General features: G+C 38.6%; 2 protein-coding genes, 1 long non-coding RNA gene and 1 other non-coding gene across 4 annotated transcripts in view; 3 read left to right on the top strand and 1 right to left on the bottom strand.

Annotated features, from left to right (window-relative positions):
* Positions 1 to 24,051: 24,051 nt before the first annotated feature.
* On the bottom strand, positions 24,052 to 24,158 carry LOC142179629 (small nucleolar RNA R71). Its single transcript, XR_012708173.1, has one exon. It is a non-coding gene; the product is annotated as a small nucleolar RNA R71 (small nucleolar RNA).
* Positions 24,159 to 34,391: 10,233 nt separating this feature from the next.
* Positions 34,392 to 34,928, top strand: LOC142177443 (uncharacterized). Its single transcript, XM_075246127.1, has one exon. The coding sequence runs from the start codon at positions 34,392 to 34,394 to the stop codon at positions 34,926 to 34,928; it is 537 nt and encodes a 178-aa protein (XP_075102228.1).
* Positions 34,929 to 35,044: 116 nt separating this feature from the next.
* LOC107795327 (uncharacterized) lies at positions 35,045 to 43,060 on the top strand. Its single transcript, XR_012704290.1, has 2 exons — positions 35,045 to 35,245; positions 42,768 to 43,060. It is a non-coding gene; the product is annotated as an uncharacterized LOC107795327 (long non-coding RNA).
* A 28,412-nt stretch (positions 43,061 to 71,472) lies between these two features.
* LOC107795323 (thioredoxin H-type 2-like) overlaps positions 71,473 to 72,089 on the top strand; it is a 1,887-nt gene continuing 1,270 nt past the window's right edge. Inside the window, exon 1 of the mRNA XM_016617938.2 lies at positions 71,473 to 71,636. Coding sequence (XP_016473424.1) covers positions 71,550 to 71,636 — 87 coding nt within the window. The 5' untranslated portion in view covers positions 71,473 to 71,549. The remainder of the gene's footprint in view (positions 71,637 to 72,089) is intronic.

The raw sequence follows: 72,089 nt of genomic DNA, 5'->3' as shown, positions 1-72,089 counted from the left end.
TCTCCTATGGGCAAAAATAAACTTAGGAGGAAATGCGTCTCCTATGGGCAAAAATAAACTTCGGAGGAACTACGTCTCCTATGGGTAAAAATAAACTTAGGAGGAAATACGTCTCCTATGGATAAAAATAAACGTAGGAGGAAGTGCGTCTCCTATGGGTAAAATAAACTTAGGAGGGAATGCGTCTCCTATGGGTATAATTAAACGTAGGAGGAAGTGCGTCTCTTATGGGTAAAAATAAATTTAGGAGGAAATGCGTCTCCTATGGGCAAAAATAAACTTAGGAGGAACTGCGTCTCCTATGGGTAAAAATAAACTTAGGAGGAAATGCATCTCCTATGGGTAAAAATAAACGTAGGAGGAAGTGCATCTCCTATGGGTAAAATAAACTTACGAAGGAATGCGTCTCCTATGGGTAAAAATAAACGTAGGAGGAAGTGCGTCTCCTATGGGTAAAAATAAGCTTAGGAGAAAATGCGTCTCCTAGGGGTAAAATAAACTTAGGAGGAAGTGCGTCTCCTATGGGTAGAATAAACTTAGGGGGAAGTGCGTCTCCTATGGGTAAAAATAAACTTAGGAGGAAATGCATCTCCTATGGGTAAAAATAAACTTAGGAGGAAATGCATCTCCTATGGGTAAAATAAACTTAGGAGGAACTGCGTCTCCTATGGACAAAAATAAGCCCGAAAGACCTAGACTAGGAAATGCTTTTCCTAGTGGTGACGTGTGATCTTCTCAAATAGCCTTTTGCGTAAGCAGAATTGGGGCATTACACCTGAAAAGTTCACCTTTCCAAGCTTTGATATGAACATAGCTTCCATCCCTATTTCAAACAAAGGAAACTTGTGAGTTTAAACATGGTGGTCGGTTGCGTTACTCCTGTTGGGGATGCTATCAACCCTTTTCCTTCTGTCCTGAATTATCTTTCTTCAAAACTACTTCCCTCAAAACTTGTACTGTCTTCTATGCGAACTGCTGGGGATAACATTTCTCAAAAATATTTTATCTTACTCCTTCAAAGACTACTTCCCTTAAGACTGATGTTTCATTCCTCTGCAAACCGTTTCCTTTTGTAAAGCTGGTCTTCCTCTTTTTCTTTTTCTCTTAAAAAATTTCTATCTCTATTTATATTCTTCCTTAGAAGACTACCTCCCTTAAAACTCGTGTTATCTTCCTCCTGACATTGCTTTCTTTAAAGCTTGTTTTGCCTTCTCCCGAAAAACTGCTGGGGATATCGCTTTTCACCAAACTTGTGTTAGACTTCTCAAAAATTTTCGAAATGAACGAAAATTTTCTGCCCCAGTTTGATAATCTTCTTTGTGACCCTATTTTTCTGCTATCAGTAAAATTTCCTTTCCCTGCTTCAAATCAAAGAAAAATTTGTTAGTTTAAAATGGGGCGAGTTGTCGTGCTATTTCTGCTGGGGATGGTTCTTCTTTTCTCTTCCTTGCTTTGCTATAAAACTTGCTGGGGATGATATTTTTTTTGCTGGGGCTGATATTCCTGCTGGGGATGGTTCTTCTTTTCTCTTTCTTCCCCGCTCTGTGTTGTCCGACCATTGTGGAGCTTGGTCGAGAATCTTTCGGAGTTGTCCCTGTGTCTTGCAAGTCTGCTGGGGATCCTCATAACCTTTTAACTGTTGCTTTTCCGTTTTCTCCAACTTCCCCTGGAAATTTGGTCCTCTTGGGATCTAGACCCATTCATCATTTGGTCTTGAGACCAACCTCTTTTCGCTTTGTCGCCTTATCTTTGGGCCTGTCTATTTGCATTTTGTTTTGCACTATTTTGGAAATTGGTAGTAAGCTTTGAAAATTTTCCAAAAACAAACTGTTGGGGAGGTAAAGTCTTTAAACCAAAAATGAAAAAGTGATGATTTCAAGAAAAAATAGAAAAAGAAGTCCTTCTGAACAAATGCTGGGGAAAAGGAAAGAAAAGAACTTATCTGAATGATATAACCGATTCCAACGATCATGTCGCGCATTCCGGATTAATCAACCCAGTCTATTTGTATCAATCAACCCTTCGGACGGCCTCATGTTACTGGGGATAAACAGGCACTCAACTCTTTGCCAACTACGGATCCTTTCCGCCAATCTTGTCTTGTCACCTCATAGTGACCTTCGAGGGGTTTTCACTAATAAGACTCTCTCATTTCTCTCAACTCGTGTCGTCTTATGGTGCCTGTGAAGGTTTTCACCGATAAGGCTCTCTCATTTCATTTTATTTTTCAGCTAGGGATTGGAGTGCTGTCGATATGACTCTCTCTGTTGGGGATTCTTTTCGGTTATCAATTCATTTCCAGTTTATGATCCTCTTCTCTACTGGGTGTCAGAGTGTTATGCATGACTTGGCACTTCTCGGATACTGACCGGGAGGTCTTTTTTGGACATTAATATGGATTTTTGTGTATGACCAAAAGGAAAAGGGGTATCAAAAGTTCAAAATAATTTTGATGGGTAAAACAGTACAACTCTTGGAATCAAACTTTCTAAAATTACAAACACAACTTGTGCCCCAGTTTTTCTTGCTTGGAGATTTTTATTTTTGTTACGCTATGACCGAGCCGCGAGGCGCCTACGTATCCTTTTTGAGGAATCAGGTCAAACGTAGTTCACCATTCCTTTATTTTGTCTTTATTATCATTATTTTCTCTTTTTTTTTCACTTTAATTACTGATTCCAAAAGAGGGGTATGAAAGAATAAATAAGGCTCAAAAGGGGAAGCAAAGGTTAAAGTGTTTGGATAGAAGAAAGAATTGCCTCCGTCATTTCATTCTCCGATAAATGTCAAGTACAAACAAACAACGATTACAATTAAAAGAAATCACACATAATATCTCTTAACTGCGTCAGAATTGCTAGCCATGTCGACGCATTCCCTTCGATATCTGTTAAACATAAAGCGCCATTGGACAATACTCTGGTTACAATGAACGGCCCTTGCCAATTCGGGGCGAACTTGCCCTTTGCCTCAGCCTGATGTGGGAGGATGCATTTCAACACTTGCTAGCCCACTTCCAACTTCCGGGGACGCACCTTTTTGTTGTATGCTCTTGCCATTCTCTTTTGATATAACTGGCCATGACACACATCTGCCAGTCTCTTTTCATCAATCAAGCTCAACTGCTCCAATCGGGTTTTGACCCACTCGTCATCATCAATCTCAGCTTCAGCGACAATCCGAAGGGATGGAATTTCGACTTCCGCCGGTATTACTGCTTCAGTTCCATATACCAACAAATAGGGAGTGGCCTCTACTGAAGTCCGAACAGTAGTGCGATAACCCAATAATACAAATGGTAATTTCTCATGCCATTGCCTGGACCCTTCTACCATCTTCCTCAGTATCTTCTTGATGTTCTTGTTGGCTGCTTCAACTGCTCCATTCGCCTTGGGACTATATGGTGTGGAATTACGGTGTGTAATCTTAAACTGTTGACATACCTCTTTCATCAAATTGCTCTTAAGATTAGCACCATTATCCTTGATGATCACTTTTGGGACCCTAAATCTATAAATGATATGGGAGTGAGCAAAATCCACTACTGCCTTCTTGGTTACCGACTTGAAAGTTTTAGCTTCAACCCACTTAGTAAAATAGTCGATGGTCACCAGAATGAACCTATGACCGTTGGTAGCTGCCAGCTCAATAGGTCCAATGACATCCATGCCGCATGCAACAAATGTCCATGGCGCTGACATTGTATGCAATTCTGTCGGCGAAGAATGAATCAAATCTTCGTGTATCTGACATTGATGGCATTTCCGCACGATATTGATACAATCACGCTCCATAGTGAGCCAATAATACCCTGCTCGAAGAATCTTCTTTGCCAATACATATCCGCTCATATGTGGCCCACAAACTCCGGCATGTACCTCTGTCATAGCTGTCGTGGCTTGACTGGCATCTATACATCTCAGCAATCCCAAATCTGGGGTTCTTTTGTACAACACTCCTCCACTAAGGAAGAATCCACTTGACAATCGCCGAATGGCTCTTTTTTGATCTCCGGTGGCCTACTCCGAGTATATCCCCATCATGAGGTACTCCTTGACGTCATAAAACCATGGCTCGCCATCCACTTCTTCCTCTATCATGTTGCAATAAGCATGCTGATCACGAACCTGGATATGCAACGGGCCAACATGAATCTTGTCTGGTTGGTGCAACATCGATGCTAAAGTGGCCAATGCATCAACAACCTCATTGTGAACTCTTGGGATGTGTCTGAACTCCACTGATCGAAATCGCTTGCTCAGATCATGCAAACATTGTCGATATGGTATGAGCTTCAAATCCCGTATTTCCCATTCACCCTGAATCTGATGCACCAGGAGGTCCGAGTCTCCCAAGACCAAAACGTCCTGGACATCCATGTCTGCAGCTAGTCGTAGACCCAAAATGCATGCCTCATACTCAGCCATGTTGTTGATACAATAGAAATGTAGCTGAGCTGTAACAGGATAATGACGGCCTGTTTCAGAAATAAGTACCGCTCCTATTCCAACTCCCTTCGCATTTGCGGCTCCATCAAAGAAAAGCTTCCAACCTGGTTCCTCAGGTAATTCCAACTCATCTATATGCATTACTTCCTCGTAAGGAAAATACGTCCTTAACGGCTCGTATTTTTCATCAACAGGATTCTTAGCCAAGTGATCGGCCAATGCTTGGGCTTTCATGGCCGTCCTCGTTACATAAACGATGTCAAACTCTGTGAGTAATATTTGCCATTTCGCTAACCTTCCTGTGGGCATAATACTTTAGTGGATCCAAGCGTGAAATGAGATAAGTATTATATGATGACAAATAATGCTTCAATTTCTGGGCCACCCAAGTTATGGCGCAACATGTCTTCTCGAGTTGAGTGTACTTAACCTCATATGCTGTAAACTTCTTGCTGAGATAATAGATGGCATGCTCCTTCCTTCTTGTAATGTCATGTTGCCCCAACACGCAGCCAAACGAATTCTCCAGGACCATTAGATAAAGAATTAATGGTTTCCCCGGCTCAGGTGGAACCAACACATGTGGATATGATAAATATCCTTTGATCTTGTCAAATGCCTCCTGACATTTTGCCGTCCATTCTATCGCAGCATCTTTCTTCAGTAGCCGAAAAATGGGTTCACAAGTTGCTGTGAGTTGAGCAATAAATCTGCTGATGTAATTCAACCTTCCCAACGGACTCAATTCTTCTGTCTTGTTCTTCGGCGGTGGCAAATCTTGGATAGATCTGATCTTTGACGGGTCCAACTCAATACCTCGCCGACTGACAATGAATCCCAACAGCTTTCCATATGGAACTCCAAATGAACATTTGGTCGGGTTGAGCTTAATATTGTACTTTCGAAGCCTTTGAAAAAACTTCCTCAAGTCTGCTACGTGGTTTTCCTGATGCTTGGATTTTATGATCACATCGTCCACGTACACCTTAATTTCTTTGTGGATCATGTCATGAAACACAGTAGTCATTGCTCTCATGTACGTTGCCCCAACATTCTTCAAACCAAATGGCATTACCCGGTAGCAATAAGTTTCCCACGGCGTAATGAATGTCGTCTTTTCCGCATCTTCTTCATCCATCAGAATCTGATGATACCCAGCATAGCAATCTACAAAAGATCCGATCTCACGTCCGGCACAATTGTCGATCAAGATATGGATATTGGGTAAAGGAAAGTTGTCCTTTGGGCTTGACCTGTTTAGATTGCGGTAATCAACACACACCCTGATCTTCCCATCTTTCTTTGGCACCGGCACCACATTAGCCAACCAATCAGGATATTGAGTGACACGAATAACCTTTGCTTGCAGCTGCTTGGTTACTTCTTCTTTAATCTTCACACTCATGTCTGTTTTCAACTTCCTCAATTTCTGCTTGACGGGAGGGCATGCCGGGTCAGTGGGCAATTTATGAACCACTAAATCCGTGCTTAACCCCGACATGTCATCATATGACCATGCAAAAACATCTTTGAACTCAATAAGTGCTTTGATTAAGTCTTCCCTGATATTTGGTGCAATGTGGATGCTTACTTTAGTTTCTCGGATATCATCTGCATCCCCTAAATTGATGGCTTTTGTGTCATTTAGGTTGGGCTTGGATTTTTCTTCAAACTGGCTTAATTCTCTGTTTATCTCTTCAAAGGCTTCGTCCTCATCGTATTCCGATTCATCATCATAATCAGCCTCTTGTACAATTAGTTTAGAATTAGATTGATTTTTTAGACTGAGTCGAAGATCCGTTGTGCATGTCATGTCATTAGAACCAGTATGAAAAGAACTGTTCAGAAAGAGAAAAGAAGAAAACAAAGTTAAAACAAAAAATAAAAAGCTTTTATTAAAATATGGGGTAATAGAGTTTCACACTTTGCCGAATACAAAAAAATAAAATAAAACAAGAAACTGGATTACAACTCTGGAAAAATCCAGAAAACAAGAAAGAAAAATCCAGAGTCTACTACCAAGACTCCCTCCGGGTAGGAAGAGGAGTAGCCGTCCAATTGTTGACATTAGCCCTAGGCCCCACAAACTGTATGTCTGCCTTACTAGAACCCTCTTTAGCTTCTATCATGTTGACATCGACGAACAGCCTTTCAAAGCCCTCATTCAAATCTCCATTTGGCCCGATCAGTGGTCCGAGAACTTTTGGGACCGATAACTTTCTGAAACCTACTCTGACAAATGATCTGGATAGGCGCAGGATTGGCTTAGGAAGGACCCAGACTCTTTTCTTCAACTTGCGGGCCCGCTTTACATCCGTTGCGGTAGGCTTGAATCCTAACCCAAAAGTATCCAGGTTTTTGGGCAAGGAAACTGGCTGGACAATACCCTGCAGATCAACCCCCAAACCTTTTCCTGGTACAAACCCGCTGTTCAACATCTCTGAGGCTATCATGAAGGTTGCAGCTATGATTCTGGGAAGTGGAAGGCCCCCACCTTCAGGAATTTTGTCTACTGAGACTGCGTCAAAAACCTGATAAACACATGGGCCCTTGTCATCATCGGTTTCTATGAAAGGCACAATAGCATCACTAACGGTATGTGTACCGTCATCCCCGTGCACCACAATCTCTTATCTATCCCATTCAAATTTGACCATCTGGTGCAGTGTAGAAGGCACTGCTTTGGTTGCGTGGATCCAGGGTCGTCCCAATAGAAGATTTTACGACACCGCCACATCTATCACTTGAAATTCCATGGTGAACTCGACTGGACCAATGGTTAATTCCAGTACGATATCACCCACTGTGTCAGTACCGCTCCCATCAAAACCTCGGACATAGACGCTGTTCTTGTGGATACTATCATCAGCAACATTTAGTTTGTACAGAGTGGCCAAAGGACATATATTGGCGCTTGATCCATTATCAATTAGTACTCGAGTGACCACCGAGTCTTCGCATTTCACAGTCAGGTAGAGTGCTATGTTGTGTTCTGTGACCTCTACCGGTAACTCATCGTCAGAGAATGTCACTCGGTTTACCTCGAAGATCTTGTGCGCTATTTTCTCCAAATGGTTCACTGAGAGCTTGTCCGAGACATGGGCTTCATTCAGAATCTTCATTAATGCCTAACAATGATCGCTTGAATGGATCAACAAGGATAGCAACGAAATCTGGGCCGGGGTCTTCCTCAACTGCTCTACAATGGAGTAGTCATGTGCCTTCATCTTCTTCAAAAACTCCTTTGCTTCTTCTTCCATCACTGGCTTCTTTATTGTTATAGGATTGGCCCTTCTCAATTCTGCGGGAGCAAAACACCTTCCTGAACGGGTTAATCCCTGGGCCTCACATATTTCTTCCACAACTTCCTTCCCCTTATGCATCACTGTCACTTGACTGTAGCTCCATGGCATAGCTTTCTCACTTGTTATCGGCAACTGCATTACTGGCCTGATAACAACTGGTTCTACGCGGGCCCCCTTCACTACCAACACTGGTGTGCTTGATACTCTCGACAACACTACCCTGACTGACTCTGGCTTCTTCGCAGCAACAGACGAACCTTTCCCCACTACCACAAATGGCTTGTCATCTACCTTTCCCAACTGTACCACTGCCCTTTCACTGGTTAACTTTTTGTTTGGGCTGGCATGAATCATCATTACCGTTTGTGAGGGCTTTTTGGGTTTCCCTCCTTTGTTCACTAGTTCGATCATGTGGGCCTCATGGTGCACTGGTAACAGGTTTTCATTGATGTTGGGTGCCTCTGGTTCCTGAACCTCGATCCTATTTGTGTCAATAAGATCTTGTATGGCAGTCTTCAACTTCCAACACTTCTCAGTATCATGCCCGGGAGCCCCCGAACAATATTCGCAGCTCACTGAGTGGTCCAGATTTCTGGGAAGGGGATCTGGCAATTTGGGTTCAACAGGACTTAATAAGCCTATCTTCCTCAACTTTTGGAATAGAGTAGTATAGGTTTCTCCCAACGAAGTGAATGTTCTCGGCCTCTGCATCCTTTCGTTCCTGAAAGCCTGATTTCCGCGGAAGCTTGGCCCTAAAGGATTCCTGTAGGCCCTTGGTGGTGGATATGTATTTTGTGGAGGTGGATATATGTGTTGGGGAGGTGGATATGTATGTTGGGGAGCCGGCGCACGCCATTACGGGCGAGCTGGAGGCTGGGTGTAAGTTTGGGCATGATGGACGGAGAAATATGGCTCTTGTGGTGGATAATAGGGTTGTGGAGGGTTTTATGGAGTGGGTGGATAATTTGGGTAATGGGGTCAGGGTTGGTAGCGAGGATAAGGAACTCTTGATCTGGACCAAGTACCTGCTTCGACTATTGCGACCTCCTCTCTCTTCTTTTTCCCCAGCGCACCCCCCGTGCCGCTTTGGATAGCTTGAGTTGTGGCCTTGATTGCCGAATAACTCATTATCTTGTTGGACCTAAGTCCCTCTTCAACCATGCCGCCCATTTTTACTACTTCATTAAAAGATTTACCAACTGACATCACCAAGTGACCAAAGTAAGTTGGTTCCAAAGTTTGTAAAAAGTAGTCCACCATTTCACCTTCCCTCATTGGCGGATCGACTCTTGCTGCTTGTTCCCTCCAACAGAATACGAATTCCCTGAAGCTCTCTCCAGGCTTTTTTTCAAGTTTTAACAGTGTGAGACGGTCCGGGACAATCTCAAGGTTATACTGGAAGTGACCTGCAAATACTTGTGCTAGATCGTCCCAGGTATACCACCTGCTAGGATCCTGGCTCGTGTACTATTCGAGTGCGGACCCGCTTAAACTTTGACCAAAATAAGCTATCAGGAGCTCATCCTTTCCACCTGCTCCTCTCATTTTACTACAGAAACCTCGTAGATGTGCGATGGGATCACCATGTCCCTCGTATAGATCAAACTTGGGCATCTTAAAACCTGCCGGCAATTGAACATCGGGGAAAGGACACAGATCTTTGTAGGCCACACTAACTTGGCTGCTCAATCAATGCATACTCCTGAAAGATTGCTCCAGGCTTTTCATTTTACGAAGCACTTCATCCTGCTCCGGATTCTTAGCCGGCCTCTCAGTTTCTATCGGGAGTTGGAGGTGAGGGGTGTAAGTGTATGGCTCGGGTGCTTTAAAGGTTGGTTCAGGGGGATAATACTGGTTATCATGAGCCTGAAACAACGGCTCGCTGGAGGATCTTTGCAGTGTGGCTGGTGGAGGTGCCCCGAAGACAGGGACGATTGGCGGATGAGGGTTTTGTTTGGGTGGTGGAGCTTGGGGATTAGAGGAAGTTTCCCCTTAATAGTATTGGGCAATGGGGAAGCTCGTTGATGGACCAGTGGGAGGGTGTTCCGGAGTCCGAGCCCGCAAGAGGGTAGGAGTAGGGGGAAGGGCTGGTGACGTTTGTCCCCTAGCCCAGGCTAGGTGCATCCCCGCTATCTCTTGTCTCAACCTGTCTACCTCTTCTTTCATTACTTGCATCTTTGTCTTTTCCTCCTCAACACTTTTGTCCGAACCAGACATACTTTTCAGAATGGGCCCTTTAGATCTTGTGTGGTAATGGTACTCTGCCAGAACGTTCTAACGAGCTAACTGTTTCGAAACTGGAAACAGCAAACATTTTAGCGTTAGAACTTAACACATATTGCAATTTCACGTTAGGGATGCAATGTTCCTAAGCAGTATAACCATTTCTATCATATCTTTGTTTCGACCGCATGCGTCATTCCGACTTACTTTCTTTCTTTTACTCACTTTGCTTCTTCTCTTTTTTTTCTCTTTTTTATTCTCGGGGTGGTCGAATCTTATGTAGATTGCCTACGTATCATGTCCCCGCATGAATCAGACAGGGCGTAGTTCTGCCACATAACTGTGAAAGCAAATTTTGGGAATCTTCCATTTTCTTTACTAAAACATTATAATACAAACTAAACATTTTTTTTGGAAAGAACAAACCTAAGGTAAAACCAAATAATAAAAAATATTACTAACATGTTTTGATGAAAAGAGAATATACAGACAGACAACAGACTCTAATACAAAACAATGACTCGAACTATAAATACATTAAGGCTCCAAAAGTTGGTGCCCGCGAGGCATCGTTAGGCCTTGCCGCGGGCTTAGGTGCGAGATCCCTTTCAAGTTGCTCCAGCTCGTACATTGTCCGCTTGACGAAAATCATTACTGCTGCCATGAAAGTAGTGCGGGTCATTTCTTCACACTCTTGACATTTCCTGGTGATAGCACGAGTAATAGTCAGAATCTTGTTTCTGGTTTGATATTTCTCTAGGTGTAGGCGTTCTATCTGATACCTTCTAACCTTCAAAACCCGAGAATCATGCAGATGTTGTTTCATGCTGTATTTCGCCTACCATTGAGGCCATCAGATTACAACAATGTTTACTCTCGGTTTCAAAAGCCTTGGCTTGTTTAGCCGCCTTGCTCTCTAGGGTGGCCACCTTCCTTTTTAGACCGACAATGGTTTTTCATAATCTTTCCTTACCTGTTGTAGGTATTGTGTGCGCTCTTTCGTTCTCTTTACCCATTGTACCTGGAGTTGTGCTATGGTACCCTCAGATTTCTTCAAATCATCCCGGCACTTACTGATTTCCTTTTATAGTCTGTAAATCAATCTTTCATCCGACCGACTCCTTTGCTGATTGTCAGCATCTATCCTCATTTGTCGGATCTGATTCTTGAGTCATTTGCTTGGGCTAACATGTTCTTCTCTCCCTCATCAGCAGCAACTTGCACCTTGTTCTCAAATTTCAGATCCTTGATCTGTTGTCTCAGCTTGCCTACCTCGGCCCAGTATTTGCGCTCTTTGGCCAACCAGTCCCACGGTTCTTGTGACGCCTCAACGAACTCTTGAATGTGAGGTTTTTTGGTTGGCCTTTCGTGCTTGAGTTCTCTCGTGTACCAAGCAAGGTATCCTGGTGCCACTTCGCCTTTGGCCTGATCCTGTATGCAAGTATCTGCTTTTAAATATTGGCATTCACTCCAGATCTGACGAACTCTTGCTTTAGGGAATTGTCCGTCAGGGCTAATCTCGATTACTTGACCACTAAGATCTTCTTCTTGAGGCACCGTTTGGCACCTCCCGAGTTGTGTCAAGACCCGATATGGTGCATAAGGCTGAATGCTTTTGAGCCCCATAAATAGAAAGTGGGCCCTAACTACCGGCATATGGATGACCTCATCCACGGGCAACCATCCTAGTGTCCACTGTATTTGGCTAGCAGTGAGGGTCCGAAAGAATAATGTCCATGCTGTAACTCCCTCGGGTAGACTGGCCCCCTGGATTCTTGTGTAGAACTCTTCTATGCAAGTTTTCTTTGAGGAACCATAACTCAAGAGCTGGGAACGGTGGCAGAGATGCTCAGTCATCCATATTTATAGCAACAAGTTACACCCCTCGAAGAAACTCCCTCTGGCTTCGCAGGCCGTGAGAGATCTGAAGATATAAAATACTATCATAGGCGCAAGTGTGCTTTTGTCTTGAATGAGCAAAGTACTGACAACCCCGGCTTTTTCAGATCAATGTTTCCGTCTTTCCTTGGGAATACCAAAAGGCCCAAAAAGGTTACCATAAAAGCCACTCATCTATGCTCGTCCCACTTCTGACGGTTACCCTTGCGGCATAACTTGTTGTCTGGGTTGTTGAATCCCCCAACATGACCGTATCTGTCGTATATGAAGCGCGGATTACAAAAACCTGCGGCCAAATATGGGTTGTAGACCGTCCTAGGTATTTTTAACGAATCTAAGAAACGATGCACAGTGACAGCTCTTAGAGCAACCAGGTATTTTTGCCTCAACGGAACTTCAGCATTTTCGATGTACCCGGCTATTTCCTCCAAAGTCGGGGTGAGTTCAAAATCGGAGAAGTGAAAGACATTGTGCGCCAGGTCTCAGTAAGTGATCAAAGCTCTTATGATATCCGCCCGAGGCTGGATTTCCAATAAACCCGTAAGACCTTTCAGATATTTCTTGACATCATCTTGCCCTTCACCACCTAAATCATCCCACCATAATCGCAACTTGAAAGGGATTTTGGTCATTATTGAAAAAGGTTCATTTTGCATCGTGCTCATCCTGCATATTTATTAGGGTGATTAAGAAATAAAATTTATTTGACCCAATCAAATTGGCTATTTTTTAATTTTTCACAGATTAAAAGAAAGATCCGGCTCCGCACACGGTTTTTCAGCACTTCGGGAATGAAAATTTTAAAGCTGGGTGAGTCAACCGGTCAAAAATCCAAAAATGACTAAAAGTGGTTGTTCACGCAAAGTCAGCCTTCCGGCGTCCCTTTCGGGAACATTCGGCTATTTTTTGACAAGAACGGCATCACCCGACTTATTTACGACGAAAATTAAAATTTTGACATTTTTGGCTATTTTTGCAAAATGGGAGGTTGGACCCGATGAGGGTTTCTTACGTATCTCACAACCTGTGAGAATCAAACCGGCGTAGTTCGGGCCGATAAAACAAACTTCTTTTGAAAACAAGACTCTTTTTCATTGGCAAATAAGACTATTTTTCATTACTAAAACCCCCTTTTTTTCTTTTTTTCTTTTTTTTTCTTTTTTTTTTTCATTTTTTGAAAACTTCGGCAGAGTTTCAACACTACTAGTTTTCAAAGCAGGCGATTTAACTCTTTTAAATCCTCGTACTTCTATCTCTCTTTCCTCAAAATATTCAAAAGCCGGTCAACATGCAAGTCCGAAGCAAATAAATGCACGAGTAGAAACAAGTAAGATGCATCAGGATGGTCTTTTGTCATTTTGGTACACCTGTCCTAGACAGACCCAACCCCTGTGTTGAGCTTCCAAAGTCAAATGCACGTGATGCAAACAAACGTTCCTACTAGGGATCCGACATGAAGCTGAGTTATTCTAGGTTCATAACCTGGGTATTTGTTCTAGACTGTGTACCCGAGCGGACAACTCGAGTCGAGGAGAGGGCTACGTACCGGGGACCCGGGGGATCGTCCGGCTTTGTAACTTGTCCGACCTTTTTCTTATTTCAGGTATTGACACTAACAGAATAGGGAGTCTCGACCAGCAAGCTCCTCCCCGGAGGTAAGAAGAGAAGGGTTTCAGCACAATTTATATACAGTTCAGATAATATCAAAGCGGTAAAAGTAGCATTTAGAACCTTAGGCCCAAACATGTAAAAATCAGATAATAAACAAAGCCAAATATAACAATTCATCTAAGCTCGAATTTTGAACCCTGAACCAGGGATTCTGGGTTCGTACCCCAGCAGAGTCGACAGAGCTGTCACACCTCCTTTTTCTGCCCCCGCGAAGGGTTGAAGGAGGTTTTTCCAATTAAAGGACAATCGAACGGGATTTGTTTAATTATTTCAGAGTCGCCACTGGGAGATTTAGGGTGTCCCAAGTCACCAATTTTAATCCCGAATCAAGGAAAGAAATTGACTCTAAATTATAGTCTGCGCACTAGATATTCGGATAAGGAATTCTGTTAACCCGGGAGAAGGTGTTAGGCATTCCTGAGTCCCGTGGTTCTAGCACGGTCGCTCAACTGTTATATCCGGCTTATTTATCTGATTTTAACAATTATGTACTTAGTGCAAATTATGATTCTTTTACCGCTTCTATTATTATTGTTGTTATTTTTACAAAGAATTGCAACGTTGTGAAAACGTATCTCGAACCTCGTCACAATCAATATACCCGTGGCTATCGACACGTCTCGACTCCGTTGAGATTTGGAATTGGGTTACATAAATGCACACCCGTATTTAAGGAAATAATTTTATTAAAGATGCGCCCTAAGTGACTAACGTAGTGTTATTTTGGGCGAGGCCGTGAAATTTTGCTAAACGGCCCGTCCCGGAGTCTAAGCAACTTCACAAACACGTATAGAGGGCACCGCAACTTGTGCATTTTTTGTTTGTCAAGGCTCGTCTCATTTGTTATTTTTGTTTTAAAGAATTGCAACGTCATGGAAATGCATTTCGAACCACGTCACAATCAATGTACTCGTGATTGGTCGACGCATTTCGACTTCGTTGGGATTTGGATTTGGGTTACATAAATGCACACCCGTATTTAAGAAGGTAAGATTAATTAAGGCGCGTCCTAAAGAGACTAACGTATTGTTATTTTAGGAAGAGGCCGTGAAAATTCACTAAACAGCCAACTCCGAAGTCTAACCAATTATTGTATATGTTTATTGAGGGCCCCGCGATTTGTAATTTATTTGGCGAGGCGCGCCTCATTTTATTTTAAAGGTCGTCCTATAGTGACTATGTTTTCTATTTCGTTTGTCTCTAAAATAAATGAAGAAAAGGTCCTACTTTATTTACATACTTACGAGTTATTATAGTTAAGTTTCGAACATGATTCGTTAAATCTAAAATGAACGTAGTAAGAGCAGTCTGTTTGATAGTTATGGGCCCAGTTCCGACGTATAAGGGGTAAAACTGGACCTGGGCCATCCTACTTCAAATTAGGCCTAGTTAATGGTTTCTACACATATTCATAATTTGCCAAACTAAAAAGAATGGTGTCATTTTGTTAACAAATTTCTTCCAATTTAAAGTGACATTCTACTGGAATGAATGAACCTGAAAAATCTGATTTTTTTATCATAAACCATTTAGATGCTGAAATTAACCAATGGTATCTAATTGAACTGTTCTTACGAATTTAGATAAGCAATTTGTTAACTGAAATAGTTTAAACTATTGAGTAATCAACCTACGGTCTGATGTGTATTTGGAACATGCTTTTAAACAAAATAGACTGAAATGACAGAACATTACTACTACATCATTAGTCTTTATTAACTAAAATCATACAGGGGGCAGGAGTTTTACAACTAAACTACTATAGAATAGGCATGTCCAGTTATACATAAACAAATACCTACATGACTCTAATGAAAGAAGTGTTCTGATGTGTATACAAGTAAGTAGGCAACTGTAAAGAATTTAAGACTTCAACCCTTCACTTTTGTATTCATGCTTCAAATTCTCAGATTACAAGGTTCAGCCATTCGATTGTGTACCTGATATTTGGAAAGCAAAGAAGTAGAGGAAAATCAGTAGAAGCAGCAGTAGTGTAAGCAGCAACACAGCAGATTCAGCAACACAGCAACAACCAGTGAAGCCAATAATAACTAGTAATAGACACCCCGTGGCAGATTTAAAGAAAACCAGGCAGAAAACAAAGCAGTAACCCAATGGAACAGTGCTCAACCAATAGAAAACTAGGAAATACCAAGCTGAAATCCAACAGTACCAAAAGAACACAGACAGATGCAAGAAACAGTAGTTTCTGATTTGTCAAACACTCAAAGAAAAAGACAAGCTGAAGCTCTTTGATGTAAAGCTTAGCCTTATGAGGATCAACCAGCCCCTATTTTGTTCTAAATGAGCCTATTTATAGGCAAAGTAGGCAAGCGCCAGGCTGCCTTGATACCTTCAGACCTTAACTCTGCCCATACCCCTTAACTTCCCATGCCTAAGTGTCTTTTCTTGATGCCAACTATATTGTTCCCCATGCTTGTCCTATTGTTCTAATCAAGAGTTATGGGTTTATTAGAGTATTCATTTTAAACTCCCATGCTCTTATGTCTTGTTCCCCATTGTCATTAGATTAATAGTATTTTAATTAACCACTTGACAGACCCTTAAGTTAATTCTGATAAAACCCTGTCAAATGCCAAAATTACCCTTAACCCCCTGAAGATTACTGTTATGCCCTAACTCTTAATAGTCAGTATATAAACCCCTCTAAATTCAACTAATCACTGATTACTAACTATCAGAATTATATAGCTATGACCAATTCAATCCTATCCAAACACACAAAATGATTTCAGGCAGAAGGGATGAGGGAATGAGGTTCATGTGGCCTTAAAATAAGCGAGCCAGTTTGGTTCAAAGAAGCAATTGGATACATTCAACAACTTCAACTCAATCACATAAGAACAGAAAAGAAGCAGAAATGACAAACACTGGAATGAGTCAAAGAGATAAACTATTGTCATGCTTCCTCCTTCTTTTAATCAAACTAAACGACGATATTTAAACATTCGATTACACGCTATAACAGATAACAATTAATCGATACACAATTACACTCAACAGGCACCTATATAAACCACTTGACGATATTGATCAGATTAAACACGTAGTCCATCACGATAGGTACAACTAACAGACAAACAAAAGAATCGACCAGATAAAAGGTCTTATGAAGACGGACAGAACTAAAAGAAAAATGATAGAAAAATCAAACAAATTAAACTAACATGTAAACAAACACAAATAGCACACAAACAGAAAGAAAGAAAGGAGAAATTACCTCGGAAGCTTAAGAACAAAAATGACCCATGCTCGAACTGGACTCGACCTCTTTGATGTCGAACGGACTTTAATTGAAGTGTCCTCAACTGAGAACACCTCGATTAAGGTCTATTAGACCCCAATTCTTCCTTTAAACTGGACAGACCCCCATGGTTTTGAGTTCTAGGGTTCATACGGTCCGATTTGGGGCTCGAAGGTCTCTACCTAGATTCGAACCAAACCAAGCTTGGTTTGGTTACGAGTGAGGCCAGGGGAGTGACTAGTGTGAATTTGGGGCCGGTTGGTGTAGATCAGGTTTTTGCTCGAAACTTCAAATGAAGATTCGAGACGTTCGGGGAAGATTCGAGGTAAGATGAGTGTGGATTTGGAGAGAGGGGATCATGGTGGTTCAGGGGTGTAATTTTGGCGGGCATCGGAGCCGACGCTGCCGGGTGTTCAGGCGAAGGAAAAGGTGGCGGCTAGGGTTTCAGGAGGGTTCAAGTCTCTGAATTCAAAGACGAAGAGGGGGGTTTGGCTATGGGGGTTGGGTAGGTGTTTTAGGCTTATATAGTGGGTGGGGGTTTTAATTCTGGCCGTTTGATCAAACGAGATCGACGACCTGGATCATTTGCTTGAGTGGAAATGGTGTTGTTTGGTTAGATGGAGACTGGGTCGACCTGGGCTGGAATGGATCGGGTATCTGGGAGGCCTCGGAGCCGTTAGATCAATGGAGATGGATGGCTCGGATCTAAGACGCCTATACGGTGTCGTTTGGACTTATACGGGAGTCGCACTGGACCGCTCGATCAGTTCGATCAACGGCTCAGATTGAGAGCATCTAAACGACGTCGTCTGGTCCTTCTAAGAGACCCGGTCATGTGGAATGGGTCAATGTATCGATTTGGGCCTGATTTCTATTTGAATTTTTGGCCCAATCCGAGTTTTTTTTTTCATTTTTCAACTTTTCTTTTTCTTCTTTTAATTTTCTAATTTAAACATAATTCCTAATTGTATTGTAAAATAAAAAATAAAACTACACAAATATTGATTAACACTTACAATAATTAACACACAAATTAAAACCTTAAAATAAAATCACACAATGACAACGAATAGAATAAAAAGGTATATTTTTTGTGATTTTCCTTTTAGAGCCAAATGATGGTTTAATTAATTCCTAAATGCATAATTAAATCTTAAATATGCATGCAACATGTATTTTTGTATTTTTTCAATTAATTATAATAAGGTAAACATTTACGGACAAAATAATTACCAAAAATGTCACGCGAATTCTCAAAATTGTACCCGAAGGCAACTTGCTTCATTTCTCGATTTCTTTTGGAGTAATTTCCGTGAAGCAAAAATCACGTGCTCACAAGAATTACGTCAATAAAATCTTTCGGAGTGTCATAAGACCATTATGCCTTTGATTAATATCATGAAATAGACTTTATCAACTCACGTATTTTCTGAGACCCATGAACAGACGATAGAATAATAAGACTTATGGGAAATCAAGAATATAAGCATCTCTAGCATTTCTATGAATAGAGTCATTCATGGAAGTTGTGCATTTGCCCGTTTCATTTGTATCGTACGGATCATGCCAAAAGGAAAGAAGGGATAACCTTAACATACCTGGAGTAGGGAAAATTCCGTGTGATATTCTTGAGAAGGGTTATACCGTACTTCCTTAGAATTAAAAAATCCCGTTGCTATTATAATATGGAGTGACTATCGTCCTTGTCTTTGTATTCTGTATAATTCGTTTGCCGAATGAACTTTGGTATTCCTTCAAGATAGGAGTTCTTTGCATTTGTATAACCCACTAACGAAATGGGTTCTTGATATTCATTCAAGATAAACGTTCGTTGCATTTGGCATTTTGTATAACCCACTTTCCAAATGAATTTTGTTTTAATTCAAGACAAGTGTAGGGATAAGTATTAAGCCATCTCTTTCCATGTGTTATCTTAATAGATTGCCCAAAGTTAAGTCATCTTCAATCCTCTACTTTTTGCCACGTGGGGGGGGGGGGAATTTGTTCCCATCTATTACTTATTCACAAATTCTTAATTACATGGTTAATCTCGCATTAAATCCCTAATTAACCAATTACCCACATAATTAAGAATTATCTCAAATTATTTAAAATACTACTCATTTTTAATACACTTTATACATCATACTATCATGGTCATATGGTACCTTGTATGGCACTAGTCCATAAATACATGGTATTATAGCTTGGACCGCATTTTATCCCAAATTGCCAAACTTCGACGAAACTCGTTTTCTTCGACTTGCTTACCCTCTCACTTTCACGAACTTATTTGAAATAGCATAATACTTATATCCTAAAAAATAATCTTATTCCCGAGCTTACATCGATTAACTCACGATGAAACTTCAACATACAAAAATACGAGTTGTAACATCTCATTTACGAGATTTCATCAATTTACTTATGGTGTACTTTCATGTACGGAAACATGGGGTGTAACATCATTCCCCCCTTTGGAACATTTGTCCTTGAATATTGACTGATGCACTTATTATTATCATAACCTATAGCTCTTGTGAATACTTTCGTACTCTTCTTGCCATCTAGGCCACTGTTCTGTGAATAAATCCAAAGGCCAGGCCATTCCCCCCTTTAGGCCTCTTACTCACACCATGATTTATGGTCGAAATCCTTCTAATCTTGTAACTATTGCTACCTTCTATTATGCAGCATGTACGACACTGACTTTGTAAATGTGCCTATGCGACTCATATCTAGGCCTCACTTTGGGAACATATACAGAGCTTGACAAGATGTCCCTTTGGGCATCTATAAGTACAATTAAGTTCTATTATAATACTACATTCCGGTGAGAGCTTCATACTGACTTCTTATGAGGCTGTTACTTTTCTAACTGGCTCTATCGTAGAGCCGTTATAGACTATTGTTGTTGTACTATCTCTTTTGGACCTCTAATATTAAGGGTGACCCTGCAATGTTCTCAATCACGATGTCCATAATTTCCTGAGTCCAATTATCAAACTCCTGATTTACTTGGGTGATGTAATTCTTTAGTTTCCTCTTTCCTTTGATCAACCTTTTTGCAGGCTTCAACTATCTTCATATATGTGGCTCATGGTGTTAGTTATTACTTTAACCATTTAAAAACTCTATGAAATATCCATGATTCAATCTTCTAACGATTCGATCCTTTGCCTATGACCTGGGCTCAATTCTTTCATTTAACTAATATCGGAGTCTTCTACGATTGTATGATTGTCAACATATATGCTGCATGGGTAATACTCTGAAATCTTAAGTGCGTTCATAGCGTAACTAGTTTTGGATCGTTTATCAAATAATTCCTTTTGTTCCTTCTCAACTTTCCTTACATGAGAGCAATTATTTTTCCTGGTCATTTGCCACTTGTTGTATGAATACTTGGCTTATCTTAGTGCCCACACATGTCGGAATTATTATTTTTTTCTTTTGTGAAACTCATATGATTTCGACCATTACTTTTGGTTTTACTTCCCGCTCAATAGCCACGATAGGTTCCAGACCACTTTCTTATGGAGTGCATACAATGTTGTAGTGAGACTGCTATTAGAAGATCATTTCTTCTTCTAGTTACTATGTTTAGGTTGAAGCTTTCTTCCTTATTTTCTCAGCTAGTGCATTGTAGTATTTAGGGAGGACCTTCTAGCTCTTGTAAAGTTACAAGCTTGTTATATCGCTTACTTGACAGAATTTTTTATGTTCGTACTTACCTATAATTATCCTTAATTACTTACCTCCACACTCATGTGCTCATACGATTGTTTCTGAACTGAAATTTTGACTGTCTTTCCAGTGAGACTCTCTTTTATTTCCATAACACTCATACGATATCTTTAACTCCCCAACTCCTATCTGAATATTTTTTAAGGTCATGATGTCATATCTGTGAGACTGAATTCCCCATGTTGGGGTTCATTCTATTTATCTTGCACAATTTATTGATTTGTCTGCATCCCTATGTCTAGCCATAACTAGGCCCTTCCTAAATCAACTACTAACTACTCGTTGGCCCATTCTCATATCAATATTCCCCGTAATATTTTTTGGGGTCATTTCCTTTGTCTTAACTTACATTTCTTATTGGCTCCTTATCTATCAATAACATCTCAGCTAGGAGCCCTTACTGTCTCTCCTTGACGTCGTGTTTGCATAATGTTTTGGAATTACAGCATACCAGTAGAATTTGGATAAGTGCAATCTTATCCATTTCTCAGTCTTATCACATTCTTCCTTTATTATTCCATAGTTACTACAACCACTTAATTCCGACTTAATGCCACACCACTCTATATTCCCCCTTTAGGGAAGTACTAAGAGCTGGAGCTACGACGATCTACCTATAGATGTTTTACCTCTTCATCTGGCGTCTTTTTACATCGTCGATTACCCTTACTCGCCTTGTGGTAATGCTTTTGTTCCAAGGATAACAAGATTCCTTACTCGCGAGGATGACACTTAGTATAATTTGAAATACAGTCCCTTAGCCTTAACCATTGCTTTCTTTGGGGAAGCGTCTTCCTGAATGGCCTTTAAAGGTTATCCTTCTATCATCCATTCTATTATTGCCGGAAAGCAATCTCGGAAATTCTCATAATGCCGACCATTATCAAATCACTCAATCCCTAATTCATGTTTAGTTTACCTTGTTTACCAGCCCATACTGATTTGTATTACTTTGGGGGTCTAACTTTTCCCTTTTCACGAACTTTGATGGATATAAATTATTCATATAATTTCATATGTAAAAAATAAGTTTTTAAATATAATATGAATAATAATATCCTATCCTTGCATATTTTCTAACATTTTGTAGGACAAAGAAATTATGAAAAAGAAGAAAAGAAGCTAAAAGACAAGAGAATGAAGCAAAGCCACAGTTGCACACATCATGTTCATATTCGTAAATGTGTAATATACATATGAGCTTATGGAAAGAGACAATTAGAGATGAAAAAGAGCTATAGATGCATATGTGGAATCTATATACACAAAGGTCACATTTGCATATATGGAACCTACATTTGCAAATCTAACTCATGAAGTCGAGAATGGAAGCAAAAGAGTCATATATGCATGTGTGGAATCTATACTTGCAAAGGTCACATTCGCATACATGGAACCTACATTTGCAAGTCTAAGTCATGAAGTCAAGAATGAAAGCACAAGTGCCATATTTGCATATATAGAATCTACGTACACAAAGGTCACTTCGCAGACATGGATTTCACATTCGCAAAAGTGGAACATGACAAAAGCTACTCATCTTTTCCTATAAATAGCAAGCTCTCTTTGTATAAGGATAAAAAATCTTAGTAAGACAAGAACTAGTCTTGATCTTCTTTCTTTGTAGTAAAAATATTTCCTTAGTCTTTTAAATATTTCTAGTCTTCTAAATATATTTTTTAGCTTTTCTTACTCCATAATGGAGTAATTTCTTTTTGTTAGGATAGTTTATGAAGCTTGACATATTTTATAATATTATCTTAGTTCTTATATATTCTTCGCTTCAAACTTTTTATTTACATTTCATAGTGTGCTGAGATAATGGTTTTTAATTACTCTATCATCACATCTACATATTTTATCTCTAAGTTATTCATATATTAATTTTATAATTCTCGCGGAGCAAAATTAATATATAATAACTGATGAATAAAATAGTAGTGTGAAAGTAATTTTTTTAGTAAACTATTATTTCAAGTCAGTAATCTTGCTTGCCTCAGTTTTAATTCTCACGGAGGAATTGTTGTAGACAAGATTATTGATCCTTGGTAAAAATATTCTCACGAAGTTTTTACTTTCTTTTAGCACAATTCAAGCAAGAAAAATATTTCGGTTTAAACGTCACTAGTCTTAAATTGATTAATTAACATAACTCTCACGGAGTGCTATTAATTGATTATTTCTTAGTGAGCAAAATATAATTGTATTAGAAATAAGCCATTATTCTTTAGATAAATAAATGTAGAAATTGAGATTTTATTATAGTAATATTATCAAGTGAATTCAATGATTCCCTACTCCTTTTTAAATTATAAATCTTCCAAAAATATTTTGTTTAGTTTAAGTGATTAACAAGTTTTATACCTCACTTACTTTTCATCAATTTGATTCTCTCAAATAGTAGTTAAAATATTACAAGTCTGTAGCATAGAATATTCAGTTTCTGTGGGACGATATCTTAAACTATATTAGAATTTGACAGAGTACGAGCAGGAAATTTCAATACATATTGGCCTCATCAAATTTTTGGCGCCGTTTCCGGGGATTCGCATACATCTATTTCAGATTAAATATTTTTTTACTAATTTGAGAATTTATTATTATTATTATTATTATTATTATTATTATTATTATTATTATTATTTCTGTTAGTATTTTCACTATCTACTAACTAGTACTTCTTCCTACTACTTCTATTATTAGCTTTCCTTTAGTATATTTAGTATATTACTAGCACTTTTACCTATAAATAGTATTCTAACTTTATTTCTAATTACTATTATTTACTAGTACTATCTTTACTTATATTTAATATATATTATTGTATTTTTTTTGTCCTTAAAAAATTTCATTAATTATTTTATTAACTACTAGTACTGCTTTAGAAACTACTATTATTATTTTTTCTCTTTAAAATTTTAAGTAGTTTATGACCCGTTCTTCTACAAAAACGTTGTCTAGTTACGATCCAGAAATTGAAAAATCTCTTCGATTGTGCAGGAAAGAAAAAACATCATTTTCTCAAAGCATAGCTGGTGAAGGAATGGAAAATCAGCGAGTAGAAGACATTCAATCACCAGTCTATGTGGAGGATCAGTTTGATGAAGTAGCACCAAGGTCAGCAAACAGAATCCTAAGGGATTATGCTAGACCTGACCGCTTCAACTGTGAATCTAGTGTAAGAAAACCTCCAGTGGTAGCCAACAACTTTGAAATTAGGACTAGCCTGATTCAAACAATTCAACAGTCTTGCATCTTCACTGGAGACGCAAGTGAAGATCCACACAGTCATTTAACTGACTTTCTGGAACTTGTTGAAACAACTAAGTATAATGGAGTACCTCCTGAAGCTATCAAGTTAAGGCTATTTCCTTTTTCTTTAAAAGGAGATACCAAGACTTGGTTGAGAAGTTTTCCACAAGGTTCCATTACCACATAGGACCAACTGACTCAGAAATTTTTAAATAAATATTTTTCCCCTGCTAAAACCACAAAGTTAAGACAAGACATCTCTAATTTATTGCAGACTGACACTAAGTCAGTTTATCAAGCTTGGGAATTATTAAAAGGAATGTTAAGAAAATGTCCACACCATGACATTCCTGAACATATGCAACTATATATTTTTTATCACGGGTTAAAACCCTTTGCTAGAAATGTGATTGATGCAGCTGCAGGAGGTTCTGTATTGGGAAAAACCACGGAGAAAGCATTGAAATTGTTGAACGAGATTTCTGAGACTGACATCCAATGGCCATCTGAGCGTGTAATCGTCAAGAAGGCTGCTATGTAAATCAGGCTGATATTTTAAATACACTAACACAACAAATTGTTTCTTTGACACAAAACTTTGAATCTTTTTCAGGTGAATACACAACAACCAAGCCAATTTGAGACTTGTGACGTGTGGAGGAAACCATCTGAACCATGAATGTCAAGCAAACAATCATAATGACGAACATGTCCATTTTGTCGGTTATAAACCGTACCCTTTTTGTAATGACCCGACCGGTCATTTTGAGCTTTTGCACCTTGCTTGTCAGTTTTCGGGCATGACTTGCCCCGTGTGATGTATTGTGACTTATGTAAATCATTGGTTTTGATTTTCAGGGTAATCAGAATGAATTCGGAAGAACAGTTCTCAGTTTGAAGCTTGAAATTTGAAAAGTTTGACCAAGATTTGACTTGTTGGTATATGATCTCCGATCATAATTTTTATGATTTGGTTAGCTCCGTTAGGTGATTTGGGACTTAGGAGCATGATCAGAATGCATTTAGGAAGTCCGTGAAAAGTTTAGGCTTGAATTGGCGAAATTGAGATTTTGGCATTTTCCGGTTGATAGGTGAGATTTTTATATAGGGGTCGGAATTGAATTCCAAAAGTTTTAGTAGCTCCGTTGTGTCATTTTTGACGTATGTGCAAAATTTCAGGTCATTCGGACGTGTTTTTGTTGGGTTATTGATCAAAAGCGTAATTCGAAAGATTTTAAAATTCTTAGGCTTGAATTCGATGCAAATTTGGTGTTGTAATGTTGTTTTGAGTGTTCCAAAGGTTGGAACAAGTTTGAATGGGGTTATGGAATATGTTGGCATATTTGCTTAAGGTCCCGAAGGCCTAGGGTGAGTTTCGGGTGGTCAATCAGACCATTTTATGTTGTGAAAAATTGCAGAATTGCTGCTGTTGGTGTTGCAGGTTTTTGACTTTCGCATTAGCGATGCATGTCCCTCATTCGTGAAGGGTTAAGGTGTGAGACTGTGGAGTTGTCCTTCGCATTTGCGAAGAAGGTTCCGCGATCGTGAAGGTTTGAGGTCTTTGGTCATCGCGTTCGCGAGGTTCAGATCGCGTTCGCATAGAGGAAGAAGGATAGCTAGGTCCTCAGTGCATTTGTTCTACGCGTTCGCGTAGTTGGGGTCGCGATCTCAAGTTGTTGAATGTGTTGTGAATTGGGTTTGCGAGAGCTTTCTCGCGTTCACGTAGAAGAGATTCTGGTCAATGGAGCAGTGTGCTTTGCGAATGCGAGGAATATGCCGTGTTTGCGAGGAAGAATGTCTAGGCAGACAGTTTATATTTTAAATCGAGGGTTTAAGTCCAATTTCATAAAAACCAATGGAGAGCTCGGGAGAAGGTGAAATTTGAGAAGATTTTCAGTGAAGCTATTGGGGTAAGTATTCTTCACTCATATTTGGTTTAATTCTATGATTTGGTCTTGAATTTAATCATTTAATTTGAGAAATTAGAGTGAAAAACGGGGGAAAATGGAAGAAAAGTTTGAGATTTCTTTTGGAGATTTGAATGGGCACTTGAGGTCGGATTTTGACGAATTTGATATGGGTAGACTCGTGAGTGAACGAGGATTTTATTGATGTGATTTTATCAGATTCCGAGACGTGGGCGCGGGTCCTAGGTTTGAGCAATTTCGGGATTTTTGATATAAATTGGATATTTTCGAGTGAGCTTTATTCCCTTAGCATATTTTAATGATTATGTACTGATTGTGGCTAGATTTGGAGCATCCAGAGGTCGATTAGTGAGGGAAAAGGCATCGCAGGCTAGAATTTGGACCGGATCGAGGTGAGTAATGATTGTAAATGATGTTCTGAGGGTATAAAACCCTAGATTGCACATCGTTGTGCTATATTAAGGTGACACACATGCTAGATGACGAGCGTGGGGTCGTGCACTGTTGGGGATTGTGACGTAGTCCATCTCGAATGACTGTTTTACTGCGTATTTGATTGAAAACTATTTTCTATCATCATGTTTTGTGCTGAATGCCATATTTGGGCTTCGTGCCAACTATTTGAACCCTTCGGGGATTTTTATTGATATTTCCTCACTGTTTTGACTTTAAACTTGTACTCAGTCATGCTATATTCTACTGTTTTCAAAACTCAGCCATGTTTACTCTGCTTTAACACTTGAAATGATATTTCAAATAATATTTTGGGTTGAGCATCATGTTTTACTATTGTCCGAGTGGCTTATGTGATTTTGACTGAGCAAGTCCGAGGGCCTATTCTGTGAGGATACATTTGGGTCAGGTTGCACGCCGCAGTAGTGATACACTGATTATGATTATGAGGCCGAGGGTCTGAGATATGTATGCCACGAGGTTGCTTGTTGATATGAGGCTGAGAGCCTAGTGATGATGCCACGAGATGACTTGATATTGCGCTTGGGCCGTAAGGGGCCCTCCAGGAGTCTGCACACCCCCAGTGAGCGCAGGTACCCATTGTGATATGAGATTGAGCCCGAGGGGCTGGTATTGTTCTGAGATGTTGCCAGAGGGGCGAATTTATTGACATGGTTCCCGAGGGGCAAACCTTTATGTGTTTATCTTTTCTTAATTGCCTGTCAAATTACCTGCTTAATTTTGAGAAAGGCTTTTCATGAAGTTAAATTTGAGTTAAAGGATTTTTACCTATCTTTCATTGGTTTATTGTTTTTAAGGGTTTTATTGCTTCATTATAGCATGCCTTGTGCCTTACGTGATTTCCTACTTTCAGTCTTTATCTATGATTATTACTCACTGAGTTGGAGTACTTACTTTACTCCCTGCACACTGTGCAAATTCAGGCGTATCTGGTCCCGCTCTCGAGTACTGATCATTTCCAGCTTAGGCGAATTCGAGGAGTCTCTAGGTAGTTGTCGGTCTTCACAGCTCGGAGCTCTTCCCAACTATTAAATACTGAAATGTGTAGTGTCAGCTGGCCTTGTCTTCACGAGAGGCGCCATCACGACCAGGTTTGGGTTTTGGGTCGTGACAAGTTAGTATTAGAGCCTAGGTTAAATAGGTCTCACGAGTCATTAGCAGGTTTAGTAGAGTCTCGTGGATCGGTAGGAGATGTCTGTATTTATCCTCGAGAGTCTGCAAAACCTTTAGGAAAAACTTCACATTCTTGAAGTCTTATCGTGCGTCCCTGATTCAGCTTGAAAAGTAACTCTTGGAATTCCTTCCACGCGTTCGTATGCGCGCATGAGCACTCGGTATCAGATGTGCATCGATGGCTTGTGATTCCCTAATCAAGGGGCGATGATCTTTGTGTATTGATGTTGGGCCAGTCTGGAGGACTCAAGGCTGGATTTTTGCCTATAGCTTGAGCACCGAGGTGCTGATTGTGTGAGCAAGTGTTTTTGAACTTATACATTCGGTAGTGCCTTATTGGTAGGAGTAATGACTGGATAGCTATGTGATGAGTATGTTATGACTGCGAGGTGTATCAATATGATTTGGGAATGACGAGAAGGGTCTATTGGAGGATAGAAGAACTATTAGGTACTTGATTTTCATCTCGATTTGAGGTATAGCCCCGAGTTATGGGTGTGTGAAGAATCCTTTCATGTGTTCTAGTCGGGAGTGAAGTGAATTTCATGTTGCGATATGAGTTAAGACTCAGGTATTTATCCCTATACATGACACTAACCTTATACATAATTTACTTTGTAATTATCTTACCAATTATCTGGAGACAAGGGAATAATATAGCAGTGACTTCTGGGAATTAGATATAGAAGAAACAAATATGCTGCTAGAAAGAAATTACTACTCTTCTACGGGATTTATTCTTTTAAATTTAGGGAATAATGATTACCTAATAATTGGGGCAGAATGGGTGTGGAGTAATAATTGTCTAATGATGGTAATTAATATACATATTAAGGAGTTGAATTAAATATAGGTTATGTGCACAATGTTAATAAAAGAGTACACGATGTGTTTCCGGTTCTGCTATACACTGTTTCAAAGTTTATTGTCTTCAATTTTAATTCTGATGATTAGCTAATTATTACATGATGATTGAGAATTTTGGTCCTAAAGAATCAATAGAACTTTATGAAATTGGATAAATAAATTATATGAATAGGTTGTAGTTAATAGATTAGTAATTATTCATATGTGGGTAAATATAATTCGGCAAATTAAGAGTTAAATATAAAACTCGGAGGATTGGATATTCTAAACTAGTGATGGATTTAGCCTAAATGAGGCAATTAACACGAGATCAGTGTTGATGTGGTTATAGATTGATTGGAGAAATTTGTACGAATTGCCCGAGGTGAAGCATTTGGTATTCGGCACGAGTACTGTGAGTAGTAATCTTACCGCAATTTGTATTTTCATAACTTGCATGATTTACACATGATTTTTAATATGAATATGTTACCGATTATTTTGAGTTGCATGTGGGACAAGTCTTTTACTCGATATGATACCGAAATAGCTATTTGAGGAGATTACCGTTGTTTTAAATATTTTTGTTGTCACTAGATCTGTTACCGTTACTTGAATTTACTGTTACCAAAAAGAAATTATATGATTTGATAAGAATCGAAATGCCCTATATTGTTTTAAAATATTTTCTATGAGTATATACGAATTACAGAGACAAGTATAAATGGGAGCAGACATTGAAGGATCCCGTAGCTAACGGCGGGTTTGTTAGACCTGGTGCACCTTGTACTTACTGATTATAGAGTACAGTTATAGCCCTCGCTAGTGGGAAGGTAGAACTAGCATACCGTTACCGATTTCCCTCGAGTAGGGACTATCGTTATATTTGACTTCTTGCGAAGAAGTCCACAGTTATACCGATTATATGATCCGTTCATTGAAACCTCCCAAAACGTGAATACTGATATTATACAGTAGTTACCGAGCTTATTACTGAATTGTATTTGTATTATACTACAAGAAAAGTATGATGAGACTGAAAATTATTTATTATTTCTGAAAGGGCATTTTTATGTTGTTTTCAGTTTGATATACTAACATGTTTTTGAATTGTCCCCAAATAAAAACGGTTGTGGTTAAGTGTTATTACTCATTGAGCTAGCGACTCATTCCCCACTAATTTTTTTTACAGAGACAACAGTTGACGCAAGTGAGGATTTCGTTAATTAGAGCGCACAAGTTGATATTTCTCGCTGAGCCTCGCACTTGTTCGCGTGGGCAGAGATTTTATTTATTGTTATGGTCTTTTCATTGAACTTTTAGAGTAGCTCCATAGTCATTATTTTAGTGTCATGAGTATTCTTTTGTTATTATGGTCTTATGTCGAGTATCGTTCTTATTTATCAAAGTTGGAGATAAATTAGTATTTTTAGTTGTTGGTTGGTGATTTAGTTATGGTGGAGGCTTGTATTAGTTAATTGGCAAGTTGTCAATTATTTGGTATGATATTAGGATGTTTGGTTGTAGATTTGAGACAGGAAAATTTTTGGGATGGTCCAAAAATTAGGGAAACTCTGTCCGATTTTTTGTAAAATTACCGATGAGGCTTACTTGGGAGCACTTGCTCCTAAACGCTGGTCACAATCCTAAATTGGGTCATGACAAAGTTGGTATCAGAGCTTAGGCTTTAAGTCCCGAGTCATGGAGCAATATTTAGTAGAGTTTTGTTCATGGGTATGTAGGCGCCCATACTTATGATCTCGAGGCTACTGAAGATTTAGGAAAGTTTTCCCTTCTTTCATTCTTTGATCGTGCGTTGAGATAACTTGAGATTGACTTTGGAATATTTCTTTCACAGATGGCTAGGACACACACACCTTTATCTGTTGGACGTGGTGCTGGACGTGGTGCTACCCGGGGTGATGGTCAAATTGGGGTTCATCAAACTAGAAGACAGACTGCTCCTCAACCTCAAGTTGGGAACATGGTTCAAACCCAAGTTGTTATGCCAGATCAAGTGCAAGAGCAGGGAGTTCAAAACGCTCCACCACCAGTACCAACTGTTGTACCTATTGTTGCCTTACCTGCAGATGCAGTGGCAAGGTTACTGAATGTGTTAGAGGCATTGGTGCCTACTCAGGGCGAAAGTTCAGCTCCTTAGGCTACTTTACAGGCACAAGCACCTGCACAGACTCAACCTTTTGGGAATAAGGAAGTATCCCTACACGAGTTTCTGAAATTGAAATCACCAAAATTCACAGGTTCCGATAATTCAGCAGATCCTCAAGGTTTCTTGGATGGGACACTCAAGGCATTATGTGCTCTTGGATGTTCTAGTGAGAGAGCCGTGGAGCTAGCAGTATACAAACTAGAGGATATGACCAACACATGGTATGAAACTGTATTGCTAGGAAGGCCAGCAGGAGCAGCACTACTGACATGGGACGAGTTCACTAAGTTGTTCAAGAATCATTTTCTTCCAGACAGTCTGATGCAACAATATGCTAGAGACTTTGAGAGATTGGTTCAGACTCCAGATATGGATGTGTCAACATATAATACTAAGTTCTGTAAGCTGGCTATATATGCTCCTCACTTAGTGCCTACCGAAGAAGCTCGAGTTCAGAGGTTTGTTGATGGATTGGTTGTTCGTCTATACACTGCAGTAGCCCCACAGATGAAGACTTTATCCTACTCTGATGTGGTCGACCTTGCTAGAAAGATTGAAAACAAAGGACGTGAGGAGCGTGCAACTAGTGATTTACGTAAGATGGCCAAGATAGAAGGGGCTTTCAGTGGTGGTTTTAGTGAAAATAGAGGAGCAGGAAATCAGGGACAACAACAACAACAGGGTTCTCAAACAGGGACTCACATGTCTTTACAGTCCACATACAAACCACATTACAGACAAGGTAATAGGGGACCATCATCTTCTGGACATCGTAATTCTGGGCAGATATATGCCACTACTCAAGTCTTCCAGACTTGTGATAGATCACATTTGGGCCAATGACGTGTTCTAACTGGAGAGTGCTTTCGGTGTGGCCAGTTGGGACATCACTTGAGGGATTGCCCTCAGCCTCCAAAAAATTTCAACCAGGCTTCTACTCAGTTAGCTGCAGCGACTCAGACTACTCGTAATACTTCAGGTGCTACAGGTACAGGAAATAGAGGTCGAGGTGTTGGAGACCGTGCTACTATAAATCAAGGACAAGGAAATGTTGGTAGAGCTCAGGCGAGAGTTTTTGCATTTACTAGACAGGATGCTCAGGCCTCAAATGCAGTGGTTACAGGTATTCTTTCTGTCTGTTCATTTGATGCACTTGCGTTGATCGATCCGAAATCTACTCACTCCTATGTGTCCTCGTACTTTGCTTTGAAATTTAGTAGACAATCCGAGCTATTGAATGATCCTTTTCTAGTTGCTACTCCTGTTGGAGAGTCTCTATTAGCTGAATACGTGTATTGTGCTTGTCAGATTCGGGTTGAGGGTAGAGATACTCTAGCTGACCTTATTGTACTTGATATGATTGACTTTGACATGCTGATGGGAATGGATTGGTTATCTTCTTGCTATGCTATAGTCGATTGTCATGCAAAGATAGTTAAGTTTGAGATACCAAATGAACCCAGTTTTATTCTAAGAGGGAGTCAGGTTTCAGAGACTTGCAAAATTGTATCTTTTATGAAGGCTCAACGACTTCTGAAGAAAGGTTGTTTGGGTCTCTTAGCTATTGTAAATGATACAAGAAAAGAAACAGTTAGTATATAAAATGTACCAGTAGTGAGAGAATTTTCTGATGTATTTCCTGAGGATTTACCAGGATTGCCTCCAATACGAGAAATAGACTTTGGTATTTATTTGCTACCTGACACACAACCCATATCGATACTCCCATATCGAATGGCACCAGCAGAGTTGAGGGAGCTAAAGCAACAATTACAAGATTTGTTAGATAGGGGCTATATTAGACCTAGTGTATCACCATGGGGTGCACCAGTACTGTTAGTAAAGAAGAAAGACGGATCCCTGAGATTGTGCATTGACTATAGACAGTTGAACAAGATAACAATACGCAATAAATATCTTTTGCCTCGTATAGATGACATGTTTGATCAGTTACAAGGAGCTGCTCACTTTTCAAAGATTGACCTCCGTTCTAGTTATCATCAACTTAGAATCAAAGATGAAGATATTTCTAAGACTGCTTTCAGAACTCGATACGGGCACTATGAGTTTCTTGTGATGCCTTTCGGACTAACAAAGGCTCCAGCTGCATTCATGGATTTAATGAATAAGGTGTTCAAGCCGTTTCTGGATAGATTTGTAATAGTATTTATTATCCTGATATATTCTCATAGCCAAGGAGAACACGAGGATCACCTCAGGACTGTGTTGCAGACATTTCGAGAACATAGGCTTTTCGCTAAGTTCTCGAAGTGCGAATTCTGGCTAGACTCGGTAGCATTTTTTAGGCATGTTGTATCCAAAGATGGAATTATGGTAGATCCTAAGAAAACTGAAGTTGTGTAGAAATGGCCCAGACCTACTTCTCCTACAGAGATTCACAGCTTTTTAGGCTTAGCAGGCTATTATAGGCGTTTTGTGCATGATTTCTACAGAATAGCAGTGCCACTGACCAAGCTAACACAGAAAAATGCAAAGTTTCAGTGGACAGAGGAATGTGAGCAAAGCTTTCAGAAACTCAAAACGTGTCTGACAACTGCACCAATATTAGCCTTACCATCAGGTTCTGGAGGATGTACAGTATTTTGTGATGCCTCAAGGGTAGGATTAGGATGCGTTCTCATGCAAAATGGCTGTGTTATAGCTTATGCTTCGAGACAATTGAAAAAGCACGAGCAAAACTATCCTACACATGATTTGGAAATGGATGCAGTGGTATTTGCTCTAAAAATTTGGAGGCATTATCTATACGGCAAAACTTGTGAGATTTATACTGACCATAAAAGTCTAAAGTATATCTTTCAGCAGAGAGATCTAAATCTTCGGCAGCGTCGTTGGATGGAACTACTCAAAGACTATGATTGTTCTATTTTGTATCATCTTGGAAAAGCCAATGTGGTGGCTGATGCATTGAGTAGAAAATCTATGGGGAGTTTGGCACATATATCCCCTGCAAAGAGACTTTTAGCCAAAGATATTCAGAGACTAGAAGATACAGGTATCAGATTTAGTGTTGAAATTCAGAGGCATTGTTGGCTTGTGCTCAGGCTAAGTCTTTATTAGTTGAGCGCATTAAGACCACCCAATATGAGGATGAACGATTATGTAAATACGAAGATGGAGGCCTTAACTGGTAAAAGCAAGGATATGATTGTTGAAAGTGATGGTGTTCTTCGAATGGGTGACAGGCTATGTGTAGCAGACGTAGATGGGTTGAGACATGCTATTCTTAAAGAAGCTCACAACACTAAATACACTATACATCCTGGATCCACAAAAATGTACCATGACCTGAAGCAATTTTATTGGTGGGAAGGTATGAAGAAAGATGTTGCTAACTTTGTTTCTAGTTGTTTGACTTGTCAGCAGGTCAAGGCTGAGCATCAACGACCCGCAGGACTACTACAACAAATAGAGATTAAAGAGTGGAAATGGGAAAGAATTACTATAGATTTTGTCACCGGGATACCACGAACCCTTAGAGGTTGTGACTCGGTATGGGTGATTGTAGATCGACTGACGAAATCAGCATACTTTTTGTCGGTGAAGACTACATATGGTGGAGTCAGGTATGCATAGATATTTTTGAACGAAATTGTCCAACTTCACGGAGTTCCAGTATCCATCATCTCTGATAGAGGATCACATTTCAATTTACACTTTTGGAAATCTTTTCAAGAAGCATTGGGTACACGAGTAGATCTTACTACTGCATTTCATCCACAGACAGACGGGTAGTCTAAACATACTATTCAGATCTTGTATGATATGTTGAGAGCTTGCATTCTTGAGTTTGGAGGTAGTTGGGACACTTATCTACTATTAGCTGAATTTGCTTACAACAATATCTTCCAGTCTAGTATTCAAATGGCACCGTACGAAGCATTGTATGGTAGAAGATGTCGTTCTCCTATCGGATGGTTTGAAGCTGGTGAGACTAACTTATTGGGACCCGACCTAGTACAAGAAGCTATGGGCAAGGTCCAGTTGATCAGACAGAGATTGCTTGCAGCTCAAAGTAGACAAAAGTCTTATGCTGATAAGAGAAGAAGAGATTTAGTGTTCACAATTGGGGACAAAGTGTTCCTACGAGTCTCCCCTATGAAAGGTGTGATGCGGTTTGGGAAAAGAGGCAAGTTGAGCCCTAGGTTTATAGGACCGTATGAGATATTAGACCGAGTGGGAGCGGTGGCTTATCGTTTGGCACTTCCTCCTGAGTTGTCCTTTATTCACTCAGTGTTTCATGTCCCAATGCTAAGAAAATATATATCAGACTCATCTCAGGTGATTGAAGCACCGACTATACCACTCGATGAGAAGTTGTCCTATGAGGAGGAGTCGATGGCTATTGTTGATAGTCAAGTAAGAAAGTTACGGTCAAAAGAAATTGTGCTCGTTAAAGTCTTATGGAGAAATCATACTGTTGAAGAAGCTACATGGGAAATAGAAGATGTTATGCGAGTCAAGTATCCTCATTTATTTCAGTCTACAGGTACGTACCAGAATTAAATTCGGGGACCGAATTTCATAAGGTGTGGAGAATGTAATACCCTATATATTAATAAGGGCATATAAGTCTTTAACCAATATATATATATATATATATAATAATAATAATATATATATATATAATAATAATAGGAGAATGGGCTAAAGCCCATTGGAAAGAGAAACGAAAAGGGCAAAAGGCAGCAAATCTGCTATTAAACAATAGAAGCTACAAAACGCTAAGAAAGAAAGAAAAAAAATAGAACGAAGAGAAGCGAAATCGGGTGAGCGACGACCATAGTTGGAGAAGAAAAGTGAGGGAGGAAACTATAATTCAGGTATTTATCCCTATACATGACACTAACCTTACACATAATTTACTTTGTAATTATCTTACCAATTATCTAGAGACAAGGGAATAATATAGCAATGACTTCTGGGAATTAGATATAGAAGAAACAAATATGCCGCTAGAAAGAAATTACTACTCTTCTACGGGATTTATTCTTTTAAATTTAAGGAATGATGATTACCTAATAATTGGGGCAGAACGGGTGTGGAGTAATAATTGTCTAATGATGGTAATTAATATACATATTAAAGAGTTGAATTAAATATAGGTTATGTGCACAATGTTAATAAAAGAGTACACGATGTGTTTCCGGTTCTGCTATACAATGTTTCAAAGTTTATTGTCTTCAATTTTAATTCTAATGATTAGCTAATTATTACATGATTATTGAGAATTTTCGTCCTAAAGAATCAATAGAACTTTATGAAATTGGATTAATAAATTATATGAATAGGTTGTAGTTAATAGATTAGTAATTACTCATATGTGGGTAACTATAATTCGGCAAATTAAGAGTTAAATATAAAACTCGGAGGATTGGATATTCTAAACTAGTGATGGATTTAGCTTAAATGAGGCAATTAACACGAGATCGATGTTGATGTGGTTATAGATTGATTGAAGAAAATTGTATGAATCGTTCGAGGTGAAGAGTTTGGTATTTCGCACGATTACTGTGAGTAGTAATCTTACCGCAATTTGTGTTTTCATAACTTGCATGATTTTTAATATAAATATGTTACCGATTATTTTGAGTTGCATGTGGGACAAGTTTTTTACTCGATATGATACCGAAATAGTTATTTGAGATGATTACCGTTGTTTTAAATATTGCCGTTGTCACTAGATTTGTTTTACCGTTACTTGAATTTACTGTTATCGAAATAAAATTATATATGATTTGATAAGAACCGAAATGCCTTATATTGTATTAAAATATTTTCTATGAGTATATACGGATTACAGAGACAAGTATAAATGGGAGTAGACATTGAAGGATACTGTAGCCAACGGCGGGTTTGTTAGACCTGGTGCTCCTTGTACTTACCGACTATACAGTACAGTTATAGCCCTCGCTAGTGGGAAGATAGAACTAGTATACTGTTACCGATTTCCCTCTGGTAGGGACTACCGTTATATTTGACTTCTTGCGAAGAAGTCCACAGTTATACCGATTACATGATCCGTTCATTGAAACCTCCCAAAATGTGAATACTGATATTATATAGTAGTTACCGAGCTTATTACTGAATTGTATTTGTATTATACTACAAGAAAAGTATAATGAGACTAAAAATTATTTATTGTTTCTGAAAGGGCATTTTTATGTTGTTTTCAGTTTGATATACTAGCATGTTTTTGAATTGTCCCCAAATAAAAACAGTTGTGGTTAAGTGTTATTACTCACTGAGCTAGTGACTCATTTCCCGCTAATTGTTTTTTATAGAGACAGCAGTTGACGCAGGCGAGGATTTCGTTAATTAGAGCGCACATGTTGATATTTCTCGCTGAGCCTCGCACTTGTTCGCGTGGGCAGAGATTTTATTTATTGTTATGGTCTTTTTATTGAACTCTTAGAGTCGCTCCATTATCATTATTTTAGTGTCATGAGTATTCTTTTGTTATTATGGTTTTATGTCGAGTATCGTTCTCATTTATCAAAGTTGGAGATAAATTAGTATTTCTAGTGGTTGGTTGGTGATTTAGTTATGGTGGAGACTTGTATTAGTTAATTGGCAAGTTTTCAATTGTTTGGTATGATATTAGGATGTTTGGTTGTTGATTTGAGACAGGAAATTTTTTGGGATGGTCCAAAATCAGGGGAAACTCTGTCCGATTTTTTGTAAAATTATCGATGAGGCTTACTTGGGAGCACTTGCTCCTAAGCGCCGGTCACAATCCTAATTTGGGTTGTGATAGGAGTGCTATTGAGGCACGGGTGGTCCTGTTCGTTTGATCAGGCTAATTGTAGTTCGAATAGAGTGAATGACTCTCGAGAACGATTCTAAGGTGTTCAAGATTTTACATGTAACAATTAGGTATTTTCAAGTTGTATATGTGGCTAGAAACTGAGTTTTCATTGGAAGATGTCAGGACTTGTGGTATTTTATATATTAATTATGGGATTCTATATATCAGTATCAGGAAGGTGAAGGTAATGACTTCGGATTCATAGGAAGTCGCTTCAGGGTAAGCATTTTGAACGTGGTGCAGTTGGGAATATTTAAGAGAGATTTCGGTGGCTTGTGAGCCTTAAACGATGTGGTTTTATGCTTGGGTCTCATGTGGTGAGTCTGGGTTGAGGAATTGTGATGTTACGGCAAGGCAAAGTATTAATTTGAAGGTAATTTAGAAGGAACTAGTATCAATAGGATAGCTTGGTAGTTGGCCGGATCCACATGGTAAAGATATGATTAGTCCTTTGGGTGATTACGAGGTAATGAGTTTCTGCGGGTGTTTCCGATAATTCTCTTGGGTTTTTAGTGGCCTGCGTAGCTTAGTTGAGTTAGAAGGATTCAGTTCGAATGATTTAGTTTTGTGCGAATGGAATTTGAAAAGTTCTTGATGATTCTACCATGGTTAGAGGTGTGTATTTTCCACGGGCATGAAGAGCAGGGGATGTATAGTTATTTTCTCCCAACTGAGGTCCAATAGAAAAGTTCTTGGCTAGTTGAGTACGTAGTTGTGTGTGACTCGGAATGGATATGAATTTCTCATATTTACCTTATGTCGGTATGGTATATGCGGTATGTTGTGCAAGACTTAGATTTGCATGTGTAAGGTCATATATCAGTTCTGAAAGGAAGGCCACAATTCTTAGGCAGCAACGATAGTTTCAGATAATTAGAGAAATGAGCTTCAGATGATTTGGGAAATGATCTTCCGATGATTAAGGAAATGGTAATGCTAATTGGAGTGATTTGACGAGGGTATATTTTTCAGAAAAAGGCAATGTGATTAAGTTGATGTTACTTCGGTAGTGTTGCAGCACTCTCTTGCTATATCTACTGCTGATATTCGAGTTTGCTTGGTGGCACAAAAGAATTTTAGAGTATCTCTCGTGGAATGATTGAGTATTAGAGGTATGGTATGTATTTAGATGACGAAATTGGTATCGTATATGATGATTTGTGTACCATATGGATTTGGAGACGGGAAGGTCTCACAAACAGGTTATGTTGTGGTTGTAGGTCATGTGAATCGGCGCTGCTTAGTGACTATCAGGTTTGGAGACCCGAGTGGATCTTGTGCTGCTTGCTATGTTAGATTCTGATGTAATATTGGGTATAGACTGGTTGTCTTTGTGTCATTTTATTCTGGACTATTGCGCTAAGGCGGCGATGTTGGCTATGCCAGGAATGCCACGAATTGAGTGGCGAGGTTCGACGGATTTCATGGCCTAGTCGAGTGGTTTTATATTCTAAGACCCAGCATATGGCTAGGAAGGATTGTCTTTCTTATTCGGGCTTCCATGATGGATGTCAGTGCAGAGACTCCTACCATTGATTCAGTTCTGGTGGTGAGGGACTTTTCGGATGTGTTTCTTGTGGTTGGACATGTCGCCGGCCGGGGTTGTTGATTTCGGTATTGATTTGGTGCTGGGCACCGTATCGTATGGCACCGGTAGAGTGAGGGAAGTTGAAGGAGTAGCTTCTGGAACTCCTTGATAAGGGGTTTATTAGTAGACCTATATGGATGTGTGTTCTGCATCGAGACGGCCTTGTTTACTTCGAGTCACTATTGGTGAGGGATGTGTTGATTCAGTTGTTCTTGAGCTATTAGTGTTATGAGGTGATCTATGAATTACTTTTCTCTGTTGCGAGACGTTATGATTTGTTGGTTATAGGCACAGATGGTGCGGTTCCATTGGGGTTTCATAGTGGAAGTCGAGCGGGAAAGAGTACTGGTTATTGCTCGGTGGATGGCGTATCGGTTGTGTCCCTTCGGGTATGTGTAATGTTATGTCAATTTCTTTGTAGTGATTATAATTATTGCCTTTGTTTTAGACACCATATTGCGCATGGTTGTCGATTTTTGAGCATAGTCACTTGAGGTGTTTCATGTGGACTAGTGTGTGGATGAGGTCGCGCATTGGAGCGAAGCTATGTGGACGGTGTAATCCTGTGGGTTAGATTTGTGTGTTTTGGTTCTATGATGTGTGACGGGTTCTCAGCATTGTGTTGTGGTGGTACTGGGGAGCTTGTGGTACAACTCTTTCATTTGAGTCATTTTCATGATTTGAGTATGTTCGGATTGTTGCTTATTGGTGCGCGAATTTCACAAGTTGAGGCTTTAGCCTGTATTGATGTGTCATGTCACTAGAGTAGTGTGTTGGATTAGATGAGATCATTAGGTTCATTAATGAATATAACGGATTCAGTTTCAACATGTTGGAAGGATAATATCGAGGTTCGGCTCAGAAATTTGCTATGGTATTTGCCAAAGGAGAAGTGGCTTCATGAATGGTTGATCTGAGCGAAGGTTATGGTTTACTGCGTGTTTCATTTATCATTGGCAGTATATGGAAGTATTGGAATGAGACTTTAGTTGATAAGAGTTTTTCTATCGGTATTCGGGTGTTGTGTGCAGCTGCCGTGATTAGAAGTTATCACTACAAGTGTTTGAGTTATGTGGTATATCATATGATTTCACCTGAGGTTGCAGGTATGGGTTATTACAGCTTGTTCGGGCTTATGCAGAGTATAGATGTGAGATTTTAATCTTGTGGATGATTTCAGGAGTGGAAATGTAGTTCTAAGGTTTGTGGGCTAGGCTGGATTGTGAAATTTCGGTTGCGTGGTGTTATCGGGTATATGAGACAGGGTGACGGGGGTCACCCCTGGGTATTTGCATGGTAAGGTTATTCAGCGATTGGTTGGCTTTTGGAACAACTCTAAGCACGTTCGAGGACGAATGTATGTTTAAGTGGGGGAGAATGTAACGACCCGACCGATCTTTTTGAGCTTTTGTACCTTGCTTGTCAATTCTTGGGCATGACTTGCCCCGTGTGATGTGTTGTGACTTATGTAAATCGTTGGTTTTGGTTTTCAGGGTAAGAGGAATGAATTTGGAAGAACAGTTCTCAGTTTGAAGCTTGAAATTTGAAAAGTTTGATCAAGATTTGACTGGTTGCTATATGATCTCGGATCGGAATTTTTATGATTTGGTTAGCTTCGTTAGGTGATTTGGGACTTAGGAGTGTGATCGGAATGCATTTTGGAAGTCCGTGGAAGGTTTAGGCTTGAATTGGCGAAATTGAGATTTTGGCGTTTTCCGGTTGATAGGTGAGATTTTTATATAGGGGTCGGAATGGAATTCCAAAAGTTTTAGTAGCTCCATTGTGTCATTTTTGACGTGTGTGCAAAATTTCAGGTCATTCGGACGTGGTTTCGTTGGGTTTTTTATCAAAAGCGTAATTCGGAAGATTTTGAAATTCTTAGGCTTGAATTCGATGCAAATTTGGTGTTTTAATGTTTTTTTTAGTGTTTCGAAGGTTGGAACAAGTTTGAATGGGGTTATGGGGTATTTTGGCATGTTTGGTTGAGGTCCCGAGGGCCTCGGGTGAGTTTCGGGTGGTCAATCGGACCATTTCATGTTGTAAAAAATTGCAGAATTGCTGTTGTTGGTGTTGTGGGTTTTTGACCTTCGCGTTCACATGCATGTCCTGCATTCGCTAAGGGTTAAGGTGCGAGGCTGTGGAGTTGGCCTTTGCATTCGCGATGATGGTTCCGCGATCGCGACGATGTGAGGTCTTTGGTCATCGCGTTCGCGAGGTTCAGGTCGCGTTCGCATAGAGGAAGAAGGATAGATGGGTCCTCAGTGCATTTGTTGTACGCGTTCGCATAGTTGAGGTCGTGATCGTGAGGTGTTGAGTGTGTTGTGCATCACGTTCACGAGAGCTTTCTCACGTTCGTGTAGAAGAGATTTCGGTCAGTGAAGCAGTGTGCTTCGCGAAAGCGAGGGATATGCCGCGTTCACGATGAAGAAATGTCTGGGCAGACAATTTATATTTTAAATTGAGGGTTTAAGTCCAATTTCATAAAAACTATTGGAGAGCTCGGTATTAGGTGGAATTTGAGGAGATTTTCGGTGGAGCTATTGAGGTAAGTATTCTTCACTCATATTTGGTTTAATTCCATGATTTGGTCATGAATTTCATCATTCAATTTGAGAAATTAGAGTGAAAATTGGGGAAAAAAGGAAGAAAAGTTTGAGATTTCTTTTGGACATTTCAATGGGCAATTGAGGTCGGATTTTGATGAATTTGATATGGGTAGACTCGTGAGTGAACGAGGATTTTATTGATGTGATTTTTTATCGGATTTCGAGACGTGGGCCCGGGCGCCGGGTTTGAGAAATTTTGGGATTTTTGATGTAAATTGGATATTTTCAAGTGGGCTTTGTTCCCTTAGCATATTTTAAAGATTATGTACTGATTGCGGCTAGATTTGGATCATGGTCGATTTGTGAGGGCAAAGGCATCGCGGGCTAGAGTTTGGACCGGATCGAGTTGAGTAATGATTGTAAATGATGTTCTGAGGGTATGAAACCCCGGATTGCATATCGTTGTGCTATATTAAGGTGACGCACATGCTAGATGACGAGCGTGGGGTCGTGCACTATAGGGTATTGTGACGTAGTCCATCCCGAATGACTGTTTTACTGCGTATTTGATTGAAAACTATTTGCTATCGTCATGTTTTGGGTTGAATGCCATATTTGGGCCTCGTGCCAATTATTTGAACCCTTCGGGGATTTTTATTAATATTTCCTCACTGTTTTGACTTTAAACTTGTACTCAGTCATGCTATATTCTACTATTTTCAAAACTCAGCCATGTTTACTCTGCTTTAACATTTGAAATGATATTTCAAATAATATTTTAGGCTGAGCACCATGTTTTACTGTTGCCCGAGTGGCTTATGTGATTTTGATTGAGTAAGGCCGAGGGCCTGTGCTATGAGGATACTTTTGGGTCGGGTTACACGCCGCAGCGGTGATACACTGATTATGATTATGAGGTCGAGGGCCTGAGATATGTACGCCACGAGGTGGCTTGTTGATATGAGGCCGAGAGCCTAGTGATGATGCCACGATATGGCTTGATCGCTTAAGCCATAATGGGCCCCTCCAGGAGTCTACACACCCCCAGTGAGCGCGGGTACCCATTGTGATGTGAGATTGAGCCCGATGGGCTGGTATTGTTCTGAGATGTTGCCCGGGGGCGAATTTGTTGGCACGGTGCCTGAGGGGCGATCCTTAATATGTTTATTTTTTCTTAATTGCCTGTCAAATTACCTGCTTAATTGTTGAAAAAGGCTTTTCATGAAGTTAAATTTGAGTTAAATGATTTTTACCTATCTTTCATTGGTTTATTGTTTTAAGGGTTTTACTGCTTCATTATAGCATGACTTGTGCCTTATGTGATTTCCTGCTTTGAGTCTTTATTTATGATTATTACTCACTGAGTTGGAGTACTTACTTTACTCCCTGCACCCTGTGTGCAGATTCAGGCGTATCTAATCCCGCTCCCGAGTACTGATCATTTCCAGCTCAGGCGGATCCAAGGAGTCTCTAGGTAGCTGTCGGCGTTCACAGCCTGGAGCTCTTCCCTATCTTATTTCTTCATGTTCTTAGTTTCTGTATTAAACTCTATAGTTTGATTTGGAGTATTCCGGATTGTTTAGATGCTCATGACTAGTGACACCCCGGTATCAGGCTGTGTTGGGTTATTTTTCTCGAATATACTATTAACTGCTTAAACCTTGGTTTATTGGATCATGCTTAGATTGTTTCTTAACGCTTAACTGTTAAATACTGAAATGGGTAGTGTCGGCTGGCCTTGTCTTCACGAGAGGTGTCATCACGACCGGGTCCGGGTTTAGGGTTCGTGACACTTTTAGCAGTCCAATGGCACAAAAGCACCCAGGATTTCAATGGAGCAATCCAAATGGTGCAGAGAACTCTCAAAGCTTCCAGAAACAACAAGTACAAGGTCTATTGGGATACCAGAATCAGAATCATGGACAACCAAACTATAGATCTTATCAACAAGCAGGGCTATATTAGCAAAGGCCTCAACAAGCTCATTCAAGTCTTGATGACCTTTTGTATAAGTACATTAAGTTCACCGATGAAAAGATGGAAAGCCAGGGTTCAGCCCTCAAAAATCTGGAAATGAAATTAAGTCAACTGGCAACTCTTGTGTCAGAAAAGATTCAAGGTCCCTTTCCAAGCAATACAGAGAAAAATCCAAAGGAGCACGTTAAAGCCATCGCCTTATGGTCAGGTAAGGAGCTTGATGAACCATATGTAGATAAGTCAAAACAATAGGTAAACAAGGGTAAGAATGTTGAAATACCTTCTGAACTATCTGAAGATAAAGAATTCAAGAAAAAAGAAGAAAAGAATATTGAAAAATTGACTCCTTTCTCTGTGACAATTCCTTTTCCACAAAAACTGAAAAGAGAAAATCTTGATAATCAATTTTCAAAGTTTTTAGAGATTTTAAAACAAATTCACATTAATATTCCTTTCACTGATGCTTTGTTGCAAATGCCTTCTTATGCCAAATTCCTAAAAGAAATTTTGCCATGTAAAAGGAAATTGGAAGAAGTTTCTATGGTGATGCTTACTGAAAAATATAGTGCTATACTTCAAAATAAGCTACCACAAAAACTTGGTGATCCAGGTAGTTTTACAATTCCATGCACTTTGGGAGGGGTATATTTTGAGAAAACACTTTGTGATTCTAGAGCTTTAATTAACATGATGCTATTTTCTATCTTTAGAAAATTAAATCTTGGTGAAATGAAAGACATAGGTGTTTCTCTTCAGTTTGCATATCAAAGTACTAAGAAACCTAAGGGAATAATTGAAAATGTGCTCGTAAGAGTAAATAAGTTTGTTTTCCCTATAGATTTAATAGTACTTGAAATGAAGGAATGTCCTGATGAACCAATTATTTTGGGTAGACCATTTCTTGCCACATGGAGAGCAATCATAGATGTCCATCAAGGACAACTGATTTTGAGAGTTGATGAAGAAAGAGTCACTTTTGATATGCAAAAGATATTAAGATTTTCAGGAGATGAGACATCATCTTCATGTTTTTCGATTGACATGCTTATTTATCTTACATATGAATTCAAAGATGATCAGTTGATTCCAGACTCAATGGAAAGATGTTTGGCCAAATCTGGCACCATACAAGATGATGACCCTATCATCAGAGGAGAAGCCGAAATACTAGAAAAAGATTTTGCAGAGGAGGATATGCAACCAGTACAAGTTTAACCAAAAATTGAACTCAATGTTCTCCCATCTCATTTAAAATATGTTTATCTTGAGGAAGAATTATTTCCAATAATTGTTTCATCTTCTCTTACTGCATGACAAGAAGAAAAACGGATTGAAGTGTTGAAAGCACACAAAGGAGCCTCAGGATGGACTATAGAAGATATCAAAGGGATTAATCCAGCTATTTGTACGCATAAAATTCTCATGGAGGATAGCTACAGGCCAATAGTCCATCCCCAAAGGAGATTGAATTCAGCAATGCAGGAAGTAGTAAAAAAGGAGATCGTAAAGCTTTTGGCGGCAGGTATTATTTATCCCATTTCAGATAGCCCGTGGGTAAGCCCTATTCAGGTAGTACCAAAGAAAGAAGGTATGACGGTTATAAAAAATGAAAGTAATGAACTTATACCTACCAGAACTGTCACGGGATGGAGAGTCTGTATTGATTACAAACGTCTCAATGATGCCACTAGAAAAGATCATTTTTCTTTACCATTTATTGATCGAATGTTAGAAAGAATTGCAGGATATGGTTTTTACTATTTTCTTGATGGCTATTCAGGGTATAACCAAATACCAATTGCACCTGAAGATCAGGGCAAAACAACTTTCACATGTCCTAATAGAACATATACCTATAGGAGAATGCCATTTGGTCTATGCAACATCCCTACTACATTTCAGCGTTGCATGTCAGCAATTTTTTCTGACATGACCCAAAATTTCTTGAAAATTTTATAGATGATTTTACACTCTTTAGCAAAACATTTGAGGATTGTCTTCATCACTTGACCTTAGTTCTTAAGAGATGTGAAGAGTCAAACTTGATTCTTAATTGGGAAAAATATTATTTTATAGTTATTGAGGGAATTGTTTTAGGATATAAAATCACTGCTAAAGGGATAGAAATTGATAAGGCTAAAATTGATCTCGTAGCAGGATTACCCCCTCCCACAACTGTTAAAGGCATTAGAAGCTTTCTAGGTCATGCAGGTTTTTACAGACGGTTCATAAAAAACTTTTCAAAGATTTCAAAACAGTTGACTAACCTTTTGATGAAAAATATTAAGTTTGTTTTTTAGGTGATTGTTTGAAAGAATTTGAGACCCTTAAGGAAAAGTTATCAATCGCCCCTGTAGTTGTGTCCCCAGACTGGAATCAACCTTTTGAGGTCATGTGTGATGCTAGTGATACAGTAGTTGGAGCTGTTTTAGGCCAGAGAAATGATAAGATCTTTCGTCCCATTTACTATACTAGTAGAACAATGAATGAGGCTCAACTAAATTATGCCACAACAGAAAAAGAGTTATTAGCAGTAGTATTTGCTTTTGATAAATTTCGATCTTATTTAATAAGAAACAAGGTCACTGTTTTTACTGATCATGTGACTTTAAAATACCTCTTAGCAAAGAAAGATACTCGACCTAGATTGTTAAGATAGATTTTGCTTCTACAAGAATTTGACCTTGAGATAAAAACCAAAAAAGGAACAGAGAATCAAGTAGCTGACCATTTGTCTAGATTAGAAAATTCCTCCCTTGAGTTTAGCAAAATAAAAGAAGAATTTCCTGATGAACATACTTTCTCAGTTAACTCAATTGTGACTCAATCACCCTAGTTTGCAGATATTGCAAACTACTTGGCTGGAAAGTGGATACCCCAAGATCTCTCTTACTAGCAAAGAAAAAAGCTTATATCTGATGCAAAGTATTATTTATGGAATGAACCTTACTTGTTTAAAAATTGTGCAGATAATATCATTAGAAGATATGTGCCTAAGGAAGAGATGTACAAAATTTTATATCATTGTTATGATGGAGCAATTGGAGGTCATTATGCAGCAAATCGAACAGCCTTTAAAGTTTTAGAAGCTGGATTTTTCTGGCCGACTCTCTTTAAAGATGCCCGAGCATATGTTGCACAATGTGACAGGTGTCAAAGAACAGGTAACATCACTAAGACAGATGAGATACCATTGCAATCAATACAAGTATGTGAAATATTTGATGTTTGGGGAATAGATTTCATGGGTCTTTTTCCTTCTTCTCATTCTTTTGAATATATCCTTGTGGCTGTGGATTATGTGATGGGTTGAATCCATCCCCACAAGGAAAAATAATGCTCGAATTGTGTGCAATTTTCTCAAAAAAAATATTTTTACCAGATTTGGCTCACCACGAGTCATCATTAGTGACCAAGGGACTCATTTTATGAATAGACAATTTTCTACTTTGCTAAAATATGGTGTGACTCATAAAACAGGAACACCATATCATGCTCAAACTCAAGGGAAAGTTGAAGTTTCCAACCGTGAGTTAGAAAGAATTCTTGAAAAAAATGGTTGGAATCTCAAGAAAAGACTAGGCTTTAAAATTAGATGATGCATTATAGGCATACCAAACGGCATATAAAACGCCAATTGGAACATCCCCCTATAGATTAGTCTTTGGGAAAGCTTGTCATTTGCTAGTTGAATTAGAACACAAAGCTTTTTGGGCACTAAAAGCATTAAACTTTGAATTAGCCGATGCTAGTAAAAATAGATTTTTTCAGGTTAATGAATTGGAAGAAATGAGGTTGGAAGCCTATGAAAATACAAAACTTTTTAAAGAAAAAACAAAAAATGGCATGACAATTTGATCTGAATAAAAAGTTGTAAAATTGGAGATCAAGTGCTTCTTTACAATAGTCGACCCAGGCTATTCCCAAGAAAATTAAAATCAAGGTAGACAGGTCCTTACAATGTAACAAATGTTACTCCATATGGAGCAATTGAAATCCAACAGAACAATGTAGGTGACAAGTTCAAGGTAAATGGTCAAAGACTAAAATTGTACTTTGGAGGACATTTTGAGCAACATTCATCGGTCACTTTGATAGACTGAATGAAATTCACAGGTAATACGTCGAAATGACGACATTAAACTCAGAACTATAGTAACATACCCATAGCCATTGAGGGTGAAGCAATGGAGCCTTATAAGTCCAACATAAGTTTGATAATTAAATGCTTAACCAATTAATCTGGTCAATATCCAGGTTACTGTACAACCAGAGCATCTCATGAAGGCCTCTAAAAAAATAGAGTCACCTACACAAGAGCAACTCAATGGTGATCGATATGCCTAAGTAAATGGTTGGTCAACCATTTAATGTTTCAAAACCGAATGCTGGCTCAGGTAATTTTTGGTTTATATTTAAACCAGGACCAAATGATTGATAAGGTCTTAAATTAGTCAGTCTATTACACATAGAACATGTGTAGTCATAGTTTCTTTCAAGCTTTCTTCTGTGATTGTAAATTTGAAAGCCAAAAAGATTTTTTATTTTATTTTATGAACATTAGTATTAATTTTTTATTTTCCTTAAATTAATAATTATATATGTATATCTCTTATCACATGTTTTATCCAGGAGGATGAAACAGTTCACGTGTGGAGGGGGTATATTCTGATGCATTTCTAGTATATGTTATATATGTATCTAATTAATAGATATATATGTTTATATAAAGTTCTATTTTCTTTATATCTTTATATATAATTATTTTTCTATCCTCTATCCTATTTGTAGGTGTTTAAGTAACAAAATAAACTTTTTACTATATGTCCAATGATTAATTCTTTTCATCTTCACCATGTAAATTCCATATCTATGATTTTGATTTTTTGAAGGCAGGAGAAAACATCTTTATCTCCGAAAATCATTGGAATTGAGAACAATTATGATCGCAAAACAGGTAGAATCAGTAAACTTGGCTAGAACTTGTTCTAAATGTTTCTCAAGACGAAATAATAGGTGACACTGATTTTTGAAAAATAAAATTAGGCTTTCTTTGATTTACCATTTTTTTAGCATTCTTATTTTCTAACCAAATACATATAAATATTCTATTCGAACCCTTACTTGAGCCTTTATCCCATTTAATTCAACACCGTGATTTCTTATAAAGAAGAAGGAAAAGAAAAAAAAAGAAAAAAAAGAAGTAATTATATATATACATATATAGTCATGAGATCTTCCAGCTAAAAATGAGCAGAGATTGGTGTATATATATTTTTTAAAAATGATGGAAGAAGACGAAGAAGAAGAAGAAGAAGAAGAAAAATTTATGTGAATATAAGATATTTGAGATTACAAAAAAAAAGGTTATCAAAGGGAGGAAATGTCGAGTACCAAGAAATATTTTCTCCAAGCTGGGGAAATAAGTTACTCTAAAAATGTCTTTATCCTACCAGCCTGAAGCCTAACATAACAAGCCAAGAAAAGTCCTAGAAAGATTCTAAAAATCAGTGTTAAACCTATATTAGTGGAGAAAAATATAAAGAGCAATCTTGTGGACAAGAGTACGATATTAACTGAATAAGTGATCATAAATCTATTAATTCTGAAAGATTCAAGGGGAGAAGATTGCAAGTTCTTGTTGCTCAAAGCAGAATTCAGAAATAAGGTAAAAGATTTGGTGAATTTAAAAAGGTTAATTACATTGACCATATTGGAGGATATTTATTTTGTATAAATTTTCTATCCTACAATAGTCATGGATTTTGGAAAATATATTTTTAAAGTATTCTTTTTCCTCGAGAACGAGCAAAAGTTCAAGTATGGGAGTATTTGATGGATATAAATTATTCATGTAATTTCATATGTAAAAAATAATTTTTTAAAATAAAATATGAATAATAATATCCTATCCTCGCATATTTTCTAACATTTCTTGTCGTAAAAAGAAATTATGAAAAAGAAGGAAAGAAGCTAAAAGACAAGAGAATGAAGCAAAGCCACAGTTGTACACATCATGTTTATATTCGCAAATGTAGAATATACATATGGGCTTATGGAAAGAGACAATTAGAGATGAAAAAGAGCTATAGATGCATATGTGGAATCTATATACACAAAGGTCACATTTGCATATATGGAACCTACATTTGCAAATCTAACCCATGAAGTCAAGAATGAAAGCAAAAGAGTCATATATGCATGTGTGGAATCTATACTTGCAAAGGTCACAAGTGCCATATTTACATATATAGAATCTACATACACAAAGGTCACTTCACAGACATGGATTTCACATTCTCAAAAGTGGAGAATGACAAAAGCTACTCATCTTTTCCTATAAATAGCAAGCTCTCTTTGTATAAAGATAAATCTTAGTAAGACAAAAACTAGTCTTGATCTTCTTTCTTTGTAGTAAAAATATTTCCTTAGTCTTTTAAATATTTCTAGTCTTCTAAATATATTTTTTAGCTTTTCTTACTCCATAATGGAGTAATTTCTTTTTGTTAGGATAGTTTATGAAGCTTGACATATTTTATAATATTATCTTAGTTTTTATATATTCTTGTCTTGAAACTTTTTATTTACATTTCATAATGTGCTGAAATAATGGTTTTGTCACGACCCAAAATTCAATAAAGATCGTGATGGTGCCGGACACTATTGTCAGGCAAGCCAAAAATAAATAACTAGTAACTTCTCGATTTAAATATTTCCGAAATCACTTCTTTTATAAGTTTAAACAATAAGGAATAAATTTCCACAGAATAAATAGTGATATCTTTACCAATTTCAAAATACTAACTACTTCCATAGATATCCCAGAACCCGATATCACAAGTGCATGAACATTTACTAGGAAATGAAATAAAATACAGTAGCTGTCCGGTATACAAAGTGGACAGAAATGAAAATACAGTACAATACTCTGAAGGAGAATCTGCTGGTTGCGGGTCGTCTCGATAAGTGCAGCTCACCTAAGTCTTCGTATTAACCATGCCGCTATGCCACTAAGCCACTAGCCACATATGAACCTGTGCAACAAAAATGTACAACAAGTGTAGTATGAGTACGAAAACAACATGTACCCAATGAGTATCCCGTCTATTCTCGAAGAAGTAGAGACGAGAGGTCGACTTCGACACTTACTAGTGGTCCAATAGTAATATAATAATCATGGATTTATTAAGAACGACAGTAATTTCAAATAAGTCACGAACAGGTGAAAGTTCCTTTTTATATTAAAAGTCTCCGGATTCATAATCTATTAATTTTCAATTATCTCCAGGCTAGGAGGGCAAATATTAATATCAATAAATCTCAAGGCAAGCAATACAAGCATGCACAAATCATGCCGAGGTCGTACGGCCCGATCCAACAATATTTAAACTGTGCACTGCCAGCCTTAGTCATTTATAAAGAGAAAAAATAATAATAGTAGTTTCTAAAGCAGTACTAGTAGTTAATAAAATAATAGGCGGGGGGACTCTCCCACTTAGCTTGGAGCCACTATTATACAACTCTGGAATTCACCAGGATTCATTATCTCTTATTGACATAACCTTGCACAATCAATCGCCAAAATTCTTGGAATCTTTCTGTAAAACCCCTTTTTTTATATTCTGAATCATCAACCACATTCGCACGACCGATCTCTTTGCTATATAACCAATAGAATTCTTCGCAGAAGCTTCGCCAACCATGCGACCGCTAAACTGCTCACAGGGAATAACCCACCTGTGGAATTTACGTGCCGACATCTTCCAACGCAGCTGCACGGGGTACAATCACTACGACATCAATAACACATCCCGAGTTCGAGCTCATTCTCTAGCTGCACAAGTCCATCCACCCCCCCCCCCCTTGTGGACATCAATTAAAGGTGCGCCAACATCCTTCTAATTCAAAGTTATGTTGTATCCTCCTTCATTTCAAGCAGCTCCTTTCCGTTATATCAAATCTCCTGCCGCATAATAGCCCATACTTCAAATTAAATCCGTAGACCCCAATCACCAACCACTAAAATTTCCAAATCATTCCAAACTCTCCTTAAGGTGCGTAGTCATCCTACCACAAAGCCCATATGCAACTCCGCCACTCTCCCACTTTGGCAGAACTCACTCTTCTAATCGACTACTCAACCTTTGCTCTTATGCCTAGCCTTCTAGAAATTTTAACCAACGCCTGACACTTCCCATATGTCCTTCCTCATCCTTTGCTTCTCAATTGTTGCCTTAAATAAAATCTATCTTCGTAGCACTTGAACCCATAAGTATCTACTAACTTTAAACCTTTTCGAAGATTATCTTTCTCGAGACATCAACATTAGAAACACCGATTCAATCTGGAACCACCGCACCTCAAAATCTCTGATAGTCGCCTTTCTTTTATCATTTCATAATACCCTGCCCCAAAGGCGAATTGAAGAGAATCATAACACCGACGAACTTAACATATTCAATCGAGGATGATGAAACCACATCGCAGATGAAAATTCCACCACACTTGAAAATACCAAGTCTCGTTACTCCATCACCCCAAATCTGGACATTCATAGGCCAATTGCTTTTGCTTCATCGGAAATGAAATATCATATCTCTGAATTGTGCACTAAGTATACTTCCTTTCAAATCATTCACCACCCCAACACATAGGCAAGTATCCTACCATCAAGTCAATACTGTGTGATAACCAATCGTGAGCATCATAGCAATCTGTACATAGCCTCCAAGCTCTCAGGAATACTGTTACTCAGCCGAAATGACAAGATATCCTTCTGCAAGGCAACGACAATAGCCCAATTAACTATTCAGGGAGAAAACCCAAACATCACATCGGTAGTACCATTACAATTCTTCAATTCTCGATTTATAGCAAGCAGTTCGCGTCACATAAGATCAAATAGGAAGGAAATAAAGGTATATGCCTCAAAGGAATCAAACCGCACGATGAGGAATCAAGAAGGGAAGTGCTCCTAACAGCCCTGTAGCCTCTCGAAGGTAAGTACAGACGTCTCTGTACCGATCCGCAAGACTCTACTGGACTTGCTCATGACTCGTGAGACCTAAGGGAACCTAGTGCTCTGATACCATGTTGTCACGACCCAAAATCCACTAAGGATCGTGATGGCATTGGACAGCATTGTCAGGCAAGCCAACAACAAATAACTAGTAACTTCTCAATTTAAATATTTCTGAAATCACTTCTTTTATACGTTTAAACAATAAGGAAAAAATTTCCACTGAATAAATAATGATATCTTTAACAATTTCAAAATACTAACTATTTCCATATTAAAAGTCTCCAACTTCGACACTTACTAGAGGTAGACTTCGACACTTACTAGTGGTCCAATAGTAATATATTATTAATGCGAATAATCATGGATTTATTAAGAACGACAATAATTTCAAATAAGTCACGAACAGGTGAAAGTTCCTTTTTATATTAAAAGTCTCCAGATTCATAATCTATTAATTTTCAATTATCTCCAGGCTAGGAAGGCAAATATCAATATCAATAAATCTCAAGGCAAGCAATACAAGCATGCGCAAGTCATGCCGAGGTCGTACGACCCCATCCAATAATATTTAAATGGTGCACTGCCAGATGGTCGAATGACGCGAATCATAGATGTATCTATTTAATCCACCGACGCGTTCGGCCTGTTCCACAATAGATAAACACATTCAAACAATTAAATCAATAATTCATCAAGGAGCAACTATTCAGGAAAAGGCAAATTTCTATTTTAAAAGTCAAGAAATGATATCTAGCCTTTTTTTTAGAAATTCATTACATGTTCGATATGTTTTAAGCATTTTAAGTCCGTCAACAAGGTTGCAAGTATTACAAGAAAGCATGTTTTTGGGCCCTAAACTACCCGGACTAAAGCATAATAGTAGTTACGCACGAACTCTCGTCACCTCATGCATACGTAGCCCCCGCAAATAGGAGCACATAACCAATTAACTCACCTATGGGGACAATTCCCTCTTACAAGGTAAGAAAGGAGGCTCACCTCGCTCCGAAATTTCTATAACCAGCTTTCAAGCCCTTCTAACGACTTTAATTGATGCACAACACCCCCAAAACTATTTAAACAACAGGCAAACCAATAAAAATTCACTCTAATACTTGTAACGATTCAAATTATATAAATTCCCAACTCCGCTAGAAAAATTGACCAAAATGCCCTTGGGCCCACGTGCCCGGATTCCGAAATTTCTCGAAGATAAATTCTACCCATAGCTTTACTAACTCAAATATACAATTTGCTCTAATTTTCATGCTCAAATTCAAGGTAAAAGTCCAAAATTCCAAATCCTAGGTCTTCCCCAAAAATTCCAAATTAACTAATTTTTCATGCCTAAATCCATGTAAGATCGCATATTTAACTCAAAAATAGGAAAAAATCACTTACCTAGTGTTTCTTGGTGAAAATCCATCCTTGAGCTCTCCAAAATCGTCCAAGCCAAATAAAGAAATGGGCCAAAACTCGTGTTTAAAACAATTTGCTCATGCTTCATCGAGTTGTACCTTGCGCTGTGCAGGTTATACATCCTATTATAAATTTTTCCTGTTGTACACCTTCTGTTAAAATGTCATAACTCCTTGTGAAAGTATCCAAATGACAAATAGTTTAAATATTTAGAAACTAGACTCGAAGATATTTCATTTGATAGGTTGCACACCATATAACGCTTTATATATTCCGAGATATGAGCTTCTAAATTCGGCTCCATGCATCAGAAAAGTCTGTCAAAACTGCTCCACCAGCCATCTTCAATCGATCATAACTTTCTGACAAAATATCAAAATCATAAATAGTTTAACTTTCTGGAAACTAAAATGCAAGGGCATCAACTTTTATGTTTTGCAAATTTTCAGATTCCTTATAGATTTCGAGATATAAGCTTCCAAATTCAGCTCTGCGATTGCACTAGTTGCTGTCAAAACAGCTTTCTGCAGAAAAATTTAGCAACTCTTCGGTCCGAAATTCATTCCGTTAACCTTTCAAAATCCACTCGAGGCCCTCGGGACCTTAACCAATTATACCAACATGTCCAAAAACATGATACAAACTCGCTCGAGGCCTCAAATCACATCAAACAACGTTGAAATCATGAATCGTACTCCAATCCAAACTTTATGAACTTTGAAATTTCCAACTTCTACATTCGATGCCGAAACCCGTCAAATCACGCCCGATTGACCTCAAATTTTGCACACAAGTCATATTCGACATTACGGACCTGCTCCAACTTTCGGAATTGGAATTTGACCCCGATATCAAAAAGTCAAACTCTCGGTCAAACTTCTCAAAAGCTTTCAAATTTCTATCTTTAGCCAAATGACTTCAAAATGACCTACGAACCTCCGAATTCACTTCCGATCGTGCTCCAAACTCCAGAATCACGATACGAAGCTACTCCCAGACTCGGAATCCCAAACAGACATCGATAACACTGAAATGCACTTCAACCCAAACTTATAAAATTTCTTCCACAATAGGTGCCAAAATGCTCCCGGGTCATCCAAAACCCGATCCGGGCATACGCCCAAGTCCGAAATCATCATACAAACCTGCTAAAACCTTCGAATCCCGATTCTGATATCGTTTACACAAAAAATCCAACCTTAGTCAATTCTTTCAAGTTAAAGCTTCCGAAATGAGATTTCTCTTTCCAAATCAACTCCGAACTTCCCGGAATTCAATTCCAATCGTGCGCATAAGTCATAATACCTGAAGTGAAGCTGCTCATGGCTCCAAGCTACTGAACTACGTGCTAGAGCTCAAAACGACCGGTTGGGTCATTACAGGTTTTTAATTACTCTATCATCACATCTACATATTTTATCTCTAAGTTATTCATCTATTAATTTTGTAATTCTCGCGGAGCAAAATTAATCTATAATAACTGATGAATAAAATAGTAGTGTGAAAGTTATTTTTCAGTATACTATTATTTCAAGTCAGTAATCTTGCTTGCCTCATTTTTAATTCTGAAGGAGGAATTGTTGTAGGCAAGATATTGATCCTTGGTAAAAATATTCTCACAAAGTTTTTACTTTCTTTTAGCACAATTCAAGCAAGAAAAATATTTTGGTTTAAATGTCACTAGTCTTAAATTTATTAATTAACATAATTCTCATAGAGTGTTATTAATTGATTATTTCTTAGTGCGCAAAATATAATTGTATTAGAAATAAGCAATTATTCTTTAGAAAATAAATGTAGAAATTGAGATTTTATTATAGTAATATTATCAAGTGAATTAGATGATTCCTAACTCCTTTTTAAATTATAAATTTTCCAAAAATATTTTGTTTAGTTTAAGTAATTAACAAGTTTTATACCTCACTCACTTTTCATCAATTGGATTCTCTCAAATAGTAGTTAAAATATTACAAGTATGTAGCATAGATTATCCAGTCTCTATGGGACGATATCTTAAACTATATTAGAATTTGACAGAGTACAAGCAGGAAATTCCAATACATATTGGCCTCGTCAAACTTGTTTCTGGAAATGAGGATATGACTTTATGACCTATACTCTTTTTTTGTCTCAAGGCCTGTCACCCCTCGTCCTTTCCTTCCCTTGACTATAGACGTTGTAATACTGTCATTTTTTTAATCTATTATTGTCATTCATGTATCACATCTTACTCATAATGCTTCGATTACTTTATTCTTATTTCCCGCTAACATTTATGTCTATCACTTTATTCTGAAAACTCGAACAAGACATTCTTTTGCTATTAGCCCCCCTTTCTTCATCCACTGGCTCTTTGGATTGCTTAACGTTCTCGCTCTACTAGGGACGGGAGCCACACTAAGGTAATATTTATCCCTTCAAGGCTTCTAGTGCCTATTTTTGTAGTACTCATATTTAGTTGTACTATTTTAGAGTGCACCATCTGGATGTCTCACAGGGAGATTTATTAGCACTTTTGCAATATCCTTCGGAAACGTCAATTACTACAAATAATCCATCCACCGTTTTAGGTTACTCTAACCCCCAGCCGGATTTCGATATCTCGTCCTTCTCTTAAACCATATATATTAGCTCCTATAGGGCATAACTGATATCGGTGTGGCCAAATGTACATACATTTGTTACTGTTGAAGGTAACTCAAAAGGCTTATATTCCTCTACCTAGGTTGTAAATACTGTTAACCTTCGTAAACTGGGTACCTCGTACCCTTCTTCACCTTGCTTCTTTTACTTGCTAAAACTTATGCCTACCTTCCGATTCTCTTATTCCTTTTTACCGTAAGAGTGGATGGACATTCTTGCCTTAGGGATCCTTATCAAGAAACTTACACATCTTAGTACACACATGATCTGCTGGATACCTCACATTTATCCCTCATAGGCATGATGCAGAAATTGAGTTCCTCTGACTCAACTCTTCTACAACTATATCTCTTACCAACCGTCTTTGTGGATGTAGGCATCGTCTTAGTATAAATAAGATAGAGTTTAGTGTAACGACATGATTGGTTAATTTGAGCTCTAGCACGTCGTTCATTAAATCTTTGAATTGATAAATACGATTTGCCTTTCCTGGCCGGAGATAAATTGATAAGGATAATGAAAAGTAAATCTTTGAAAATACATTATTATTTGGGAAGTTGTTTACCTGCTATCTGGCTTTATGAATTATAATAATTGTTTTAATAAAATTCCCTGATCTCCTTATATTTTTACTATATTATCATTGGACCACTAGTAAGTGTCGAAGTCGACCTCTTGTCTCTACTTCTTCGAGATTAGACGGGATACTCATTGGGTACACATTGTATTCGTACTCATACTACACTTGTTGTACATTTTTGTTTTACAAGTTCATATGTGGCTAGTGGCTTAGTGGCATAGCGGCATGGTTGATACGGAGACTTAGGTGAGTTGCATTTATCGAGACGTCCGTAGCCAGCAGAGTCTCCTTCAGAGTATTGTATTGTATTTTCATTTTTGTCCACTTGTATTTCGGATAGTTACTGTATTTTATTTCATTCCCTAGTAATTGCTCATGTACTTGTGACACCGGGTTCTGGGATAATCACGGGATTTTTCAGTAATTAAATTTGTAAATACATCCTCATTTATCCAACAGAGTTTATTATTTATTATTTATTTGCTTAAGAAAAATGATTTCAAAATAATTAAAAATGAGAAATTGCTAGTAAATGGTAGTTGGCTTGCATGGCAGTAGTGTCCGGCGCCATCAAGACCCTTAGTGGATTTTGGGTCGTGACATTTAGGAAATTGAATTCTTACAACTGAGCTCTACCACACGATCTAGAGTAAGAAGAAAGAGTGACAGTCTTAAATGTTCCGTAGCCTCCTTCTTATAAGCGCGGTACACAACACACCCATAAACAAGACTCTACTAAACACACCTTGTAGAATCCCGAGGACAGAACTGCTCTGATACCACTTTTGTCACGACCCAAACCTATGGACCGCAACTGGCACCCGGTAACTCACTCAACCGAGTACCAACATAAAATATCTTTATTATTACATCATCATAGGTAAGTGGTCTGGAAGGGGCATCATGCGATAACCAGAGTAAACATGAGGGAATACCCGACATAGGACAACCCAACCTGATATAGAAACTCATACCTGTGACATACATGCCTATAAGGCCAGTGTGATCCATTATATACTTAAAATATAGGCCGACAAGGCCATACAATTATCCGTATATATGACATCTGTCTACAAGCCTCTAAGAATACATAATATTATAAAGGTCGGGATAGGGCCCCACCATACCAAACAATATGCGTCTAAATCATACTGACCAAACAAGCAACTCCGGAGCAAATAGAGCGCACCAACATCTTCCCTGAGCTGATAGCCTACTTGGATGACTCTCGACTAGTTTATCGAGACCTGCGGGCATAAAATGCAGCATCCCCAGGAAAAAGGGATGTTAGTACGAATAATGTACCAAGTATGTAAGGCACATAAATAAGTACATAAAAGACATGGATGAAATATAGAGTAAATGACTCAACCTGTAGGTCTGAATAACTCTATAAATCATAAAATACTTATAGTGTCATGCATATGCGTGTGAATGCTATTCTGTGCATAGTTACATGTGTTCATAAAATCATCAAGCCTCTGAGGGCATCCCATCATATCATCTCGGCCACTGTATGCAAAATCATCAACGTATACCAGCTGATCAGGGGTTGGTGCGTATATAATGCCGTAATCTTATATATATATATATATATATATATATATATATATATATATATATATATATATATATATATATATATATATATATATATATATATATATATATATATATATATATATATATATATATATATATATATATATATATATATATATATATATATATGGGTCAATGTACATGTATAAATGAATGCAATGATGAAAAGTACGTCAATAAAATCTTTCGGAGTGTCATAAGACCATTATGCCTTTGATTAATATCATAAAATAGACTTTATCAATTCACGTATTTTCTGATACCCATGAACAGAAGATATAATAATAAAACTTATGGGAAATCAAGAATATAAGCATCTCTAGCATTTCTACAAATATAGTCATTCATGGAAGTTGTGCATTTGCTTGTTTCATTTGTGTCGTACGGATCATGCCAAAAGGAAAGAAAGGATAGCGTTAACATATATGGAGTAGGAAAAAATCTGTGTGATATTCTTGAGAATGATTAAACCGTACTCCTTTAGAATTCGAAAAATCCCGTTGCTATTATAATATGGCGTGAATATCGTCCTTGGCTTTGTATTCTGTATAATTCGTTTGCCGAATTAACTTTTGTATTCCTTCAAGATAAGAGTATTTTGCATTTGTATAACCCACTTACGAAATGGGTTCTTGATATTCATTCAAGATAAACGTTCTTTGCATTTGGCATTTTGTATAACTCACTTTCCAAATGAATTTTGTATTAATGCAAGACAAGTGTAGGGATAAGTATTAAGCCATCTCTTTCCATGTGTTATCTTAATAGATTGCCTAAAGTCAAGTCATCTCCAATCCTCCTCTACTTGCTGCCACCTGGGGGTGGGGGGAGGGGGGATTTGTCCCTACCTACAATTATCCACAAATCCTTAATTACATGGTTAATCTTCCTTTAAACTAATGATTAACTAATTACCCACGTAATTAAGAATTATCTCAAATTACTTAAAATACTACTTATTTGTAATACACCCTTATACATCATACTATTATGGTTATATGGTACCTTGTACGGAACTTTTCCATAAATACGGGGTATTATATCTTGGACCGTATTTTATCTCAAAATGATAAATTTTGACGAAACTCGTTTTCGATTTGCTTACCCTATCACCTTCACGAACTTGTTTGAAGTAGCATAATACTTATATCCTAAAAAATAATCTATTCCCGAGCTTACGTCGATTAACTCACGATAAAACTTCAACGTACGAAAATGCGGGATGTAACATCTCATTTTCAAACTTTCATCAATTTATTTATGGCGTACTTTCATGTACGGAAACATGGGGTGTAACATGTTGTTTGTCATATGATGTCTTGTTATCGATACTTATATGTTGTTGGATTGCTCTATTGTGGCTGTTGGTATATGGTATTGGAGGAGGTCCTTGGTACAGGGATTTTCTGCCGAATTTATATAAACAAACTACTAGTTTAAGTTACGGACTTAGCCTACTTAACACTAATTTTAAATATCTTTATGCTATAAAGATTGAGTTGAGTTGTTTGAATATTTGCTTAGAATGTATTAAGGACTCAACGGGATTAAGGTAGGTTAAGGATAAACCATTCCTTCATTTTGGCATGATATCGTAACTACATGCGTTAGATAACAAGACATAAAGAGAAGTTCGTACTCCTGAATTATGTACATTATCCTAATCTCATAAGTTACAGTATACTTCCTTATCGGGACTTTATATATAGTTAAGTATTTTATTCATCCAGTCAAGAAAGTAGAGGGACTATATATATTCGGTGGGCAGGCCCCTATTGGGCAGTATTACAATATTTTCACTACCATCGAGCTTAAGCTATAATCGGTGGGCAGACCCCTATTTGGCAACCTCTGATCAGATGGTAAGTTATATACCGAGCTTACTGTGGCAAACGCCTATGAGCAAGCCCAGAATGACCGAGATACAAAGCCTAGTATGAATGATCGCCTATGATCGAGCCTACTACACCAGAGCAGTTACACGCACTGAGCCTTATACGGCCGGACAACTATTTTACTTAATATATTGAGAGAGTTAAGTCAACAACAGATAAGCATATCTTCAGATTATCTTTAACTCTTAGTTACTTTCAATTATAGTATTATTAGTTCAGTTTTAACTTTCAGTTATTCTGTTGCCTTACATACTCGGTATATTATTTCATACTGACGTCCCTTTTGCTGGGGACACTGCATTTTATGTTTACAATCTTGATAGATAGTTGGATAGACCTTCCCAGTAGACTGAGTTAAACATCAGCTTAGTTGGTAAGCTACACTTCCTTAGAGTTACCAGGTCTAGACCTTGGAGTCCATTTTATATATACATATTTGATGGGTAGGTCGATGTTACACCCTCCAATATTACGTTGATATTACGTCCCACAGTATTACGATAATGCTACGCTTCGCAGTATCAAATTATGACGATATTGCACCCTGTAGTATTGTACGTTGAATTTGTCGTAAGTTAATTGACATTAGTCCAAGGGAAAAGATTATTTGGAGATTATAAGGATTATGCTATTTTTAAACAAATGATGAGTAAATTCGTGATGGGGAGAGGGGAAGCAAGTCAAAGAAAATAAATTTTTCGTCCAAGTTTGGCATATTGGAATAAAATATGGGCTGAGCATTAAATACCCGATATTTATGAACTAGTGTCATATAAGGTACTACATGACCATGATAGTAAGGTGTATAAAGTATATTAAAAATGAGTAGTATTTTAAGTAGTTGGGATAATTCTTAATTATGTGGGTAATTGATTAATTATTGGATAATTAATTAAAGAGTGGGATAAGATTTTACCCCTCCCCCAATGTGGCAATCATCCAATTGCAATTAATGACTAAGTGCTCAAGGTTGCAAAGTGTCACACATTCAGAAAGAAGTGAGACACCAAGTTAGACATGTGGGGGCACCTAATAACTAAAGATATCTTTCCAAATTCAAAGTTATCTTCAAAATCTCCTAAAGAAAGCACCTAGTAATGTTGGTTCTAACAAAAATTCAGTCAAGATTCCTTACCCTCCTTATAATATTATCTCTAAAAAAAGGATGTTCTTTTTAAATATCATTTCTTACCTCTTAAAGAAATGATCTAGTAAGCTTTCAACGAAAGCTTTCAGTCTAGTAAGCTATCGAAAATTTGTAGCTGCTTTCAACGAAAGCTTTCAATCCAGTAAGCTTTCAACAAAAGTGTTATATTACTCAATCTAGTAAGATTTCAACAAATTTCTTACGAAAATTTATAGCTCCTTAGCAACGAAAGTTTTTGCGGTTCTAAAGGAATACATTGTAATCCTTCTCAAGAATATCACACGAATTTTCCCCTACTCCAGGTATGTTAAGGCTATCCCTTCTTTTTTTGGCATGGTCCAAATTATACTGAAGAAATGACCAAATACACAGTTTCTATAAATTAGTCTATTCATAAAAATAGTAGGGGTGTTTATATTCTTGATTTCCCATGAGAATTATTATTATCTTCTATTCATGGGTCTCAGAATAATACGCAGTTAGAAAAGTTTATCCGAAAGGAATATCGAGATTATTATGTATTTTTCATGCATTTCACTCATTTATACATGTGCATTGACCTATGACCAGATGGCGTTATATATGTGTATATGTGTAAATATATGTATATGGGATATGGGAAAAGGTTACGGCATTATATATGCACCGCCACCTGATCAGCTGGTATATGATGATGATGTTGCCCACAGTGGCTGAGATATGATTCAAACGGCGTTATATATGCGTATATATGTATGTATATAAGATATGGGAAAGGATATGGCGTTATATACGCACCACCACCTGATCAGCTGGTATATGTTGATGATGTTGCCCACAATGGCTGAAATATGATTCAAACGGCGTTATATACGCGTATATATGTATATGGGATATGGGAAAGGTTATGGCGTTATATACACACCACCACCTGATCAGCTGGTATACGGTGATGATTTTGCCCACAGTGGCCGATATGATATGATGGGAAGCCCTCAGAGGCTGATGATGTTATGAAACATGTACCTATGTACGACATGACATTCATACGCATATGCATGATGCTAAAAGTAATTTATGATTTACAAAGTTATTCAGACTTACAGGTTGAGTCATGTACTCTATATTTCTTCCGTGTCTCTTATATACTTATATATGTGCCTTACATACTCGGTACATTATTCGTACTGATGTTCCTTTTGCTTGGGGACGCTGCGTTTCATGCCCACAGGTCCCGATAGATAGGTCGAGAGCCCTCCAAGTAGGCTATCAGCTCAGCGGAAGATGTTGGTGCGCTCCATTTACTTCAGAGTTGCTTATTTGGTTAGTATGATTTAGACGTGTATTATATGGTATAACGGGACTCTATCCCGACCTTTATGATATTTGTGTACTCTTAGTGGCTTGTAGACATATGTCGTATACGTGAAAGATTGTACGGACTTGTCGGCCTATGTTTTGAGTTTATAAATGATTGTGTTGGCCTATTAGGTATGTCACGTGTATATGATGATGTAATAAGAAAGATACGTAACGTTGGTACTCGGTCAAGTAATGTACCGGATGTCCGTTGCGGCCCATCAGTTTGGGTCGTGAAATGAGGCCCCTGTCCCAACTATGATACAATTAAGTTATCTCTAGAGGCTTGTAGATGAGTCTTGTATATTTTGTATATCAATATTGTGGCCTTGTCAGCCATATGCACATGTTCAGTTTTGTATTGCTAGTTGTAGACGTTCATGGCGGCATCGTCGGCCTACACAACTATATATATATATATATATATATGAACTTTTTTGAGTATGTTTACTCCTCAGATGAGAGAGGCATTATTTTCACAAGATTCAGAATATGGCCTCGTCAGCTCTGATTGGTATTGTCAGCTTGCAGGTAGGCCTCATTGGCCTAAGTTGAGGGCTACCCCTGCAGAGTTCATAGCTGCAGAATGGTACGCTCGGGCCAAGTATGGCACTAAGTGTCGGCCATGCCTCCCAAGGCTTGGGGCATGACAAAAAGGGTAAACTAAAATCAGCAAACAAAGGTTTTAAGAAAAAGACCAAGCGGGCGTGTGGACATAAGAATTGTGAAATTCCGATAAAATAAAATCAAGTGAAAATGGATTTGAAAATTAGAGTTGTGTTTGGACATGAATACAATTTAGAACTATTTTTTGAATTTTTGTGAGTGATTTAAAATTTAAAAAATAAATTTTTGGAGTTTTTCAAATTCTCGAAAAATTTCAAAATTTTCATGGACAAATACTGATTACGAAAAAAGTAAAAAAATTTCCAAAAAAGGTGAATTTCCCACCCTAAAACTCGGACGTGAAATAATGAAGACAAAGTAGGGTATTGGCTAGAGATTTGGAGTTACGTAATTGGGTGACGGTAAAATAGAATTATTAAAAAGGCAAAATGGCCTCCAGGCCACTTAAACTTATATTCGTTTGTCATCTCGATAGATAAACTTAGAACTTTCCCATTTAAACACCTAAACTTAACTAAATGACTATAAATAAACACCCACGACCATGAGTGTTGTTCAATCGTTGCTGATATGGATAAAATTTAACATTTTCTATTGTCATGTCTTCCATATTATATTTTCTTGACACTTTAAATTATGGGTCCCACTTTTTTCTTTTTTTAATGATTACTTTTTGTTAGATTCTTTGTAAAAGTATGTACCCCTTCTTCTTTCTTTTAGAACTCTGTCGGAAACCTTCAAATATCACTGGAAACGTTTCGCTGGTGGTTGCCATTCTTTTCTCACTCCACTACCTTCCTCTTCTATATTCCGTCCTCTTTTCACCAACAAAGCAAGAACCATTAAAAAAGAAAATCTTCAGATCTCACCTTCACAAAATGTTGCTTCGAATGGGCAAATAAATATTAGTTTGATCTTATCTACCAATGTCACGATCCTAAACCCGGACTTGGTAGTTATGGTGCCTCTCATGAAGACAAGGCCAGCTGGCACTACCCATTTCAGTATTTAACAGTTAAGCATTAAGAAACAGTCTAAGCATGATCAAATAAACCAAGGTTTAAGCAGTTAATAACATAATTCGCGGAAAATAACCGAACACAGCCCGATATCGGGGTGTCACTAGTCATGAGCATCTAACAAAACGGAATACTCCAAATCAAACTACAGAGTTTAATATAGAAAACCAAGAACATGAAAAGGTATGATAGGGAAGAGCTCCGGGCTGCGAACGCCAACAGCTACCTAGAGAGTCCTCGAATCCGCCTGAGCCGAAAATGATCAGCACTCGGGAGCGGGACCAGATACGCCTGAATCTGCACACAGGGTGCAGGGAGTAAAGTGAGTACTCCAACTCAGTGAGTAATAATCATAAATAAAAACTGAAAGCAGGAAATCACGTAAGGCACAAAGCATGCTATAATGAAGCAGTAAAACCATTTAAAACAGTAAACCAGTGAAAGATGGTTAAAATCCTTTAACTCAAAATTAACTTCATGAATAACCTTTTTCAACAATTAAGTAGGTAATTGACAGTCAGTTATGAAAAAATAAACACATAAAGGTTCGCCCCCTCGGGCACAGTATCAACAAATCCGCCCCTCGGGCTCAATCTCAGATCACAATGGGTACCCGCGCTCACTGGAGGTATGCAGACTCCTGGAGGGGCTCCTTACGGCCCAAACGCAATATCAAGACACCTCATAGCATCATCACTAGGCCCTCGACCTCATATCAATCAAGTCACCTCGTGGCGTACATATCTCAGGCCCTCGGCCTCATAATCAGTATCAAATGTTTCCTCACAACATAGGCCCTCGGCCTTACTCAGTCAAAAATCCTCACAAGCCACTCGGGCAATAGTAAAACATGATTCTTAGCCCAAAAATATCATTTAAAAGATCATGTAAGTGTTAAAACAAAGTAAACATGGTCGAGTACGAAAACAGTGAAATATAACATGACTGAATTCAAGTATAAAGTTAAAATAGTGAAGAAATACTAGTAAAAATCCCTGAAGAGTTCAAATAGTTGGCACAGGCCCAAATATGGCATTCAGCCCAAATTATGATGATAACAAATAGATTTTAGTCAAATACGCGGTAAAATAGTCATTCTGGACGGACTAAGTCACAATCCCCAATAGTGAACGACCCCACGCTCGTCATCAAGCGTGTTCGTCACCTCAATATAGCACAACGATGTGCAGGTTTGGGGTTTCATACCCTCAGAACATCATTTACAATCATTACTCACCTCGAACCGGTCAAATCTCTAGCTCGCCACGCCTTTGCCCCTTGAATCGGCCTCCACTCACGTCGAATCTATCAAAAATCAGAACGAGGACGTCAAAACATTCTAAGGGAACGAAGCCCAAGCGAAAATAAACAAAATACAACACAAATCTCGAAATTATCAAAACCCGACCCCCGGGCCCACATCTCGGAATTTGATAATTTTTACATCAATAGATTTCTTATCTCCCCACGGGTTCATACATATCAAAAGTTCTGAAATCCAACCTCAAATGGTCCTTCAAATCCTCAATCAAAGGTCTAAATTTCCAAGCCCTAGTTCTTCAATTTTTTGGCTTAATTTCCATGATTATTTAGGTGGAATTCACATTAGAATCTAGTTTTAAGTCCAAGAGTCTTACCTCCAAGTGATTCTCCTTGAATCCCTCTTCAATCCTCTTCAAAAAGCTACAAAAATGACCAATAATGGAAGAAATAAACCCCAAAATCGGGGACAAGACGACCTTTTAAACCTTCTGCCCAGGCCTGAAATCTTTCTTCGCGAACGCGGTCAAAGCCTCGCATTCGCGAAGCACAAAAATGACTTTTACCAAAAATCCTCTTACGCGAACGCAAAACGCCCATCGCAAACGCGATGTTTCCTCAGACTTACTCTTCGCGAATGCAATCCCTCTCTTGCGAGCGTGATGAACAACTCAACCTCAAACCCAGCTGACCAATTTCCTCTACGCGAACGCACTCCCCTTCTCGAGATGCGAAGCACAAACATCCATCCCTTCGTGAACGCGTAACCTTCCTCACGAATACGAAGGTTTAAATCCCAGCCTTCATCAACTGACCCTTCATGAACGCGAGGAGTCACTCGCGAACGCGAAAGTCTAAGTCTTCTGCAACACACAGCAGTTTTCTGTAATTTTAAACATCATGAAATTGTCTGATTGACCACTCGAAATTCACTCGAGGCCCTTAGGACCTAAACCAAACATGCCAACATATCCCAAAACCTCATTCAAACTTGTTCCAACCTTCGGGACACTCAAAACAATATCCAAATACCAAATTCGCATCGGATTCAAGCCTAAGAATTCCAAAATCTTCTAAATTACGTTTTTGATCAGAAACCCAACCAAACCACGTCTGAATGACCTGAAATTTTGCACACACATCCTAAATAACACAAAGGAACTACTAAAACTCTCGGAATTCCATTCCAACCCCTATATCCAAATCTTGCCTACCAACCGGAAATCACCAACATATCAACTTCGCCAATTCAAGCCTAAATCTACTCCGAACCTCCAAAACTCATTCCGATCATGCTCCTAAGTCCCAAATCACCTTCCGAAGCTAACCAAACCATCGGAACTCACATACGAGCCCTCTAATACATAAGTCAACATCTGGTTGACTTTTCCAACTTAAGCTTCCTCAAAAGAGACTAAGTGTCTCAAACCTTACCAAAATCAATCTGGATTCGATCCGACCAACCTGATAACACATAACACGGATAAACAAAGCATAAAGAAGCAGAAATGCAGAAAATGGATTGTTAACTCATGAGACGACTGGCCGGGTTGTCACATCCTCCCTAATTTAAATAATCGTTCATCCTCGAATGAGTCAAGAAACATACCTGCAGCCTCAAACAGGTGAGGATATCTGCTCTGCATCTTCCGCTCGATCTCCCAGGTATCCTCCTCCACAGGTCGACCTCGCCACTGCACTTTCATTGAAGCTATATCCTTTGAACTTAACTTTCGAACCTGACGACCCAAAATAGCTACTGGCTCCACATCATAAGTCAAATCATCATCCAACTGAACCGTGCTGAAATCCAAAACATGATACGGATCCCCAATATACTTCCGGAGCATAGAAACATGAAATACCGGATGCACACTCGACAAGCTGGGTGGCAAAGCAAGCTAATAAGCCACCCCAATCCTCCGAAGCACCTCAAAAGGCCCAATGAACCGAGGACTCAATTTACCTTTCTTCCCAAACATGAAAAGGTACTATAGGGAAGAGCTTCGGGCTGCGAACGCCAACAGCTACCTAGAGAGTCCACGAATCTGCCTGAGCCGAAAGTGATCAGCACTCGGGAGCAGGACCACATACGCCTGAATCTGCACACAAGGTGCAGGGAGTAAAGTGGGTACTCCAACTCAGTGAGTAATAATCATAAATAAAGATTGAAAGCAGGAAATCACGTAAGGCACAAAGCATGCTATAATGAAGCAGTAAAACCATTTAAAACAGTAAACCAGTAAAAGATAATTAAAATCCTTTAACTCAAAATTAACTTCATGAATAACCTTTTTCAACAATTAAATAGGTAATTGACAGTCAATTATGAAAAAATAAACACATAAAGGTTCGCCCCCTCGGGCACAGTATCAACAAATTCGCCCCTCGGGCTCAATCTCATATCACAATGGGTACCCGCGCTCACTGGGGGTGTGCAGACTCCTGGAGGGGCTCCTTACGGCCCAAGCGCAATATCAAGACACCTCGTAGCATCATCACTAGGCCCTTGGCCTCATATCAATCAAGCCACCTCATGGCGTACATATCTCAGGCCCTCGGCCTCATAATCAGTATCAAATGTTTCCTCACAACATAGGCCCTCGGCCTTACTCAGTCAAAAATCCTCACAAGCCACTCGGGCAATAGTAAAACATGATTCTCAGCCCAAAAATATCATTTAAAAGATCATGTAAGTGTTAAAACAAAGTAAACATGGCCGAGTACGAAAACAGTGAAATATAACATGACTGAATTCAAGTATAAAGTTAAAATAGTGAAGAAATACTAGTAAAAATCCCTGAAGGGTTCAAATAGTTGGCACAGGCCCAAATATGGCATTCAGCCCAAATTATGATGATAACAAATAGATTTTAGTCAAATACGCGGTAAAATAGTCATTCTGGACGGACTAAGTCACAATCCCCAATAGTGCATGACCCCACGCTCATCATCAAACGTGTTCGTCACCTCAATATAGCACAACGATGTGCAGGTTTGGGGTTCCATACCCTCAGAACATCATTTACAATTATTACTCACCTCGAACCGGTCAAATCTCTAGCTCGCGACGCCTTTGCCCCTTGAATCGGCCTCCACTCGCGTCGAATCTATCCAAAATCAGAACGAGGACGTCAAAATATGCTAAGGGAACGAAACCCAAGCGAAAATAATCAAAATACAACACAAATCTCGAAATTATAAAAACCCGACCCCCGGGCCCACGTCTCGGAATTTGACAATTTTTACATCAATAGATTCCTTATCTCCCCACGGGTTCATACATATCAAAAGTTCTGAAATCCAACCTCAAATGGTCCTTCAAATCCTCAATCAAAGGTCTAAATTTTCAAGCCCTAGTTTTTCAATTTTTTTGGCTTAATTTCCATGATTATTTTGGTGGAATTCACATTAGAATCTAGTTTTAAGTCCAAGAGTCTTACCTCAAAGTGATTCCCCTTGAATCCCTCTTCAATCCCCTTCAAAAAGCTCCAAAAACGACCAATAATGGAAGAAATAAACCCCAAAATCGCGGACAAGACGACCTTTTAAACCTTCTGCCCAGGCCTGAAATCCTTCTTCGCGAACGCGGTCAAAGCCTCGCGTTCGCGAAGCACAAAAATGACTTTGACCAAAAATCCTCTTACGCGAACGCAACACGCCCATCGCGAACGTGATGCTTCCTCAGACTTACTCTTCGCGAATGCACTCCCTCTCTTGCGAGCGCGATGAACAACTCAACCTCAAACCCAGCTGACCAATTTCCTCTACGCGAACGCACTCCCCTTCTCGTGAATGCGAAGCACAAACATCCATCCCTTCGTGAACGCGTAACCTTCCTCGCGAATGCGAAGGCTTAAATTCCAGCCTTCATCAACTGACCCTTCGTGAACGCGATGAGCCACTCGTGAACGCGAAAGTCTAAGTCTTCTGCAACACACAACAGTTTTCTGCAATTTTAAACATCATGAAATGGTCCGATTGACCACTCGAAATTCACCCGAGGCCCCTGAGACCTAAACCAAACATGCCAACATATCCCATAACCTCATTCAAACTTGTTCCAACCTTCGGGGCACTCAAAACAACATCCAAATACCAAATTCGCATCGGATTCAAGCCTAAGAATTCCAAAATCTTCTAAATTACGTTTTTGATCAAAAACCCAACCAAACCACGTCCGAATGACCTGAAATTTTGCACACACATCCCAAATGATACAATGGAACTATTGCAACTCTCGGAATTTCATTCCGACCCCTATGTCCAAATCTCGCCTACCAACCGAAAATCGCCAACATATCAACTTCGCCAATTCAACTCATTCTGATTGCGCTCCTATTTCCCAAATCACCTACCGAAGCTAACCGAACCATCGGAACTCACATCTGAGCCCTCTAACACATAAGTCAATATCCGGTTGATTTTTCCAACTTAAGCTTCCTCAAAAGAGACTAAGTGTCTCAAACCTTACCAAAATTATTTCAGATTCGTTCCGACCAACCCGATACCACATAACACGGATAAACAAAGCATAAAAAAGCAAAAAATGTAGAAAACGGAGCAGTAACTCATGAGACGACTGGCCGGATCGTCACAACCAACGATTTGTTTTATTTGATCTTTGACTTGTACATCCGGTTGCAAGATTGCTGGCCAAATAACCTTTTTCTTCATAAAAAACTTGTCTCTGCAATTCTCCATGATATGCACAGGTAAGAGATGAGATTGAGGTAAAAAGTTGGAACATGACTAATATAGATCTTATTTACTTGTCCATCAACGTCCTATATTTCTCAGTAATTTTATTATCATCTCCACCTCAATTGATGGTCCACCCATTACAGTTATTCCTTCGCCTCCCATGGTGATTTTTCTATTATGGTAAAGGAATGATCTTTGGTTTCGTTGGGTACTGCCATGGTTAAAGGCACCTACGGTGAAATGGAGATGACAAAAATGGTGGAGCATGAAATTGGGAAAGAAAGAAAAGAAAGGGGAGGGGAGGCTGAGGGTGGGAAGCGGGAGGGACAAAGTGTGTTGGGTTTTCTTTTCTCTTTACTTCTTCTTTTATTGTGATTTATGATTTATTTATTTTAGTATTTTTTAATTAAAAAATATTTCATGATCCTTTTCAGCGTGAGCATCACGCATTACTGCCACATCAGTTACATTGTTGTCACATAAATATGGTCATCGATTAGAGGTGTGTATTTATATGCATTTTATAGAGTTAAAGTGTTTAAATAAGAAAGTTCTAAGTTCATGGGTTGACAAACGAGTACAAATTTAAGTGCTAGGTGACCATTTTGCCTATTAAAAAAATGAGAAAGAGAAATAAGTAGTCTTTTGGGGCGGAACCGTAGCCGAAGACGAACAAATCACAACAGAATATATATTTACCAAAAAAAGCAAACGACTATTAAAAAAAGATATTTTGTTTCCATCCGCATAGGAACTAGAATAATTAAAAAAAAAAAAAAAAAGAGTCCGAGTAGGGACAAATCTGTAAGTGTGCAGAATCTTCTTTTTCCGACCCTAAGTTAAGCTAAGCCCTATATATAAGGGAGAGGGTCGCTAAAATTGCACAAAGCTTGCTTGTTTGATAAGCTAATTAATTACTTAATTCGTGAAAAAAAAAAAGAAATCCAGAGAAATGGCAGAGGAAGGACAAGTCATTGGCGTCCACACGGTTGATGCATGGAACGAGCATCTCCAAAAGGGAATTGATGCCAAAAAACTGGTAACCCACCCTCGTCTTTTCTCTGTCGTATCTACGTTGCTTTGTCCTGATTCTGTTGGTTATTTTTTCATTTTTGTTTTTCCTGTATGATTAGTGGTTCGTTGGGACTTTTTCTCGCATGTTAATTACGGATCAGATCTGGATTTGTTGTCGATTTGTCTCAGTTTATCGTCTAATAATCTCTTCTTGTTATAGATGTTTTTCTTTTTTACTTGGTTGGTCGCCGGAGGGCTGGTCTTTTGTCGAGATCGGTAATTGCCGTCTGTCTTTTTGGAAAAAAACTATGGAAAAAGAAAATCAGGCTCTGCGCTTCGTATCAGCCTTCAATTTCGCTGTGATGTTTATCTGTGTTTTCACGTTGTCTCCGTTATGAGGATTGAAGTTTGTAACAATTTTTCACAATTGACTTTTTTGTGACTGACAATGGAGGCATATTCCATGTCTACCCACAAT

The sequence above is a fragment of the Nicotiana tabacum genome, chromosome 3 (genome assembly GCF_000715075.1).
Source record: "Nicotiana tabacum cultivar K326 chromosome 3, ASM71507v2, whole genome shotgun sequence".
NCBI classification, from domain to species: Eukaryota; Viridiplantae; Streptophyta; class Magnoliopsida; order Solanales; family Solanaceae; genus Nicotiana; species Nicotiana tabacum.
The sequence above is the reverse complement of the archived record's forward strand: the minus strand, read 5'-3'. Positions and strand labels throughout refer to the sequence as shown.

Coding starts and splice junctions, on each gene's coding strand:
- LOC142177443 (XM_075246127.1), top strand. CDS start 34,392: ATGGGCAAGGTCCAGTTGATCAGACAGAGATTGCTTGCAGCTCAAAGT.